Source organism: Leptodactylus fuscus, chromosome 1 (genome assembly GCF_031893055.1).
Source record: "Leptodactylus fuscus isolate aLepFus1 chromosome 1, aLepFus1.hap2, whole genome shotgun sequence".
NCBI lineage: Eukaryota > Metazoa > Chordata > Amphibia > Anura > Leptodactylidae > Leptodactylus > Leptodactylus fuscus.
In genome coordinates, this window is record NC_134265.1 from 336599535 (window position 1) to 336664124 (window position 64590).

Below are 64590 nucleotides of genomic sequence, written 5' to 3' on the forward strand. Positions count from 1 at the left end.
AAACTTGGCTGTTTAGAGGCTCCCTCCACCATGAATTGGTCCAAACTGGGCTGGTTAGAGGCTCCCTCCACCATGAATTGGTCCAAAATGGGTTTTTTAGAGACTCCCTCCACCATGAATTTGCCCAAACTGGGCTGGTTAGAGGCTCCCTCCACCATGAATTGGTCCAAACTGGGTTTTTTAGAGGCTCCCTCCACCATGAATTGGTCCAAACTGGGGTTTTTAGAGGCTTCCTCCACCATGAATTTCCCAAAACTTGGCTGTTTAGAGGCTCCCTCCACCATGAATTGGTCCAAACTGGGCTGGTTAGAGGCTCCCTCCACCATGAATTGGTCCAAAATGGTTTTTTTAGAGACTCCCTCCACCATGAATTTGCCCAAACTGGGCTGGTTAGAGGCTCCCTCCACCATTAATTGGTCCAAACTGGGCTGGTTAGAGGCTCCCTCCACCATGAATTTGCCCAAACTGGGCTGTTTAGAGGCTCCCTCCATCATGAATTGGTCCAAACTGGGCTGTTTAGAGGCTCCCTCCATCATGAATTGGTCCAAACTGGACTGTTTAGAGGCTCCCTCCACTATGAATTGGTCCAAACTGGGGTTTTAGAGGCTCCCTCCACCATGAATTTGTCCAAAATGGGTTTTTTAGAGACTCCCTCCACCATGAATTTGCCCAAACTGGGGTTTTAGAGGCTCCCTCCACCATGAATTTGTCCAAAATGGGTTTTTTAGAGACTCCCTCCACGATGAATTTGCCCAAACTGGGCTGTTTAGAGGCTCCCTCCATCATGAATTGGTCCAAACTGGGCTGGTTAGAGGCTCCCTCCACCATGAATTGGTCCAAACTGGGCTGGTTAGAGGCTCCCTCCACCATGAATTGGTCCAAACTGGGCTGGTTAGAGGCTCCCTCCACCATGAATTGGTCCAAACTGGGCTGGTTAGAGGCTCCCTCCACCATGAATTGGTCCAAACTGGGCTGGTTAGAGGCTCCCTCCACCATGAATTGGTCCAAACTGGGGTTTTTAGAGGCTCCCTCCACCATGAATTGGTCCAAACTGGGGTTTTTAGAGGCTCCCTCCACCATGAATTTGCCCAAACTGGGCTGTTTAGAGGCTCCCTCCATCATGAATTGGTCCAAACTGGGCTGCTTAGAGGCTCCCTCCACCATGAATTTGCCCAAACTGGGCTGGTTAGAGGCTCCCTCCACCATGAATTTGCCCAAACTGGGCTGTTTAGAGGCTCCCTCCATCATGAATTGGTCGAAACTGGCTGGTTAGAGGCTCCCTCCACCATGAATTGGTCCAAACTGGGGTTTTTAGAGGCTCCCTCCACCATGAATTGGTCCAAACTGGGGGTTTTAGAGGCTCCCTCCACCATGAATTTGCCCAAACTGGGCTGTTTAGAGGCTCCCTCCACCATGAATTGGTCCAAACTGGGCTGGTTAGAGGCTCCCTCCACCATGAATTTGTCCAAACTGGGCTGTTTAGAGGCTCCCTCCATCATGAATTGGTCCAAACTGGGCTGGTTAGAGGCTCCCTCCACCATGAATTGGTCCAAACTGGACTGTTTAGAGGCTCCCTCCACTATGAATTGGTCCAAACTGGGGTTTTAGAGGCTCCCTCAACCATGAATTTGTCCAAAATGGGTTTTTTAGAGACTCCCTCCACCATGAATTTGCCCAAACTGGGCTGTTTAGAGGCTCCCTCCATCATGAATTGGTCCAAACTGGGCTGGTTAGAGGCTCCCTCCACCATGAATTTGCCCAAACTGGGCTGGTTAGAGGCTCCCTCCACCCTGATTTCCACCAACTCTGCTGGTTAGAGGCTCCCTCCACCCTGATTTCCACCAACTCTGCTGGTTAGAGGCTCCCTCCACCCTGATTTCCCCCAACTCTGCTGGTTAGAGGCTCCCTCCACCCTGCTTTCCCACAACTCTGCTGGTTAGAGGCTCCCTCCACCATGAATTGGTGCAAACTGGGCTGTTTAGAGGCTCCCTCCACCATGAATTGGTCCAAACTGGGTTTTTTAGAGGCTCCCTCCACCATGAATTGGTCCAAACTGGGGTTTTTAGAGGCTCCCTCCACCATGAATTGGTCCAAACTGGGTTTTTTAGAGGCTCCCTCCACCATGAATTTCCCAAAACTTGGCTGTTTAGAGGCTCCCTCCACCATGAATTGGTCCAAACTGGGCTGGTTAGAGGCTCCCTCCACCATGAATTTGCCCAAACTGGGTTTTTTAGAGGCTCCCTCCACCATGAATTGGTCCAAACTGGGTTTTTTAGAGGCTCCCTCCACCATGAATTGGTCCAAACTGGGTTTTTTAGAGGCTCCCTCCACCATGAATTGGTCCAAACTGGGGTTTTTAGAGGCTCCCTCCACCATGAATTTCCCAAAACTTGGCTGTTTAAAGGCTCCCTCCACCATGAATTGGTCCAAACTGGGCTGGTTAGAGGCTCCCTCCACCATGAATTGGTCCAAAATGGGTTTTTTAGAGACTCCCTCCACCATGAATTTGCCCAAACTGGGCTGGTTAGAGGCTCCCTCCACCATGAATTGGTCCAAACTGGGCTGGTTAGAGGCTCCCTCCACCATGAATTGGTCCAAACTGGGCTGGTTAGAGGCTCCCTCCACCATGAATTGGTCCAAACTGGGGTTTTTAGAGGCTCCCTCCACCATGAATTGGTCCAAACTGGGGTTTTTAGAGGCTCCCTCCACCATGAATTTGCCCAAACTGGGCTGTTTAGAGGCTCCCTCCATCATGAATTGGTCCAAACTGGGCTGCTTAGAGGCTCCCTCCACCATGAATTTGCCCAAACTGGGCTGGTTAGAGGCTCCCTCCACCATGAATTTGCCCAAACTGGGCTGTTTAGAGGCTCCCTCCATCATGAATTGGTCGAAACTAGGCTGGTTAGAGGCTCCCTCCACCATGAATTGGTCCAAACTGGGGTTTTTAGAGGCTCCCTCCACCATGAATTGGTCCAAATTGGGGTTTTTAGAGGCTCCCTCCACCATGAATTTGCCCAAACTGGGCTGTTTAGAGGCTCCCTCCATCATGAATTGGTCCAAACTGGGCTGCTTAGAGGCTCCCTCCACCATGAATTTGCCCAAACTGGGCTGGTTAGAGGCTCCCTCCACCATGAATTTGCCCAAACTGGGCTGGTTAGAGGCTCCCTCCACCATGAATTGGTCCAAACTGGGTTTTTTAGAGGCTCCCTCCACCATGAATTTGCCCAAACTGGGCTGGTTAGAGGCTCCCTCCACCATGAATTGGTCCAAACTGGGTTTTTTAGAGGCTCCCTCCATCATGAATTGGTCCAAACTGGGCTGGTTAGAGGCTCCCTCCACCATGACTTGGTCCAAACTGAGTTTTTTAGAGGCTCCCTCCACCATGAATTGGTCCAAACTGGGGTTTTTAGAGTCTCCCTCCACCATGAATTGGTCCAAACTGGGCTGGTTAGAGGCTCCCTCCACCATGAATTGGTCCAAACTGGGCTGGTTAGAGGCTCCCTCCACCATGAATTGGTCCAAACTGGGGTTTTAGAGGCTCCCTCCACCATGAATTGGTCCAAACTGGGGTTTTTAGAGGCTCCCTCCACCATGAATTGGTCCAAACTGGGGTTTTTAGAGGCTCCCTCCACCATGAATTTGCCCCAACTCTGCTGGTTAGAGGCTCAATCCACCCTGATTTTCAAAACAAATGTTGGTGCCAACCTCAACTTACTACAAGGGCCAAATTCACTGCTGGTGACAAGCTCTCCTCACTGCAAGTGCCAAATACACATGTTTCAAGGTGTTCTCCTACTGTCAGAGAGGTGGTATTGAGTGTGTAAAGTGTGTAGTTGTTAGGCTGTGATGTTGGGGTAATAGAGGGTCTTTGGTGTGTTAGATGCCCCCAGACATGCTTCCCCTGCTGTCCCAGTGTCATTCCAGAGGTGTTGGCATCATTTCCTGTGGTGTCATAGTGGACTTGGTGACCCTCCAGACACGGATTTGGGTTTCCCCCTTAACGAGTATCTGTTCCCCATAGACTATAATGGGGTTCGAAACCCGTTCGAACACACGAACATTGAGCGGCTGTTCGAATCGAATTTCGAACCTCGAACATTTTAGTGTTCGCTCATCTCTAATTATAATTTTTCTAAACTTTATTTTTACCCTTAGCATTTCATTTCTTGCTGAAGCGTCACAGACATCGCTTCATTGGCAGCCATGGCTGATGTTCTGCTGATTTCCATAGCACGAAATCGTAAGCATTCTCGGATACGCTTTCCTGCGGTTTCCTGCACTGTTTCTGCTTATTTTGACATAAGCAAACAATTCAGTAAAGCAGCGGGTCGTAACGTTGTTTAGAGTAAGCGACTTCCAGCAGAGACCATGTATAATAGCTGAATATACATTATCTACGTTGTCTCAGCTGGGCTCCGACTGGATGTTTGGAGTGGTTAATGGAGCCCTCCGCCAACCTGAAGACGTACAGGAATAGCGCTGTGTGAAGACAATACCGGGGATGGGGGGCCTAATGGGATATCTTCAGACCTAAACAATATCACATTGATTTTAATCAAACTGAGAACAAACATCTTTACTCCTATGTGAATAAACATAAATTTCATAGCGCCGAAGAAAAGATATATACGCGCCAATTATAAGGCTATTATATCTGCCGGCTCTAGGAATCTTAAGATTACCAGCTATGGTATATTTCAAGGTATACACGTATTCTGCATGGACACCGTGCTAGAAACACGTGCCCTTTTCATGATAAGAGATTCCCCACATGGAATTAGACAAGAATCCACTGGAAAATGCCTGAATCCAAGATGGCGGAGGGGATTTATAGGGCTGTGACATCACAGGGCTGGCTGCTGATTGGCTGCACACATGGCATTGTGGGTGATCCCACGTTCTGAGAGTTCCTTGCCCTAGGTCCTAATATGTGTTGCAGCCATTTTACTAAAAAAATGTGATTCGATATCATGAAGCGTGAGGAAATCCGGATTCGATGTGAAACGAATATTTCCTGAAATTCAGAACAGATTTCACTTCTTCAGCTTCGATTCGTTCATTTCTAGTCATAACTAATAATTATATGTTAATATCTTGTATTCTATAACTATATACTGCTTAGGGTAGGTTCACACTTGCAATGGGCTCTTCATCATTTGGGAGACCTCAAGGACGGAGAGCCCAACCCTCAAGACAGCGGTTACCCGCAGACACTGGCAGACCCCATAGACTATAAATGTTAGCCATTTCTATACTGGAGAGAAAAGTCTTCCGTACACCAATTTCTAGCTGATTCTGCTGTGCAAATGTGAATGTATAACCTTCTATAGCAATAATACTGCCATTTATACAAAGGATCTTACTACTACAAGGGGAGATGCTAGACTCAGTAACTATTGTTCTCACTGCCATATTTGCCTAAAACTCGAGGAAGAACTGAAACACCATATAAAACGGCTCCATGTTGCTGTAAAGTAACTTTTTTGTTGCAGATTTTGCTGCGTTTTTTGAGCCAAAACAAGGAGAGGATTGAACATAAGATAGAGGTATAAGAGCATTATATATATTCCCTAATCCTTTTGTATATATTGAATATCACTACAACAATACTACTTCTACATACAAGAATATAAGTACTATAATACTGCTCCTATGTACAAGAATATAACTACTATAATACTGCTCCTATGTACAAGAATATAACTACTATAATACTGCCTCCTATGTACAAGAATATAACTACTATAATACTACCTCCTATGTACAAGAATATAAGTACTATAATACTGCTCCTATGTACAAGAATATAACTACTATAATACTGCCTCCTATGTACAAGAATATAACTACTATAATACTGCTCCTATGTACAAGAATATAACTACTATAATACTGCTCCTATGTACAAGAATATAACTACTATAATACTACCTCCTATGTACAAGAATATAACTACTATAATACTGCTCCTATGTACAAGAATATAACTACTATAATACTACCTCCTATGTACAAGAATATAACTACTATAATACTGCTCCTATGTACAAGAATATAACTACTATAATACTGCCTCCTATGTACAAGAATATAACTACTATAATACTGCTCCTATGTACAAGAATATAACTACTATAATACTGCCTCCTATGTACAAGAATATAACTACTATAATACTACCTCCTATGTACAAGAATATAACTACTATAATACTACTCCTATGTACAAGAATATAACTACTATAATACTACCTCCTATGTACAAGAATATAACTACTATAATACTGCTCCTATGTACAAAATATAACTACTATAATACTGCTCCTATATACAAGAATATAACTACTATAATACTGCTCCTATGTACAAGAATATAACTACTATAATACTACCTCCTATGTACAAGAATATAACTACTATAATACTGCTCCTATGTACAAGAATATAACTACTATAATACTGCTTCTATGTACAAGAATATAACTACTATAATGCTACCTCCTATGTACAAGAATATAACTACTATAATACTGCTCCTATGTACAAGAATATAACTACTATAATACTACCTCCTATGTACAAGAATATAACTACTATAATACTGCTTCTATGTACAAGAATATAACTACTATAATGCTACCTCCTATGTACAAGAATATAACTACTATAATACTGCTCCTATGTACAAGAATATAACTACTATAATGCTACCTCCTATGTACAAGAATATTACTACTATAATACTGCCTCCTATGTACAAGAATATTACTACTATAATACTACCTCCTATGTACAAGAATATTACTACTATAATACTACTCCTATGTACAAGAATATAACTACTATGTACAAGAATATAACTACTATAATACTGCCCCCTATGTACAAGAATATAACTACTATAATACTGCTCCTATGTACAAGAATATAACTACTATAATATTTCCCCTATATACAAGACTATAAATACTATAGCACTGCTCCTATGTACAAAAATATACTGTAACTACGATAATGCTATCCCTATATACAGAAATATAACAACTATAATAGTGCTCCCTATGTAGAAGAATATATCTGCTATAATACTGCCCCTATGTACATCTAGTCTTGCAGGTGTTACATTAGACAGATGTCAGACAGCGGTGTAGTCCCTTTCTGAAGCTTCTGTTCTCGGCACTTCTATAACTAGGACACATCCGCCGCTCGGTAATATTTTTATCTTTTCTGTCGTCCTATTAGCTATACACAATCCTCTGGAGCATCTGCTGAGCTCCTATAATGGAGCGTTGTGTATTATGTGCAGGACACATTGCTTCCTGACAATCCAATTCTCGGTCTTTTTTGTATTCCAGGATCTAAAAGCTGAAAATGCCGATGGACAAAAATGTGTCATTGACCTCCAACTTCTCGTTTTCCACCTCAGTGATGAGAAGAGATGGGAATAAGACATCTGAGATCGCTCCTCAGCAGGTGGTGGTTGGACTCTTACTGACTGTTATTGATCTGGTTACCTTCTTGGGGAATACTGTGGTTTTCATTTGCCCGGCGGTGGAAAAGAGACTAAGGACGGTAACGTACATGTTCATCATGTCCCTGGCTATGGCCGACCTCCTGGTGGCTTGTCTAGTGATGCCATTTAGGTAAGACTTCCATTCTATATCATATAGTACTGACTGCTTTATGTCACCAAGGAATGTGTACAATAGACACAACAGATCACTCGCGTCTCATCCAACTACCCACACAGCATAAGGACATGGCCAAAATTTGCAAATTGGTCGGAAGAGATATCTGTTGTGAATAGCCGGGTGTAGGTCTCTCCATACTTTGCTCCATTTAGTATTCTCTTATGGGGAAGATGTGATGTGGTCCTTGTGATCTTAGTAAAGGAACCAAACAGGGGCATCAAGACTCCAGACATGAGGCCCCTGCATACGTCAATGTCTGTAGAGATCAATGTGTAGTGTGATTGTACAATATATTCCCTACAGATATGGATGTATACAGGGCAGTGCAGGGATAGAAGCTAAATTGCTGCCCCCTATAGTCCTGGACAGTAGTGCACCCTGGAATGTGTATGATTATAGACACCTAGAACAGGGCACTTGTGTTATGTCGTTTCTGGGCGGACCTGAACGAAATCAACTTGAGAAAGAGATATATGATATCACAGCAATCCGTCTTACTAAAACTAGCTGTGATGTCACAACAAGTTACCTAAGTCATACATGTTTGTGATGTCACCGTTTACAAACCTATTAATGTTTCAGGGCAGTTTACATCACTTTAACATACTTATGTCATAGAAGCTAACAGGCATTTACTTGACTAAAATCCCCTTGTGATGTCACAGTTAATAGCATGTCTAAAACCCACTTGTCATATCACAGAGCCTAAACAGTTGTGATGTCACATAGAAAAGTTTTGACGTCACAACAGTATAACTGGCTAAAACACACATAATATTGTAATATCTGAAACCGCTTGTGATGTCACATCAGATGACTTGATTAAAACCCATACCTCCCAACCGTCCCGATTTCCATGGGACATTCACGATTCCGGTGACATGTCCCGCTTGGAGGGAGGTATGTCCCAATTTCAACTCAGATCTGCGTCCAGAGGACGCAGATCTGAGTTGAACACATACGCGGCTGAAGCAAGGAGCTGACAGATGAAGGGGGCAGATGAAGGAGAGGACGGCATGACACTGGGGGCAGAGATGTGGGGACATGAATCTGGGGGTAAAGATAGAGAGACATGAATCTGGGGGCAGAGATGGAGGGACATGAATCTGGGGTCAGAGATGGAGGGGACATGAATCTGGGGGCAGAGATGGAAGGGGGACATGAAACTGGGGGCAGATGAAGGGGGTATATGAAACTGGGGGTGAGATAGAGGGGGGACATATAATTTATGGGTGACTGTAGGAGAATTATACTGTGTGTGGGCACATGAAAAATTAATGAGAATGGGCAGAGTCAACACAAAAGTGGGCGGGGCTAAATTTGCCACGGCGCGCTATGCGCGCCGCACATTTTACTCCTCTTTCGCTTCTTCAAAAGTTGGGAGGTATGAAAACCCACTTGTGATGTCATAGAAGTTGACAATCATTGATGTCAAAGCAGCTTAACTGAGATGTATACGATTGATGTCACAGTAGTTGGATAGTGAAACCCACATGTGACATCATTGCAGCTTATCTTCAAGAGACCCACTTTTCATGTTCTGGCAGCCTATATTAGTAAATCCCACTTGTGACATCATTTCAGCTTACTTTAGTGAAACTCCATTGTGATGTCACTGCAGCTTACCTTAGTGAAACTCACTTGTGACTGTAACATAAGTGATGAAAAGACAATTATAGACAATTGCTTATAAAATGGTAATATCACCACAGTCTACTCTGCAACAGATACCAACAACAGTGTAAATGTACACGAACAGTATATGGACTCCAAATGCTATTTCGATGACATTGGGGTGCTACCCTCAACCTAATTCATGTCTCACAAATCCCTAACTGATCCCATAAGTATACAGACACCTGGATAAGAATGAGTATGAGTATATATATGTGAGTATAATCATATTACATGTGATCTAATAGACGGCACACTGCCTCAAAACTCAGAGGGAGCCAGATTGCTATAATATATAATATACCATCACTTTGTGATCAGACGGGGTCCAGTCTCCAGGACCCCCCCCCCCTGATTATGAGAATACAGAACCGCAGTTGGACTTTCACCAGTCACAAAGTAATGGCATATTCTATACATTTGCGTGATACAAATAGCTATAAACGTCCTGTGGCCATGGGCCGCAATGCCCAGAATTGACTGTCCACACTTCCATGCAGCTGATCCAACATTTCAGCAGGACACATCACATATAGTTGTAGGATCAGCGTTGCTATTTATCCCTACGTATCATCCCTTCTGTTTAGTTCTATGAATTTACTCTGCAAATTTCTAAAGATTCGGTGACTACTAGCTGAATGGAAAGTGAGTCATCATCTAAGACTACAAGTATAGATCAAAAATTCTCAGCAACAATGTCCTTGAAATACAGCTTTGTTCTATTTGTGAACATAGGATCCCGCATGCACCGAACGGCTATTATTCAAGTGCACTGCAGGACCCGTGGTCTCCATTAATGGTATCCAGTTAGCCAAGGCGTCTTAGACTTTGTTTTGAACACAATAACAGCAGGAAAAATCTGTAGTTCAGTCTCTCACAGCAAATTGAGATATGTAGTACTGTTAGTAAAAATGCATAAACTGAGGAGTAGAGAACATGTCATACTAAAAACAGCGGCAAGGAAAAAAAAAAAAAAAAAGTAGGCCTAGTATAGCCTTTCTATAGCCTATTGGAAAATATGCTTATTGACAAATCGATTTCAACAATGATAGACTCCCTTTAAGTGTGGGTTTCACATGTTCTAAGGGCACACTACATCTGGAGCTAAAAAGGGAGATGAGATTTTAAGTGTAGGGTTCACATGTACATTCCCGTTAAATAAGGGCACACTATGCCTGGTTACTGATACGTAGGGCCCAAGAGCTTCAAGTCAAGGAGTTGTCTGCTTTTAACTATCCCCTTTTGATAGGATCCTTTGACAATAAGCTGGGATCTCCTGTGATCAGCTGTAATCTGTAAGAAACATAGCAGCCATTTTCCTGTAGGGAAAATAAATTGAAATCAATTCACTTTACTTGTAATGTATGGACATGTAGGGTCCTCCAGAGTAAGTGACTGCAAAAAGTGCATCTAAGATGCTTCTTCAGGTGTTGCTTGGTTTTCATTGCCCTTTCTCAACAAGATTCAACATGAGTATGGAAGGAGAAGGAATTCATATCAGAGAATAGTTTCATGATGGCAGTAAAATACAAGTCCTAGCGATTATAGCGATTTTCCATATTTTTTTAGTTATTTTATCTTTTTCTTTTTTATCTTGCTTTTCCCCTCTAGCTTTTTTTGCTGTAAGTTATCTTCCACATCTTACGATGGATTTCTGTCTCTCCCAGTGGTGCTTGAATTCATTTACTATTATTGATCCATCCAGGATCTCAGCGGGTGGCTTCTTCTTAGATGCTGTTACTTTCGATGGGTTACTTTCTAATTTTACTCTTGAACTTTCACCCTTCTAGTTTTAGATTGCTCTTAAATTCATGAGTAGATGCCCACCCATGAATTCCTCTTTAGAGCTTTGCTTTCCCAATATATAGCTCCAAATCCCCTGTAAACGTATAGATTTAAGTGATGAAGTTCTGGCTACCTGAGGCCACCACTAGTGGGAGCAGAGATGCTTACTGCATACTGTTTTTATAGTGATTTTAAAGAAGTACATAAGGAATTTTTCTTTCTATTATATCTCTATTCCTATCATCAACGCCGACAACATGCTGATTATATGGCGTTCCAGCTAGCTGCTGAGATGCCGCAACAATCACGGGCACAGCACAATGAACGAGTTTAGCGGCAGGCCAAAAAGCCGAAGCAGGCGGATTATCAAAGCCAACAACACGTTCATTATATGGCTTCCCAGCAAGCTGCTGAGATGCCAGAACAATCACAGGCACGGTGTGATCAACAAGGTCAGCAGCAGGACAGGACAGAATATTAGCGGATCATTGACGCCATCAACACGCAGACAAAGTCGCGGGCAGAGACACACACAAACGACATACAAAATATACGAGTGCAAAGCTGGGTAATTCTTATAGGGCCACAATACAAACAAAAAATGAACTATATACCCATGCAAAGCCTGGTCTGCTAGTACTGTATATATATTTCTGTGAACATTGCCTTACTTAATAATTTCTTTCTGAAAATCTATGTAATCTTTCTCTTCACCTAGGAAATGTTATTTCACTTTGACTTGATAAAAATTGCAGGAGTTAGTATCTCACTTTAAAACTTGGAATCTCAATTCCTTTTCCACAGGCTCTCTACGAAGGGAGGGGGGAAAAAACTTCTATCCCTAAGTATAGATGATTATCTGACTATTTCTACTGTCTCCTGACAGGCAGAGATGGTACTGTCTTTAGCTGTCCATCTGCTGCTGTGCTTATGTATCAGGAAATATATGACTAAGAATGAGGAAACAGCAAAATACAAACCAACATGATCAGGAGCTGAAAAGAAGTTGTTTTGCAAGGAAATGAGTGCGAAGAAGCCTGGAGTGTGACAGACAGACTAGTCAGGAGTAGATAGAGGTGTTTTTAATGGAGTGCTTCTTTAAAGGGGTATTCCCATGACACTTGTTCACCAACCTGCAGGCTGTTGTGCTCTCTTCATTTCCTGCTTTTCTCAGCACATAGGTGGGTGGGGTTTCACTTGCACGGGATTGGTTGTAAATGAATAACCACAGTGTGAAGCTGATGTAGCAGAGCTGGATTGGAGTCAGTTTGCATTACATACAGAGGTAACGGACTCCTTATCTAAGCCCTTATCAGCCAAATTCAATTAAACCGACTGATAAGAGCTCAGAAATCCTGGAGCTCTCATCTCCTCTATCTGAGGAGCTCCGCTATTTATCAGACACAAACATCTCAGAGCTGCTCCCAGCCCCTCCCTCCCCCTGAGAGCAGGCAGCTACATCACTTGAAAAATGAGCAGATAATCCCAAGCGCCATAGAAACGGAGTGTAAACAATGAAGTGAATAAATTAAGATAGCGGCCAAACAAAGCAGTTTTGATAAAGCAATGCATTTAGGAAAAGTCTTAAATCCACATAAAATAGCAGTATAGATAGGATCCTTGTGATGGGACAACCCCTTTAAGTGGGGGTTTCACACGTTCTTTGCCATAAAATAAGGGCACACTACTCCTGGTTACTGATACAGTTTGAAGTAGGGCCAAAGAGTTTCAAGTCAAGGAGTTGTCTGTTTTTAACAATCCCTTTTTGTTAGGATCCTTTAACAATAAACTGGGATCCCATGTGATCAGTTGTAATCTGTGGGAAACATGGCAGCCATTTTCCTATAGGGAAATTAAATAGGAATCAGTTCACTTTCCTTGTAATGTATGAACATGTAGGGAGCTGAAAAGAAGCTGTTTTGCAAGGAAATGAGTGCAATGTACATAAAAGAAGCCTGGAGTGTGACAGACAGACAAGTCAGAAAGTGCTTCTTCAAAATGAAGCCCAGAAAGATGTGGCTTATTTTGGCCATAAGAAAAAGCATAGCGTTGTTTGGGACTTGTCAGCAATCATTAATAGTGGCGTGCAGGCTAACACTAGACATAGAGAAAAGTCTCGGGCCTGGTTCACATCTGCGTTCGGGTTTCCGTTCAGGGACTCCACTTTGGGACCCTCCGAACAGAAACCTATCCGCATAAAAAAAATGGTTACCTTAGGAAAATGGCGGACGCTATAAACCATAATGGGGTCTGTGTTGTTTCCGTTCGGTTTATGCAGAGAGAAAATTGCTGCTTGCCTATTTCATGGAGATAGGGGAACGGAATGGCCCGAACACAGATGTGAAACTGGCCTTAGTGAGAAAGAAAAGTGAGATTAATAACTAGAAAAAGTCCAGCAAAAACTAAGCGTACATCCAAGGGTCAAACAGAGAGTCAAAGACAAGCCAAGGTCAGGAACTGGGTCATAATCACACAATGAAATGAACAGGAGGCGACATCAGCAAGAAAATACCTATCACCAATGCAATGAACGCGAGAGTTTATACAGCTCATCCAGAAGAGAGCGAGAGAGAATTAACCATTGCTTTGCTGCAAAATAGGAATAGAACTATACAGGTTCCCCGGTGATGTATTTCACAGATGTGAAGATTTTATAGGTTTCAATCCAATCCCCTCTAATATCTTTCCTTGTATAACCTATTTCTCAGACCTTTCACCGCTTTAGCTGCTCATCCTACGCACCCAACAACAAGCAAGCGTGTGATATCCTATAAAACATAGACCTTTTCATTTTTAGTCATATTAGTCCCTCAAGCTGTCGACATGAACACATCAGGACCCGGCCGGACCGTCTTCATCTGTATTTTGATGGCATGTCAGGTGACATATCCCTATTATATAGTGTTGTTTCCTCCTGTGGTGGAAATAATTTCAATGTATAGGAACTCAAGGACCTCATTCTTCAAAATAAATGAGTAATATCGCCTTGACTAGGGAGCGTAGACAATGTGTGGTGTCCTTGGTGTGAGCTGTGATTTAGATCTTGACTTGCTGTACGGTAAGCTCTCCAGGCTTGACATGCAGTAGGCTTTGTAAACTTCTCCTCAGCCATCAGTGTCATGTACAGAATTCACATTGTGCCGCTCAATAGGCTCCTTTGATACCGCGCCTGAAAGAACCATGCCGAGAGATGGATGAACCCGGGGCTGTACTGTCAGCCGACCCTACGTGTTATTCTAGAACCTGCTGCGACTTTTCTTCTCTCACACAGTGATCGTCTTATTCTGAGCCACATTAACTTATGGCAGGATCTATAGGCTTCGTCTCTTATGACTAGATTTTAGAATCGCAGATATAAATGAACTTGTCATCCTTTCATAAGATCAGCAGGCCGGTCAGGTTTGGGCAATGACTTCTTTCTTCTTTCTGTCTATAAATATAATACGTGAATAAAGCTGTCATATCTCGATGTGGAAATTCAAGGTTAGAAGTAGAGATGAGCGAACACTAAAATGTCCGAGGTTCGAAATCCGATTCGAACAGCTGCACACTGTTCGACTGTTCGAACGGATTTCGAACCCCATTATAGTCTATGGGGGGAAATGCTCGTGTCAGGGGTACGCAAAATTCGATAAAATCATACTTACCAAGTCCACGAGTGACGGTCGGGCTGGATTCTGCTTGAAGTCTTCTCCCGGCGCAGGGTCCCCGCGTCTTCTTCCGGGTGGAATTCACTCTGCCTAGGCATCCTGCCTAGGCAGAGCCGACTGCGCATGTGGCTCTGCCCAGGCCCGACGCCTGAGCAGAGCCGACTGCGCACGCGCGTGTATACATGTGCATGCCCACGCACGTGCGGTCGGCTCTGCTTAGGCCAGATGCCTAGGCAGAGTGAATTCCACCCGGAAGAAGATACGGGGACGCAGCGCGGAGAAGACTTCGGAAAAGTAAGAGAAGAACCAGCGTTGATTGGCAGAATGTATAGCATTCTGCCAATCAACGCTGGTTCTGCATCAAACCTTAAACTTCGAACAGCTAGTAGTGTTCGATCGAGTACGAGTATTTTGAATACCGTAGTATTTGATCAAACACCTACTTGATCGAATACTACTCGCTCATCTCTAGTTAAAAGAAACTTTTTGAGAATTTTTGTTTGCTGTATAAGATCTCCTTATCATTTAAGTAGGATATTCTCTAGATAGGTTTCTATCCATACTATGAATATTTTTGCAAAAGTTAAGTATAGATAATGTATAAATCAACGTCCCAACTTGGGCGTAAAGGGTCTGTCTCATCAGGTCAACCCTTGTCCTGTGTGAGTCGGAGTGGAGTTCTGGAAAAACACTCTTCTGCCAAATCTGGGTCATCCATATTTTACATGGCTGGTCGTTCATCATGTAAAACTAACCATATCCTTTAGATAGATGTTGGCCAAATGCTCAATAGCTATTCCTCCAACTCTCACTCAGCCTAGTGTGTATGTCTTTCCAATGGGTAGTTGGTGGAGGTATGTTTTACCAATGGGGAGTTGGTGGAGGTAGGCTTTTGCAGAACAACCCTTGAAGACAACTTATCTCATTTTTCGTGACTTATGACCATGCACCATTTACTAATGTAAGTGAATGAAGTTGCAATGTGACCCAGAGGACTGCAACTTCTAGACACAAAAAGGGAGTACTCCTGCAGAATGCTTAGGGCCACAATGCAACTTAAAATAAAACATGCCTGAGCCCTCTTTCCCTTGAGATCTGCCATTCAGAGAGAGTCAGGAGACCCCTTAAATGGAATCTATCATTGGCAAAAGTCATTTTTAGCTAAACACACATTGGAATATCCTTTAAAAAGGCTATTCTACTCCTACCTTTCCTTCTTTTCTTTCTCCTCGCCGTTTCTTCTAAAACCGCTTTCTTTTGTTATGCAAATGATCCTCTGGGAGCACCCTGGGCGTTCCCCAAGGCTCCCCAGCACCTCTCACGTCATACCTGTAACACCACCCCTCCACTGCTTGTGCTTGTCTCTTCTCCTCCTTCCCGGAAATTGGGCCGGGCACTGGCCTCTGACGCCGCACTGTTCAAGCTGAAATCTTGGGCATGTGCAATACCACTCCGCATACTTCCCAACTTTTGAAGAACTGAAAGAGGGACAAAATGTGCGGCGCGCTTAGCGTGCTGTGGCAAATTTAGCCCTGCCCACTTTTGTGTTGACTCCGCCCATTCTCATTAATTTCTCTGCCCCCAGATTCATGTCCTCTCCATCTCTGCCCCCAGATTCATGTCCTCTCCATCTCTGCCCCCATATTCATGTCCTCTCCATCTCTGCCCCAGATTCATGTCCTCTCCATCTCTGCCCCCAGATTCATGTCCCCTCCATCTCTGCCCCCATATTCATGTCCTCTCCATCTCTGCCCCCAGATTCATGTCCCTCCATCTCTGCCCCCAGATTCATGTCCTCTCCATCTCTGCCCCCATATTCATGTCCTCTCCATCTCTTCCCCCAGATTCATGTCCTCTCCATCTCTGCCCCCAGATTCATGTCCCCTCCATCTCTGCCCCCAGATTCATGTCCCCCCATCTCTGCCCCCAGATTCATGTCCTCTCCATCTCTGCCCCCAGATTCATGTCCCCTCCATCTCTGCCCCCAGATTCATGTCCCCCCCTCTCTGCCCCCAGATTCATGTCCCTCCATCTCTGCCCCCAGATTCATGTCCCCTCCATCTCTGCCCCCAGATTCATGTCCTCTCCATCTCTGCCCCCAGATTCATGTCCCTCCATCTCTGCCCCCAGATTCATGTCCTCTCCATCTCTGCACCCAGATTCAGGTCCCCACATCTCTACCCCCAGTGTCATGCCGTCCTCTCCTTCATCTGCCCCCAGTTTCACTTTCCACCTCCACATTACACTTACCTTCTCCTTCGTTCCCCCGCTGCTCTCTGCGCGCCTCTCTCTCACTGGTGCACAGTTGTAGACGTGATGTGACGTCATCACATCGCGTCTACAAGCCAGTAGGCGGCGTTCAGCGGTGAAGCAAGGAGCTGACCTGTGTCAGCTCCTTGCTTCAGCCGCGTATGTGTTCAACTCAGATCTGCATCCTCTGGACGCAGATCTGAGTTGAAATCGGGACATACCTCCCTCCAACTGGGACTGCGGGACATGTCACCGGAATCGTGAATGTCCCGCGGAAATCGGGATGGTTGGGAGGTATGCCACTCCGGGCAGAGCGGACTGTGCATGTCTGAGCGGCCATCTTGGTGTGCTCAGTTCTTTTGCAGGCACATATAGTTGGCCACACCAAAATGGCCGCTCGGATATGCAAGACTTGAGTGGTGTCCAGTAGGAAAATTCTAGACAGACGTTAATGGAAATTGACTACATGACAAGAATGGACAAGCCAAAGTCAGCCATCAGAATACTCCTTGGCAACATTTACTATGTTGTTAATAAACGACTAGGACAAAGGCCGCGCCATGTTGTTTAACTCAATAGTCACAATAATTTATTATAGTCCTCCTTTTACCAAGACACAAATGAAGCGAATGCCCAATTTAATGTCTCTAACTCGTTATCGTCCTCGTTACGTAGCAACCTGCCGCACGCCACTTATTAAAGAGACTCCTTTCTAGATGTATGTTAACATCTTAGAACATTGAGTCTGAGCTTATGCCTGATACTTAAGGTCAACACCTTGAAAAGAAATACACAGGAATAAAGGGGAGCAATTTAAGCCTTCACAATGGCTCTGACTGATCCTCTGCTTTGTGTCGAGGTGTCGGGAGACTCTCATCAAACTGTGCTAGGCGCTAATAACTCTCAGAGCATTGACAGCCCGAGCTCTGCGGGAAGGGAGGGGGACAAGGCTTTCATCATATGGGAATACCTTGATTTTCTCCAGAAATAACACATATCATGGCAAAGAAAATGGTTCTGGAGCCAAGAAACACAGTCAAACAGATCTATAAGACATGAAATATTAATCAAGGAGATGGAAAAGATGATGAAATCTGATTGATTAATGTTTGATAAAACCCATCTGGATGAAAGCCCCCCCGCGGAGCCGCACATGCTGCAAAGAGTCTGCGCTCGGAATAGGAAAGTAAATGAGGGATGTAAGGATGGAGATAAAATCATTCCATTATCTGCTGGATTAAGATTTTATTTGCTGACAGTATATGGGATTATATAACCAAATTATAAAGGGCGTATAGACCGTACTGGCAAACCATGCAGGTGTGGGCCCTAGGACAGAGGGGCCAGCCTTCATTGGTCTCATACCCTTTGCTACTGGCTGAGCTACGAATGGGTGTCAAAATCTAGCACTAAAATCAGGATCCATTTTAATATTATTATAGTGCCCCATTTATTCAATGCACACCATTGTGATGACAAACGATGTATGTTATCATATAAATATACTGTTATATGGTAAAGTCGTGGAGAACCCTTTCTTATTCAATTTTAACAAAAAAGGGCACTGTGTACTGTACTGTGACATCACTGTGCATTATCCCTGTACTCTGACATCACTGTGTGTATTATCCCTGTACTCTGACATCACTGTGTATTATCCCTGTACTCTGACATCACTGTGTATTATCCCTGTACTCTGACATCACTGTGTGTATTACCCTGTACTGTGACATCACTGTGTATTATCCCTGTACTGTGACATCACTGTGTATTATCCCTGTACTGTGACATCACTGTGTGTATTATCTCTGTACTGTGACATCACTGTGTGTATTATCTCTGTACTGTGACATCACTGTGTGTATTATCCCTGTACTGTGACATCACTTTGTGTATTATCCCTGTACTGTGACATCACTGTGTGTATTATCCCTGTACTGTGACATCACTGTGTGTATTATCCCTGTACTGTGACATCACTGTGTGTATTATCCCTGTACTGTGACATCACTGTGTGTATTATCCCTGTACTGTGACATCACTGTGTATATTATCCCTGTACTGTGACATCACTGTGTGTATTATCCCTGTACTGTGACATCACTGTGTATATTATCCCTGTACTGTGACATCACTGTGTGTATTATCCCTGTTCTATGACATCACTGTGTGTATTATCCTGTACTGTGACATCACTGTGTGTATTATCCCTGTACTGTGACATCACTGTGTGTATTATCCCTGTACTGTGACATCACTGTGTGTATTATCCCTGTACTGTGACATCACTGTATGTATTATCTCTGTACTGTGACATCACTGTGTGTATTATCTCTGTACTGTGACATCACTGTGTGTATTATCCCTGTACTGTGACATCACTGTATGTATTATCTCTGTACTGTGACATCACTGTGTATATTATCCCTGTACTGTGACATCACTGTGTGTATTATCCCTGTACTGTGACATCACTGTGTATATTATCCCTGTACTGTGACATCACTGTGTGTATTATCCCTGTACTGTGACATCACTGTGTGTATTATCCTGTACTGTGACATCACTGTGTGTATTATCCCTGTACTGTGACATCACTGTGTGTATTATCCCTGTATTGTGACATCACTGTGTGTATTATCCTGTACTGTGACATCACTGTGTGTATTATCCCTGTACTGTGACATCACTGTGTGTATTATCCCTGTACTGTGACATCACTGTGTGTATTATCCCTGTACTGTGACATCACTGTATGTATTATCTCTGTACTGTGACATCACTGTGTGTATTATCCCTGTACTGTGACATCACTGTGTGTATTATCCCTGTACTGTGACATCACTGTGTACATTATCTCCATACTGTGAAATCAACATGTGCATTATCTTGGTACTATGATATCACCATGGGTATCATCTTTCTACTGTGACATCAGTCTGTGCATTATCTGTACTTTAAAATCACTATATGCATTAACCCTACGTGAAGGAGACCAAAATAATTGTACATCTTTGCCAATAGGATAGCCCATCATATGAGGTCACACTTTTTGTGCATACCGTAGGCAATCTGCAAGTCCCCTGCCCATAAATGCTGTATTATTACCTTCACAGGATTTCTTTCTCATACATAATATATGCACTTACTCTTTTTAGCCCATCCTTCGCCTTTATCTGTCACTTTTTAAACAAAAATTAAATTCCAAATTATTCACGTGTTGTAATCTGTCAAACTACACGGCTGAGCGTTTCCCTGTCAGACTTTTAGAGGGTCTCATTATCTCATAAATACCTATTAATATTAATGGCGGCCCAGGAGATTGTTAACAGAGATAATGGAAAATTCTCTTCTCTACTGATGCTAGAAATGCAAATCTCAAGTCTAGTGTTTCGATTCTATTATCTGTAGGCTCTAGATACACATGGAGTAATGGAAGCATTGCTTCAAGAAGGTACCATGTATAGTGCCAATGGGTTCCTTTGCCATTCCATTGCCTTGACTGAGTACCCCGCTGACACTTTTGATGGTGGGGTCACCAAACACAGGGATGAAACTACTCTATAATTATATAAGGCAAAATCAGAAAAATACACAGAAACTTAAGGTCGGTGTTGTCCATGATGTAGTCCCTAATTGATACCACCGGCTTCCATCCCAATCAGCAGTGGCGTAACTACCGCCATAGCAGCAGAGGCAGCTGCCACAGGCCTAGTCGTTTGACAACTCATGACCCCGGCCTGCGTCCCGGGTCATGTGACGTCTGACATCATTGAAGATGGACTACAGTGGAGGCCGACAGCGTAGGAGCCGGGAGATAGGTGAGCAACAGAGTTTTTTAATGTTTTTCTCCACTTGGGTCTCCGATTATTATACTCTGGGGTCTGAAAAGACCCCAGAGCATAATAATTGTTTATGGGTGTCCACAGTGGGGCATAATACTGTGTGCAGGGGCCACTATGGGGGATAATACTGTGTGCAGGGGCCACTATGGGGGATAATACTGTGTGCAGGGGCCACTATGGGGGATAATACTGTGTGCAGGGGCCACTATGGGGGATAATACTGTGTGCAGGGGCCACTATGGGGGATAATACTGTGTGCAGGGGCCACTAAGGGAAATAATACTGTGTGCAGGGGCCACTATGGGGTATAATACTGTGTGCAGGGGCCACTATAGGGCATAATATAGTACGCAGGAATGCGTAGGAGGGGGTCGGTCGAAGTCTTCGGTGTCGGTCGGGTGGGGGGCATGTCAAAGTTCGCCACGAGGCCCCACCATTCCTAGTTATGCCACTGCCAATCAGGTATATGCAATGGAGTTTATTTACAGCTTTGAGCACCTATAAGAATGTATATTGTGGACATGTCCTGGTTTGGAGTATGGGTGATGGGAGTAAAGGATCCTAAACAACAATGGCTGGTTAATCAGTTCAGAACAGTTTTGACTGCAGATGTCCATGAAGTCCACCAAGTCCACACCACAATCTCACTTTTAGGGCTTATTAACACATCCATGTACAATGGGACAAGACATGGTCCCACTAATGTTCATTTGCTTATGCAGACATTCATTGGTGCATTGAAAAATCTGGAGGTGTACAATATTTTGGTCCATTTTGCAGACCAAACATGGTTCCATGAAAATTACAGGCGGCTCATGGAAGTCACCACTTCTCATGGATCCAATATATTGAAATTATTAGACACGAAAAGTAATTCAACCATGGACAACATATTGCTTAACTCAATGGGACTATGTCCAGGATTGAGTAGGCCCTCGATACTTCAGGAATCGGTAACATTTGGTGGTCAAGTTGGCTGTCCTTGGTTTTTGGTCCGAATTATCTACACTATTTGTCTTTACACCTGTAAATACCCAAAACAATATTTGACCAACACTGTAAGGTATATAGCAACGTGTATTGTATATTGTGCTAATGAAGTTTTCATTCCCTTTTGTAAGGGAAGTATCATAGGAGGAATATAATATTGGTCAGCCTAGTTATTTCCATTGCATGGACAAGCTTTTTTTGCAGAAGTTTTATGGATATTTAACCTCAGCCATAAGATATGCTATTGGTCATCTCAAGATATTGAATTCGCCTAAAAGCTATTTCATGAACTAAGAACCAGAAGAACGTTTGTAAGGTCAGACAATGATGTTGGGCATTGAGAGGAGAATCAGCGTTGGGTGATCAGGTTGGATCTGTGATTCTGTCTATACCCATCGATGACATTGTACACTTCATAGATCATCTCTGATGTCACTTACATGTCTTCATCTATGTAGGGATGAAAATATAACCAGAAAATCAATACAGCCTCATCCCCAGACTCTCAAGTGCCATCTATAAGAACCCGCAGGTGGTTATTTACTGTGTATATGGAGCTCCATTTGTCATCTCAATTTCATTTGTAAAACACTGGAAAATATATTTTCCTAGCCATGTTCCTAGAGGCCTATTATCTAATGGAATAAACCTTTCTACTATCTATTTAACTCCTATGGGACTGTAGTAGAGAAAAAACTGTGTACAGTGCTTGGCTAGCTTTGCTAGTCCCAAGGAATGGAAACAGCATACATGTGTGACCGTCTACCATCACAAGGGGACTTAGGACTTCATTCTTGTGATTGTTGGGGATTCCCAAACAAACACTTATCCCTGGTCCACAGGATAGGGGGCGAGTTTAATGCATAGTAAACTGCTTCACTCACTTGATTTAACAGTGTTTTCCATTTTCTTAAAACCCCTGAAGTATAAGATAAGATAAGATAATCCTTTAATAGTCCCAGCTTGTTTCAGCTTGTTACAGCAGCATAGTAATACAGATACAGGATAATACACAGTAATATATTACAGACGTAGACACACATATGCTGAGAAAAGAAGATATACAAGGAGTCCATAGCAGCTAAGGAAGAAAAGAAAGAAAGAAAGAAAGAAAGAAAGAAAGAAAGAAAGAAAGAAAGAAAGAAAGAAAGAAAGAAAGAAAGAAAGAAAGAAAGAAAGAAAGAAAGAAAGAAGACTTCATAGTCATAATCATTAGTTCTCTGTGCGGAGTGATCTTCGCTTGGTCTGATGTAGATTATACAGCCTGGTCGCGGTTGGAAGGAAGGACCTGCGATAGCTCCTTCTCACACTTGGGGTGAAGCAGACGGTCACTTACAGTGCTGCTTAGTGCCATCAAGGTCTCATACATGGGGTGGGATTTGTTCTCCCGCATGGAGGTCACCACAGACAGTATCCTTCTGTCTCCCACCACCTGTAATGGGTCCAAGGGGCTCCCCAGGACAGAGCTGGCCCTCCTGATCAGCCTGTCAAGTCTATTTCTGTCCCTGGTTGATATACTGCTCCCCCAGCAGGCCACACCAAAAAAGATGGCTGAAGCAACCTCAGAGTTGAAGAAGGCCCTAAGAAGTGTCCCCTGGACTCCGAAGGCCCTCAGCCTCCTGAGCAGGTAGAGTCTGCTGTGGCCCTTTCTGTGCAGCGCCTCCAGGTGATCAGCCCAGTCTAGTTTATTATTGAGGAGCACGCCCAGATACTTATAGGTCCTGACTATCTCAATGCCTGTTCCTTGGATCTCCACCGGGGTCAGAGCACCTCTCCGTTTACTAAAGTCCACCACCATCTCCTTGGTCTTCCCAACATTAATCCTGAGCTGGTTCTGCTGGCACCATTCACTATTATTACCGCAGAACCTTCCAGAAGGGAGGGGCGATAGAGAGGATAGATGTTCAGATTGCATTGTAGTAGCACCAGGGATATTGAAGGTTATAAGTTATCCTGAAGAGATGGGATTTCAGGTTGTGATTGTGATGGACAGTCTGATATGTTGAGCGAGCGAGTATGGAGGATGTAAGGTAGAAATCTTGGAGAAATTTGTGTGAAGAGCAGAGAAGAACATGAGGAAGTCTTGTAAGGATCAAGGATTACATATGAGGAGATATGAGGAGATCAGGTCAGATATATATATATATATATATATATATATATATATATATATATGTATCTATATATATATATATATATATATATATATATATATATATATATATGGAGGGGACAAGTTGTGAATGACATTGTATGTTAAAATTGTAAATTGGGCAATGGGTAGGCAGGGAAGGGGAGAGGTGAATTAACTGAGGGTGGACTGGATGGGACCCAGAGCTTTAGATAGACCACACAGAAGGACATTGTAGTAGTCTAAGTAGGAGATTCATGTATATGAGGGATTGGGAGAATAGTTGTTTAGCTGTCGCTACCACCAGGGACTCACCTAACAGCTATCTGAAGTACGTAGCAATCCTATCTGTGGTCATAGACACGTCAGTAATTTGGCCATGTGATAATGAATGTATAAGCAGTTTCCTTCAACAAGATCCTGCAACATTGCGCTGTCCGACTGAAGCTAGATATAGCCGTTCCTGTCCTACTTAATGCTCCCTTACTATTCTAAAACCTTTTGAATTTTTGACTCGGATTGTCAGACTCTGCTGTATTGTGAGAACTCTTAGAGTTTTTGCGATTCTCCCAGTGAGGTCTATAAAGGCATGGTTGGGGAGTTTGGTGTGGAGGAACATGACCTGGACCTCAATGCCCATCCAACACCTTTGGGATGAACTATAACGGAGACTGTGAGCCAGAATTTACAAAGGCATCTGACCTTACAAAGGCTCTTCTAAATAAATTGGCAAAAATTCCCAAAGAGACACCCTCCAAAATCTTGCAGAAAGCCTTCCCAGAAGAGTGGAATCTTTTAGCTGCAAAGGGGAACCCAGCTGCATATTAAGGGGATTCTACCATTAGAATCCCTTTTTCTACAAAGACCACGTCGGAATAGCCTTTAGGAAGGCTCCTCTCTGCCACGTCATCACATGTGTTATCAGCCAGCAAAGCCGAGTGTGCATGTCAGTTCGGCCATTTTCCTGTGGCCGAACGGACGCTCATGTAAGAGGCCACAGGAAAATGGCCGAAAGGACATGCGCAGTCGGCTCTGCATGTGATGATGTGGCAGAGAAGTGCTTTCTGAAGACTCATTGCATAAGGAAGAAATAAGAAATTTCTCAGGAACGATGACGCGGACCAGAATAATAAAGGTAGGAGAAGAATGGCCTTTCTAAAGGCTATTCCGATGTGGTATTTGTAGTAAAAAAGGGATTCTAATGATAGACTCCCTTTAATGTCTATGTACTGAGAATGGCACGTCATGAAAGCTGTGAGGTGTCCCAATTAGAGATGAGCGAGTAGTATTCGATCGAGTAGGTATTCGATCAAATACTTCGGTATTCAAAATACTCGTACTCAATCGAGTACCACTCGCTATTCGATGCAGAACCAGCATTGATTGGCCGAATGCTATACAGTCGGCCAATCAACTCTGGTTCTTCTCCTACCTTTAGAAGTCTTCTCCGTACAGCTTCCCCGCGGTGTCTTCCGGCTCTGAATTCACTCTGCCAGGCATCGGACCTGGGCAGAGCCGACTGCGCATGTCCGCTTGTAGTGCGGACATGCGCAGTTGGCTCCTCCCAGGCCCGATGCCCGGCAGAGTGAATTCAGAGCCGGAAGACGCCGCAGGGACGCGGCACAGAGAAGACTTCTCGGAGGATCCAGCCCGACCCTCACTCGTGGACATGGTAAGTATAATTTGATCGAACGTTGCCTACCCCCGATACGAGCAGTTTCCCCCCATAGACTATAATAGGGTTCGATGTTCGATTCGAGTAGTCGAATATTGAGGGGCTACTCAAAACGAATATCGAATCTCGAACATTTTACTGTTTGCTCATCTCTAGTCCCAATCCTTTCCTCCATATAGCGTACCACTACTTAGTATGCCGGTCGGGTTTTCCTTTCTCTGAATGCCTCTATTTAATAGATTACTCTCCGTCACCCAGCTGTTGAGCAGTTCGGTGGAGATTCCCTCTTCGCCTACCCTACAATATTAAAACAGAACAGATGTAAAGAGCGCTTATTATAAGAAGCCTCCAGACTTCATTTATTTGGGGGCTGACCTACGAATCTATCAGATTTATACATTGAAGGCAATCTCTAACATTCACACTAGATGAATAGTATCCTCAGCCACATACTGTTTTACTTGAGAGAATTTGATGTAAAATACAACATTAAGCAATTCAATGCAATAAACTAAATGTACAAAGGTCTTCTCGACAGGGGAGAAGTCTTAAATTTCCCCCAACGAAGAAAAATATGGAGAAAATTAGAGATTTCCCGAGGAAAAGGCTGATTTATTCACCGGGAAGAAATTATTCAGATTCTTGCTCAGCCACCTGTGTAATTTCTGTGATGTATCTTTCATGAAGGTTCGGGTTGTGAGCGATTGCCCTGGCAATGTGCGAAACTCTGTAGGGTGGGAGCTCGTGATTGAACCACAATCCAGAACGGAATTTACCATACTGTAATGGACAGATGTAATGATAAGGTACGGAAACCGATGTAAGGAAAATGAGCCAAAGTGATGCTTAGAAATCCTTAAAAGTGCATGTGCAAGGGTGAAATTCTCTAAGGATGATGGTCAATGATATGGAATTTCTCCGCCAAGATTAACTCTAATATTGTCGGGCAATGGTTATCTACAATTAGAAAGCGTTATAATCTCTCTTACGCTAGGTTCACACCTGCGTTGGGATTTCCATTCTTCAGGTCTGCTTGGGGTCCCGAAAAACAGAAACCCATTTAGACTATAATGGGGTCCACCAGGTCTCTGCTCAAAAAATGTGCATTTTTAAAGCAGAATGGGGTGACTGAAGATCGGGGAGAGAGTCGGATAAAAAAATGAAAACATTTTTTTTACATGGAAATCCCCTCTAATAAAATAGCTATGTGTTACTGATCTGTAAAGGAAAAGCTGCAAAAACAATGCCCCTTTGTCTGACATCACTTCCTGCTCTGCAGCTATTGGCTGAAGTTTCATCTTATAGACTTCCTGTTCTTCATGCGCTCCACATATACTGAACATACTGACAGCTCTCCCTATTTTATTGGCTTCTTTATGCTTTAAGGAGAACGTACAAGAAGAAGCAAATAAAAGGAAAGTAAGATCATGCACTGGGCGGGGTGCAGGAAGCTTCTGTGAAGGACATGATGTCAGAGGAAGAGGTGTTGTTTCATCAAATCCTACTGTACGGTCCAGTCACTTCCAGTAATTTTTTGTTACGTCTGTGATGGTGAAGACCTATAGTGTAGAGAACTAACTTATATATAAGGGACCATTGAAAGAATGATAGTGCCAGATTTCAGATGCTGTCCTGCTGTCTCGGATGGCCAGTAGCACGTCAAGATTTTAACTGTATCTTCATTCTCAGGACGCAGATACAGTTGATCACAATGGTGGAGCAGGAAGTCATCACCATATTCCTGCTCTACCATTCAAATTATGGTTCTGATATGTTATATGACCATGGTAACTTCATTTTACCAATAAGGAAAATTTCACCACCTCCAACAAGTCCAGCGAACTGGAGAGACATGGGATGTCAACACAGAACCCCACATTTAGTAAAAGCATGCCTCCTAACTGTCCCAGATCTGGCAGGATAGTGCCAGATTTCAGATGCTGTCCTGCTGTCTTGGATGGCCAGTAGCACGTCAAGATTTTAACTGTATCTTCATTCTCAGGACGCAGATACAGTTGATCACAATGGTGGAGCAGGAAGTCATCACCATATTCCTGCTCTACCATTCACCTTGTGCCCTCTGTCTCACTGCTTTTATGAGTGAGGAGGTGCTTGAAGATGTGAATAGACGGAGCCGTACATGTGTCTTATGTGCCCTCCTGTCCATCAACTGTGCTGGTATGGCAGGTCATCTGCTGTTAAGTGAATAGAGCTGAGCTGCAATAACATGTACGGCCTATGGACAACAGTGGAGTTGTAAAAACCTTTTTGTGTAATCCTGATAAATATCAGGATTCATAGTAGCCTCCTTATATATAGCTATGACAGGAGTTACTATTTCTTTACAAGCCAGAAAGACTTTATGGAATAAATAACCCACATCAATTTCTCCTCTCTCTATAAAGTATCCTCACATCCATATAAAGTCCCTTCTGTTGTATGGGGAGAGAGTGATACCATATGTAAAGTGAGTATACCGAGCAGTACTTACAGTAAAAGCAGTCATCAATTATAATGTGAAGGACACTTACCAGAGGAGACGCTTAAGACTCAAGACTCACCAATTTCAATCTTGCTTTCTTTGACATCTTAGCCCTGCTTTTATACACTTTGGTGTATTAAAGTGTGTAGATAAAAAGACAGACAGATAGAAGATGGAAAAGAGTCACAAGACCCCCAGTGTCACAATAGACGATGGATCTGCAGCTATCATTTATGTGTCTCCTATTGTAAATAGTGGAGCTTGGAATATCCCTTTAAGAATAACAGAGTCTTGTAATGGGTAATAGATCTAATATATAATACGCAGCCCCGTGCTCAGCCTCTCTCCACAAACTACAGGACTGAGCAGGCCCAAACTGTACTATGTAGAGCAATTGTCTTATCTACAGAGAGTTTGTTCTTTGTGTCAGATATCATGTATCTAATTATAACTACAGTTATACAATCCCATAAAGATACCATCTGTGCATGGAACAGAGACCCGACGTGTAAGAGAGAAAAGTCATATCAGGACCACATTAATAGTGCGATCACATAACAGAGAAGCTGCAAGAACAAGGGTACACGATAGATAGATAGATAGATAGATAGATAGATAGATAGATAGATAGATAGATAGATAGGAGATAGATAGATAGATAGATAGATAGATAGGAGATAGATAGATAGATAGATAGATAGATAGATAGATAGATAGGAGATAGATAGATAGATAGATAGATAGATAGATAGATAGGAGATAGATAGATAGATAGATAGATAGATAGATAGATAGATAGATAGATAGGAGATAGATAGATAGATAGATAGATAGATAGATAGGAGATAGATAGATAGATAGATAGATAGATAGATAGATAGATAGGAGATAGATAGATAGATAGATAGATAGATAGATAGATGATAGATAGATAGATAGATAGATAGATAGATAGATAGGAGATAGATAGATAGATAGATAGATAGATAGATAGGAGATAGATAGATAGATAGATAGATAGATAGATAGATAGATAGGAGATAGATAGATAGATAGATAGGAGATAGATAGATAGATAGATAGATAGATAGATAGATAGGAGATAGATAGATAGATAGATAGATAGATAGATAGATAGGAGATAGATAGATACGAGATAGATAGATAGATAGATAGATAGATAGATGGATAGATAGGAGATAGATAGATAGATAGATAGATAGATAGATAGATATTAGATAGATAGGTAGATAGATAAATAGACAGATATTAGATAGATAGATAGATAGATAGATAGATAGATAGATAGGAGATAGATAGATATTAGATAGGTAGATAGATAGATAGATAGATAGATAGATAGATAGATAGATAGGAGATAGATAGATATTAGATAGGTAGATAGATAGACAGATATTAGATAGATAGATAGATAGATAGATAGATAGATAGATAGATAGGAGATAGATAGATAGATAGATAGGAGATAGATAGATAGATAGATAGATAGATAGATAGATAGATAGATAGATAGGAGATAGATAGATAGATAGATAGATAGATGATAGATAGATAGATAGATAGATAGGAGATATATAGATAGATAGATAGATAGATAGATAGATAGATAGATAGATAGGAGATATATAGATAGATAGATAGATAGATAGATAGATAGATAGATACCCTTCATACTCTATGCAGGGGCCTCTGTAGAGCACTGGGGTGCCCTGAGTCTAAATAGATTGGGAGATGCTGCTATAATATAAGGGGGCATTGGGGGTGTTAACCTCTGAGGAATTGGGAATCCATAAATAAAGACTGTACAACTAATTAAAGAGGACCTTTCAACACTTTTGGGCACAGGCAGTGCTATATACTGCTGGAAAGCTGACAGTGCGCTGAATTCACTCGCACAGCGCGATTGGCGCCGCGAGGCAGAAGGACGTCTCTGGCTAATGGTCAGAAACGCCCTTCTGACCATAGAGCACTACGGTACCGGCACCGTAAGCTCTTCACACCGGGCACAGATCGGGAAAGCCGACAGTGCGCTGAATTCAGCGCACTGTCAGCTTTCCAGCAGTATATAACACTGCATGTGCCCAAAAGTGGTGAAAGGTCCTCTTTAAGTAGGAGGGATTATCAATAAGGGGCATACAGGGGATATTATTAATAAGGGGGCATACAGGGGGTATTATTAATAAGGGGGCATACAGGGGGTCTTATTCATTTCCAGGGGATTTTATATTATTATTGGGGAAAATGTAGACCAGTACCTTGAAAAGTGAGGAGACAAAGATGTCTGTGTGAAACCTTACAGAGACAAGTCATGATTAAAAAAGTGATCATTGTGGTCCAGTCAGGATGGAAGAGACGGGGAATGTGAACAATGACAGTACAATCAGTACAATGTTACCTGTGCAATATTCACTTACATGGTCTGCTGAGCCCTGCATAGAGTCGGTATCTGTCAGTATACCTGGGTAGGGGGCTTATTCTGATGTGCTTGCCCCTCCCCCCTTCCCATTCTTTCTGAACACCTAGCCACGCCTCTGGTGTACATATTTGGGACTCTTCACCGATATATCCAGGAATCATCTGTCCTGTCCACCCCCTGTGTGGTGCATAAGAGCAGACATCTAGTCTTAAGACTACCCAGAGCCTAATAAGTCGTCTTCTCCTTCTGCACTACACGGAATATTTTATTACATCTGACAGAACTCTGATATCTTTGCGCAGTTCTTCCCTTTTCTAATCATGTCCTGTTGCTTTTATAAGGAGCTGGAGCAACTCACAGCGGGGAGACCTGATCATTATTATGCATTTGTCATGGATCTGCTCCTTATACAAGACTCACAAAGCCACTTAATGCGTTTGAGGCTGGAATAACAAGGCTCGTGAGAATAGAATGAAATACCGGCCCGCGGAAAATGAGACTTTAACTTTAATTAGTTTTACAAAATTATAGTGTTCATCAAGTGAGTGGCCGAGAAAGATGTAGCAGAGCTAAGTGTGTGGGCTTTATGATTCAAGTCATTGGGATATCCTAAAGTATTATCTGTGAAGCACTGATAGCGGTGTCTGATAGACACCATGATAGTACTTATCATTATGATAGAAACCATGATAGTACTTAAGGGTTAAATATCATCCCTTAGACTCTGCAATGGAATTGCCAGAATTGTCATCTCCGGCAGCACAAGTAGCCCCATAGAAGTAAATGGAGAGTTGGCCACATAAGCGCACTTGGTCCTCCATCCTTCTGATCACCAGGAGGACCCGGAATTCGGGCCCTCAGAGAACAGCAACTTATCCTTTGTCCTTAGTTCATACTGGCACAACCCATTTAACCCTAGAGAACCTGCCATGTCCATGTATTGTACAGACGACTAAGTAATTTCAGTGAAATCCATGTAATACTTCATTTTCCCACTGGGGGTGCTGCAGGTGAATTGAACATTTGCTGCCAGACTCCATAGATGAGATCTGATCACTGCAATTGTTGTGGAGCTATTCTAACAAAAAGGGTTTGCCATAAGCAGCAAATACCTTTAACCCTTTCTTAACCCAACCCCAACTATTTAACCTATGTAATGTCATGATGAATATTAGGTAGCTCTTAAAGGGAGTGTGTCATCAGTAACTTGGTTAGCAATCTAATCCCGGTCCCTTTTAGTGGTGTCCCTACAGTTTCCAAGTATGGCTCTATTATTCAGCTTTTTAGCTCCCTCATATGTAAATTACGGGTAACAATTAGAGATGAGCGAGTAGTATTCGATTGAGTAGGTATTCGATTGAATACTATGGTATTCGAAATATTTGTACTTGATCGAATACTACTAGCTATTCGCAGTAAATATTCGATTCAGAGCCAGCATTGATTGGCCGAATGCTGTACAGTGTATAGCATTCGGCCAATCAATGCTGGTTCTGCAGCAGGCTCGTCTTCGCTAGTCGGGAGAGCTGGCAGCTTGCTGTTACGAGGGGGCTTACTTTTTATCAGCACAATTGCAAGCGCTGTGCAGTTAAAGCGCACGGACCCCATAGACTATAATGGAGTCCGTGCGCTTTAACTGCACAGCGCTCCTCCTAAACACTCTCCTCCTGCTACTCATGGACTTGGTGATTCTCCTTTAGTTGAATAGTGGTTGCCCATGAAACGCGCAATTTTTCCCATAGACTGTAATGGGATTCGATATTCGGTCGAGTAGTCGAATATTGAAAATGGGTCTCCAAACCTGAATAATAGAGGCATATTTGGTTTAGGTTTATAACCAGTTTACTGCCAACAGGATCCCTTTAATTGTTCAAGCCCATAAGGCTATATTCACATTACCAGCAAAATATCTATTATTGCAATCTGTCAGGGGGTCGGAAGAATGGACATTAACATTTCCTTTAAAAATCATCCATTTCTGTGAATGCAGCCTAAAAAAAATCAAAAGGTTATGGCTCTGGGAGATTGCAATAAGGCAAAAACGTAAAAACATGCTGCGCCCGCCAAGAAATGTTTCCTCCTGTGGTTTACTATGGAGAACTTTTCACTGCAGCGGTATATATCACTGATGTATCCGAGTGATGTACAGGGGCTCGTGTTTTATTTTTCAGTATCATCTATGAAGTCACCGGGATGTGGCTGTTCGGGAGACAATTCTGCAAGGTGTGGATCTCATTTGATGTGATGTTCTGCACGGCGTCCATCGTCACCCTGTGCTTTATCAGTCTGGACAGATACTGTTCTGTGGTCACTCCCTATCACTATTCCAAGAGGATGTCGCGTCGCAGGTGGGTGAAAGTTACCTTTACTTACATGACATAGACATTAGCAGTTTTATCACAAGCTTCAAAGTATTCTGACAGTAAATATAAAACGATGAATGTGATTGCAGCAGAAGAAGAGTGTGCTTATCTTTCTGGAGGCAGAGACCTATCTACTCCTGTCACATGGTTGTATGTGACGGTGTAATACATGGTATGACTAGGATAGGTCATGAAAGAAAACCGTTTCATGACCTATCCAAATACGCTAGCCAATTAGGTCTAGTAATTGATGACAGTAGCAGAAGAGTGAGCTTATATTGTTGGAGGCAGTGACCTGTACCTTCATGTAATTACATAAGTGATGTCCCAGGAATAGTGTCATGAAGGAGGTGATATTAGGGCATACTGTAGCTGATGATGGGAAAGATGACCGCAGGAGAGGAGGAGTGTGCTGCTCTTGTGGTTGGCAGTGACCTGTACACCTCTATTTCTGTCCAATCTAATCTAATCACACATCTGACACAGGCCATGTCATGAAGCCAGTGTGAATAAAATATTTAGGGGCCAATCTGATCATTGGAAATATAACATCAGCAAGATAGGAATTTGCTGATCTTGAGGGAGGCAGTGACCTGTCATATGATCATATTATTTAGGAAAATGCAACAGTGGCTGATACTTTTATGCAATGTTATCAACTAGCAGGATGGGTTAGCAAGATGGGATGTGACAGAGATAGTGACATGAAAGGGGTCGGAATATGAAATACTGAAGCTAAACAGATTATGATAATAATGGCAGCAGTAGAGGTGGAATATGTTGATGCCGAGGGAGGCAGTGACCTATACATTCAACTGGTTACTACTATGTAACCATGTAAAATATTTCTACGTGTCACAAATGGCATGCATTACATACTGTATGCCCAAAACTCTAACATCAAGTTACATATACTGAACCCTAATTAGCGCCCCCTATCATTCAGTAGCATAGGCAATTGACAAGCAATCATTAACCTTGTTCTCTCATAGAATATGATTTTAGACAATGGTCAGTCAGTATTTTGAAGCATATTTGGATGTCAGACTTCCAGCCAGGACAGATTTATGAAGTAGCTAAAAATTAGGCCAATGCTTTTCGCAACATTTTCTTTCCTTCCATTGAAAAGACATCAACACTTCACGTTCTGCCAATTTCTGTGAGCAAGAAAGACTGAAAATCTGCGATTACTTTGTAATCTTTGAGTCTTTGTAAAAATGATTATAGTAAATGTGAAACATTAAAGAGGCAAGTGAAAGTAGGACAATCCATGGAGAAACGAAAACACAAAACAATAAATTCCAAAGTCTTTTGGCCGTCAACAAACTCTCTGGATTCTATCCGTGTCTCGAGGCTCGTTCCATGGCCAAAAAATCCAAACTCCTTCTTTACTGGAGCTTTTCCCAGCCCACGACAAATGGCTGCTCCACTTTGATAACTTTTTGTAGAATGTTGTTGGATGATAATTTAGCAATCAATCACACAAAGGAATAACAACTATGACCAAGCAAAATGATCAGTATTTAAAGGGGTGTGCCAACTGGGGACCGAATGGAGACTCTCCATTGCATCCTTGGCCAAATGGAGAGATAAGTATATAGTGATTGTTATTTTAAGCCAGGGTGCAAAAAAAATGAGTTGGAACACCCCTTTAACAGAATCCCATTATCACATTTGTAAAACAACTTATAGAAAGGTCAAGTGTAGCGTTTACAATCGTACTTTCTCATCTCCAATCTTCAAGTGTTCCTAAGTGGTCTTGTGTGAGGATGTCCTTGGTATAGCAAGGTGATAAAGCTGCTGTCCCTGACACTTGAGTCACTCCAATCAGGATCTTGGGAATACTTGAGGGCTCAGAAGTCAATAACCACCAGTCTATATGTAGTGATTTTATCCTAGAAAGAAATTGCTGTATTTGAGGACAGTGTATAGTCCAACACTGACTGCTGAAATTGTAACCAGAAAGGAGCACGGTAGATAAAATATATTACATACTCCCTCTTTATTAATGCAATTCTAAGATGGAACGTAAATTCTCAGTTTTAAAGTCTAAAGTGACTGTGATGGCAGCCTAGGGGCTAAGTGAAGACCCTGACCATGAAGACCATGTCTCAGACAGGGTGCCCATCTATGGATAATATATTCCAAAATAGATGTTTTAATAAAAGATATAAAATAACATTTAAAAACACAAAGAATAAAAGTTTAAATTTGAGGGGCAACAGTGGTTAGCACTACAGCCTTGCAGCGGTGGAGTCCTGGTTCGAATCCTGCCAAGGACATCAAGGAGTTTGTATATTCTCCCCGTGTTTGCATGGATTTCGTCCCATACTCCGAAGACATACTGATAGGGAAAAATTAATATTGTGATTCCTATGTGGGGCTATTATTTATGCTTACTTATATAGTGCCATCATATTCCGATATTATCAGTCACTGTCCCATATAGGGCTCCCTATCTACATTCTCCATCAGTATGTCTTTGGTGTGTGGGAGGAAACCCACGGGGAAAACATACAAACTCCTTGCAGATGTTGCCCTTGGCAGGATTTGAACCCAGGACTCCAGCGCTGCAAGGCTACAGTGCTAACCACTGAGCCACTGTGCTGCTCAGGGGGCTCGAAATCGACCTAAAAAAAAGTTTACATTTGATTCACCTCCCAAAATAATTGAATCAAAAAGTCGAGTATACTCCAAAATGATATCGATAAAATACAGCTTGTCTTGAAAAAAACCTCTGTAGATGGAAATCTAAAAAAAAATTCTGCAAGTAATGCAAAAATTAAAATCGAGTTCTGAAAACTACTATGATCTAATGTAAATAATGTACAGTAATGAGTGATGTGAAAAATGAACCTGAAAATAATAGTGGAACTGCATTTTTTTACCCATTTTACCCCACAAATATATATATATATTTTTTTTACTCTTTTGCAATACATTGTATTTTTAATGCCACTAATGTTCCTTATCATTTGTTTCCTATATGTATGTAAACAGGAAAATACTAGAGCAGGGCGGAAACAATGGAAACAAATAATCTGGAAAGGGTTAAACTTCCACATACACATGCAGGGATTTTGAGCTAAATGCAGACATCCGAGACCAGTTGTATGTATGGAGAGGTGATTTTCTAACCAAATATCCCTCTGCTTGAGCATAATAGGAGGTTGTAGAAGAACCTTCCATTGTAAGGTATTGTAGCAGCCATCACTCCTATCTAATAATGATCATTATCTGATGGGATCCTCTATATGCCAAGTGTCTGCACACACTGTATTACCGCAGCATCGCAAGCGACAGCTCCATTGTTCCCCGTCACTTAGAGATGTCTCACATGTGGCGGCTCTCAGAGATAATATTTTAATGGACAGGCCCATATTACAGCGTAGACAATCCAGACTTTATACGCCTAATATATGAATGATAGAAACATCTTTAATGTTCCGCACGGATAGATAGGGTCACTGGCATTCACGGAAAAATTGGCAATTTCTGCTAAATACACATCTGTTCTCTTATATAAATCAGTCAGGCTGCTGGTGTGGCCATGGATAAAGCTAGGAATTACAATATAATAGAGTCCTAGGGCTTCGGTACATTTATAAGATTTCTCATTGTTAGTATTAGTGACAAGAAGCTCTGAGAGCGTATCTATCTCCGGAGGACCTGGGACGCCTGTATATTACACACATAATCCAATTGATTCAATTTAGAAATGTCTAATACTTCATTCTTCCTATGGTGGCGCCAGGGCCGCCATCAGGAATTTTGGGGTCCCATACGCCCTAAGTGTATCCCCCCTCCCCCCCCGCCATTTTAAAACTACTTTATTTTGCAACCTACCAATTATGTATTAAAATTTTCTCTACCTCTGTAGGCAATGAGTCGATTCATGTCCCTCCATCTCTGCCCCCAGATTCATGTCCCCCATCTCTGCCCCCAGATTCATGTCCCTCCATCTCTGCCCCCAGATTCATGTCCCCCATCTCTGCCCCCAGATTCATGTCCCTCCATCTCTGCCCCCAGATTCATGTCCCTCCATCTCTGCCCCCAGATTCATGTCCCTCCTGTGGGACACGTCACCGGAATCGTGAATGTCCCGCGGAAATCGGGACGGTTGGGAGGTATGCTCGGTGAGCAGCACCGAGCTCCAGTTCCTTGCACAGGTGCAGTACTCCCGCTCGTCAGCTTCAATACGGGTAGTACTGCGCCTGTGCGAGGAGCTGGAGCTCGGCTCTGCTCACTGGGCACAATGACTGCTGCGGGCGCCAGGGGGCCGGCACACCGTGGCGGGCCAAAACCGGGCCCCCCCCCCCATTTTCAATTTGGCCGGGCCCCTGACGCCAGTAGCAATAATACTGGCCTATCAGCAGCCATGGATGGCTCTGCAGGGCAATTGAACACCTGCTGCAAAGGGTTAAAGCTGATCGCTGCCACCAGCGATCAGTGGATTTTTGGGGAATCCTTTCAACGAACAACTGTTGTCCAAAGTAAACAGACTTTTTAAGGAGACCACAGGATTATACAGTATATAAGCAGTTTTGACCATGATGATTGTGGAAGACTTGCACAAATTGGTGTTTTCTTGGTAAATGGCCCACGTGGCGTTCCATAGCAAAAAAGTTCGGCAGCAATACATCGCGGTTCTTCCCACTGCGCTTTAGACATAAAATTTGCAGAGGTTTCTTCTGCAGACTTTCTGTTCAATTATACTTATGGGGGAAAAAAGGAAAGACACCGAGCGCACCAAATGTATATAGATATATGTACGGTATGGAGTGACCCGATGGCCTCTCACCTTACGAGGTTGTGAACAGTCACAACACCCTGTATCGCATGTAGATAATAGAAATAAGCGAGTAGGTATTCGATCGACTATTACGATATTCAACATATTTGATTCCGATCGAATACCACGTGGTAAACACAGTAAAAATTTGTATCCCCTCCCACCTTCCCTGGCGCTTTTTTTGCACCAATAACTGTGCAGGGGAGGTGGGACAGGAAGCAGGAAAACGTAGGCATCGAAAAAAATGGGAAAAAGTCATTGGCTGGCTAAATCATGTGACCTCCAATTTATAAGAATAGTGTCAGCCATGTTTGCATCATTTGCGGCTTGGTGATACTGTAGATAGGGAGAGACATGCTGAGGGCTAGAGAGGGATTAGCTTATTCTAGGCAGGCAGGAAACATTGGCAGAGCTACACTGCTTGATGAGTGTATATACACCACTAGTATATACACTCATTCTGCAGCGCATTTCGACAAAAAGCCCTTTTTAGGGCTCCAGTTCACTATCACTGGTATACACTACATAGTCCCATAGGGGTGAGAAGCTAGCAGTTGTCCTTGCATTCGCCATATACGGTAGTAGATAAACGCCATATCTATCTACCCTCCATGTATACTTTACACAAACTGATGTATACAAGTCTTATATCTATATACCCTCCGTGTATACTTCAAACATACTGATGTATACAAGTGTTTTTGTTCACTCACGTTGTACCTGTGCCATTGGGTGAGAAGAAAGCTGTATACTCTCATCCGGTATATACGTCAGTATATACGCTCAATATATCTACCCTCTGTGTATACAAAAAAAGCATACACTTGTATACATCAGTTTGTGAACCCACTCATTCCTGTATACTGTCATCCGGTATATATGGCGTTTACCTACTACCGTATATCTGCTTGTGCAAGTCCGAAATCACACCAAGGGGCAAAAATTTAAAAAAGCTGGTGAAAGGCTCAACTCTCGTCAAGGGCCTAAGGGCTCTGAGAAGAGAAGACTTACAATAAAACTCCAGTCCTTAAAAATTCCAAAATTATCTTTGAAGAAAAACTTTTCTACCTGCCATTCTTCAGCAACTCTCAATAAATCAAATACAAATCTATTGATATTCAGATATTCCAACATGAAGTCAGCCATGTGTGCCAGAGTGTTAATCGGCATGACTTGGCTGCCCCCACCCAAAGGGTCACTCTCCATTTCCTTTTCTTCCTCCTCTTCCTCCTCCCCTTCGCCCCATCCATGCTGAAGCAATGGGACGCACTGAACTTCCCCGCTAGCCTCGTGTGTGAGAATGACATCACTTGCGACTTCATCCTCCTCGTCTTCCTCCGTCATTCAACACTGAGAAGCTGAGAGGAGTGCGCTCTCAGTATCTAGCTGTGATGGGTCTGCTCCTGTCCCAGACTCCTCAGCGTGCAATGCGTTATCTCTGATGGCGATGAGGGATTCTCACATCACACAGAGGAGCGGGATGGTTACGCTCACTAATACGTAAAGAACCAAAGGACCGCGCTCGCAGGTCAAAGAATTTATTGAGAGAAAACTGAAGTGCACAACACAGACTCTCCGTGTTTCGGGCTTAAATGCCCTTTATCAAGTGCATAAACTATTTAAAAACACAAAGCATAGAAAAAGTATAAAACAAAAATATTGCACAAAAAATGCATAAAAGACATTGTTAAAAACAAACCAATAAAAGTCAAACCAATGTAAAACCATTTTTAAAAGGATAGTCGTGTACCACTTCGGGAATAAACTTATTATACAGCATGTGTTGACAATAAATTGGGAAAATATAAAAGACGAAACATCTTTGTTGTTTACATCTAAAAGTATCTTTCTGAGACATCACGTCATCATGACAACATGAGACACTCAATAACCACACCTTTTTGTAGCTCCCTGCAGCAAGATCACAAAGGGCTAGTTCACACGTGAACTGCCCGCGCAGGTTTTGACACAGAGAGAGACGCGGCGAGCCGCGTCTCTCTCTTGTCAAAAACCCGCCCGCCGCGACCATCGCTGTCGCGGCTTAACCCTCTGCTGTCGGCTCAAATGAATGAGCCGACATAGGAGGGAGCTGCCGGGGGCGGAAGCCGCGCGGCTGAGACTGCGCGGCTTCCGCCTGAAGAAAGGACATGTCCTTTCTTTTCTCCGCTAGCAGCAGCTCGCCGCTAGCGGAGAACAGAAGCCCGGCGGTCTCCATAGACCACCATTATAAGGGGAGGTTTTGGACGCGAAATCCGCTGTCAAAAACCTCCCCTTATACTCACGTGTGAACTAGCCCAAACTAAGAGACTAGGTCCCAAAAAGAAAAGAACAGAACATATAGGGAGCTGGAAATGGCCTCTTACCTTTACGCTGGTTAGCACAGACATAGTTGTCAAGAGGCAGAGCCGTCCTATTTAACCCCTTCCCGCCGATGGCATTTTTTGATTTTCGTTTTTCGTTTTTGACTCCCCTCCTTCTAAACCCCATAACTTTTTTATTTCTCCGCTCCCAGAGTCATATGAGGTCTTAATTTTTGCGGGACAATTTTTTCTTCATGATGCCACCATTAATTATTCTATATAATGTACTGGGAAGCAGGAAAAAAATTCAGAATGGGGTGGATTTGAAGAAAAAATGCATTTCTGCGACTTTCTTACGGGCTTTGGTTTTACGGCGTTCACTGTGCAGCCAAAATGACCTGTCCCCTGTATTCTGTGTTTCGGTACGGTTCCAGGGATACCAAATTTATATGGTTTTATTTACATTTTGACCCCTAAAAAAAATTCCAAAACGGTGTTAAAAAATTTTTTTTCTAAAAGTCGCCATATTCCGACGGCCGTAACTTTTTTATACATAGGTGTACAGGGATGCATAGGGCGTCTTTTTTTGCAGGGCCGGGTGTACTTTTTAGTTCTATCATTTTCGGGAAATGTTATTGCTTTGATCACTTTTTATTCAAATTTTTATCAGAATTAAAACAGTGAAAAAACGGCGGTTTGGCACTTTTGACTATTTTTCCTGCTACGGCGTTTACCGAACAGGAAAAATATTTTTATAGATTTGTAGAGCGGGCGATTTCGGACGCGGGGATACCTAACATGTATGTGTTTCACAGTTTTTAACTACTTTTATATTTGTTCTAGGGAAAGGGGGGTGATTTGAACTTTTAATACTTTTTATATTTTTTTATATTTTTTTTTTTTTACTTTTTTTTTTTATTTTTTTTTTGCATTTATTAGACCCCCTAGGGGTGTTGAACCCCAGGGGGTCTGATCACTAATGCAATGCATTACAATGCTAATGCATTGCAATGCATTGCAAAAAATCATCATCTCTTTTGCAGGCTGTATACACCAGCCTGCAAAAGAGAGAATTTGCAGACTGGCTGGGAGCCCTTAACAAGGCTCCCGGCTGTCATGGCAACGGGGGGGTCGGCCCTGGAGCATGCTCCAGGAGCCGGCGATCCCTGCCAAAATGGCGGCGCCCATGCGCCGCCGGGAAGATGGCGCCTCCGGCGCCTTTGACAGCAGCGCCGGAGGGGTTAATGCCTCCGATCGGTCCGGGGACCGATCGGAGGCATTAGAGCCGGTTGTCTACTGCTTAAAGCAGTAGACACCCGGCGGCTATGACGGCCGCCCGGCTCCCGGGCGGTTGCCATAGTTACAGACCCGACATGCGCCGTACTATTACGGCGCATGTCGGGAAGGGGTTAAAGCTCCGTAGTGTACCGCGCATAACGCCAGTTTCCGACTCCGCTTCCTGTTTGGAAGACGATGGGCCGGAGGTGCGTCATGCGTTCCACCGTGGAACGCACAAAAGATCTTGCACATGCGCGGTGTACCTCTGGCCCCCAAGACCAAAAGATACATATTCTTAGCATTTACATTACATAACATGAGGTGCTTAGAAGGAAGGAAAACCCTAAAGTTAAAGTAATATTTAGAAATAGCTAAATGATATAACAACAAAAATGTGTTAAAATATACAGAATAAGGTTTAACTTTAAACTGGAAACTATCCACCCCTGAGTGGATAGTAAAGTTGGTCCACTTATTTATTCATTTATTTACATCTTCTGATGCTATATTTAGTCCAGCTGGATACATTGTGTTTAATTTGAAGAGCCAGAACATTTCCCTTTTATTTAGCGTTCCTAACCTGTCAGTAGTTTCAGGTGGAACCCAATCAATTGGTGTAACCGAAAAACCACTAAAATCCTTATTGTGGAATTTGGCTGCGTGGCGAGAAACACTATGGTTCATAAACCCATTTATAGTGTTGGAGCGATGTTTGCTCAGACGTTCACTTAATTGGCGGGTGGTCCTGCCAATGTATTGGAGGCCACATGGGCACTCCAAAAGATAAATTACAAATGTGGAGGCACAGTCTAATCGATGTTTCAATTTATAAGTTTCATTAGTAGTGAAACTAACTATTTCAGATGTGCGGTGTTTGATGTTATTACAACATTTACATCTATTACGGCCGCATCTGAAACTCCCTTTAGGGAGCTCAGATGTTATTTTTTTGGCTTGCTTAATTGGACGTAAATTGCTCGGAGCTACCAAACTCTTAAGAGTCCTTGCTCTTCTAAATGTAAAATTTGGTTTTTTCGGAAGAGTTTTCGTCAGAAAGGGATCATTTAATAGTACCAACCAATGTTTATTGATTATTCTCCTTATATAATTGTGGGAGGAGCTATAGGCTGTTATAAAATTAAGATTGAAATTGGCTGTAGTTGTGGGGTGTTTAGATGCTATACATTCTACCTGGCTCATATCATTCACTCTCTGACAAGCCGCTGAGATGATTCGGCGAGGATAACCTTTTGTATGAAATCTGTTTGACATAATCTCACTCTGCTTTCTATAATCCACATCCCTGGTACAGTTACGTCTAAGCCGACGGAACTGTCCGAAAGGGACGTTACATTTCCACTTTTTGTAGTGGAGGCTATTAAAGTCTAAAAGACTATTACAGTCAACGGATTTAAAAAAGGTCTTAGTGTAAATTTTATCATCCTCACTGATCAGGATGAGGTCCAAATATTCTATTTTCTTAGGGTCCGATTTCCCAGATGGACTCCTCAAATACGTGTGGTATCTCACATAAGTCTGCCATCCATAGGCACTCATGGTTGAGAAACTGACTTTGATGAACCCTTCGCTAGAATCCCATTCACATTGCCCTGACTGTAAAACGCCACGTGGGGCCCTGGTCTAAAGGAGCTATCTGGAGTAAATTAAAAACACACTTGCCCCGGGTCCTTGGTTCAGCTGGTTGGCCTAAGTAGTGTAACAGACCCCCTTCTCGTCAAACTAAAAAGTGACAGGTGCCCTGCCCCTTTTTTGATGTAACCACGCCCCTTTTATTATATGACCACGCCCCCTTTTATATGATTATTTTTGACGTCACTACGGCCATTTTATAATTAACCCCCCACACACACACACCCCCTCCCACCCCCCACCCCCAACCCCCTTTATAAATATGATGCTACGCCCCTTTTTATATAAGCTCTCCTTTTGCGCTGGCATAAATGATATTTCTTTGATAGAAAGGAATATCATTCATTTCAGCGCAAAAAGTGCCCGCCCCCCTTTTTATATATATGCTTCTCTCCTTTTGCGCTGGCATAAATGATATTTCTTTGATAGAAAGGAATATCGTTCATTTCAGCGCAAAAGTGTCAGCCCACTTTTTATATATGCTTCTCCTTTTGCACTGGCATGAATGATATTTCTTTAAGGAATATCACTCAGTCCATCGCAAAAGTGTCTATAGTTTTATTTAAGATAAATAATATACCTATTTATTGTTGATGTAACCAGCTATGTACTTCAGCACGCTGCGTGGCGTCATGAGTCAAGCTCCTACACATCCACCCCAGAAGACGGCAAGACATATTGTGACATGGCCGTACAAAGTTCCCCTAATACAACTATGGACCGTGCTTCTGCGCAAGCGTGTAGCGCAAAAACATGTCTTGACATGTAGAGGACCTGGCCACAATGAGCGATTGGCATGACCGCGCATGGCTTTTCAGCAGAACTTATGGTACATTCTGCGTACGAGCAAAAACCACAAACTGGAGGGTATATTTAATTCGGCCATTGAGCTGAAAAACATGTTCCAGCCGGGAGGCTCTGTTATCTAATGTGACCTTATGTGACAATGAAAACATTTGAATGGTGTTTGAAAAACCTGATAAACAATTGAGTGGTTTTAGAGCCTGTTCATTTGACTAAGTTTATTGTGCTGTGACATTCTGAATAAACCTTTTTAAATAATTATTGTGTGTTTGTTAGTTTTCTCACATAATGTATGTATTTAAGAGTTCATGACACTCAGGCCATTCAATTGTTTTCATTGTCACATAAGGTTACATTAGATACTAGGTCTCTCAAACCCATTCAACTGTTTACCAGGCTCTCAAACACCATTCAAATGTTTTCATTGACACATAAAGTCACATTAGATACCAGGCTCTCAAAACATTCAATTGTTTACCAGGCTCTAAAACCACTCAATTGTTTATCAGGTTTTTCAAACACCATTCAAATGTTTTCATTGTCACATAAGGTCACATTAGATAACAGAGCCTCCCGGCTGGAACATGTTTTTCAGCTCAATGGCCGAATTAAATATACCCTCCAGTTTGTGGTTTTTGCTCGTATGCAGAATGTACCATAAGTGTATAAGTAATTATAAAATGGCCGTAGTGACGTCAAAAATAATCATATAAAAGGGGGCGTGGTCATATAATAAAAGGGGCGTGGTTACATCAAAAAAGGGGCGGGGCACCTGTCACTTTTTAGTTTGACGAGAAGGGGGTCTGTTACACTACTGGCCTACGTTCCCTCCAGTACATGGAATGCCTGGGCCAAGTCTTGCAGCGGGTGGTGTGACCAATCACAGGTCTGAGCCTTCACATGCTGGGTAACGGTGTTACATCAGCCATCATGTCACCAGTACTGAGCATATGGCCGCTGAGGCCAGTGATTGATCACAGTGGTCACCCTCAACCCAATTTCAGCTGTGGCAGTCTGTAGACCAGAAGGAGAAGGCGATGCACTGCCTGAATGTTATGTTACCCTACCCCTGTCCTGATCCTTGATTTTATCCAAACAACCCCTTTAATATTGATGACTTCTTCACTGATCAACTGAAATCATTGGAACAGGCACAGCTCCATACACTTTGTAGTGGCCGTTAAGTGGTACTACAGTTCTCTCCCATTCACTCAAATGATAGGGCCAGCTGTAGGGCCATTCATGTCCACTACACAATATCCAGAGCCACGTCTAACCAAAGCACCATGGCTCCTTCAGCTGATCAGTGGGGGCCTCTACTGATTCTGATATTGACCACTATCTTAATGATCGATCATCGGAATCAGAGTACCAGAAAAACTGTTTGAGTTGACTTAATGATCCAAAGATCTGAAAATACATTCTTCATTCATGTTCACAGAAAATTTTTAGGACATCTCAATATTAGATCTGTATATAAGCCAAAATAGTCTTGGTTTTCTTTGAAAGATATTGAGTTAACCTCTTGTTTCTCTGCAGATGTATTATTATGACGGTGACTATATGGGTCTACTCCTCCTTAATCTCCTTCCTCCCGGTCATGCAAGGCTGGAATGAAATACCAGGCATAGACTTCGATAACGGGAAGGAGTGCATCTTTGTGACCAACTGGACCTTTGCGATTGTTGCATCTTCTCTGGCCTTCTACATCCCATTTATGATCATGTGCAGTATGTATTTCTTCATCTACAGAGCTTCCCGTCTGAAGGCAACTCGAATTGTCTCCCAGACTCTCGATCTCCATTACCATCCAAACAGCAAACGACAAAACAACTTACAACTTGAACATAAAGCCACCAGGACCATGAGTATCATCATCTCGGTCTTTGTCATGTGCTGGCTACCTTACTTCGTCTTGAATGTTTGGATTGCAGCAAAGGGTACGAGTTCCACCAGCGCCATCCTGGTCAATGCTTTCAAATATATGACATGGTTGGGATACTGCAACTCCACTATCAATCCTATGTTATATGCTTTTCTGAACAGAGACTTCCAAAGAGCTCTCAAAAAGCTTCTTATTTGTAGACGTTGGAGATCCCAGGTGGACATTGGAGAAGACATGGTCTCCATTGTCACCTTTTCTAAGACTGCTCAAGATCCGGACTACAACATTAAGTTGCCAATGCCTAACTGCGTGTTGAAGAGCAAGCAAGTGATGAAATGTCCACCTGCAGTTCACTACTAACCTGGGATTTAGGTCTTCTGATGTCCTCATTGATAAGGTGGGATCCAAGTGAAGACCTGGTGGAATTTATACTTTATGGCCTGACTAATTTGGAAAAACATTGATGGTTAGATACAATCATCCTAATAGTCGTGACCGGGCACAGCTACAGTTGGAATTGCTTTATAGAAAATATGTTTTTGCTAATTTTTTTCCAAAAATAAATTAAAACACCAAGAACCGAGACTTCAATTTTGTGATTTGAAGGAGGACCTGTAATCTTATATCTTTCTTCCACTCAGACAGTTGAAGCACTTGGAATGTCTCTTCTAGATGTCATCACAAACTTTTTCAAAAACTTCAAATTTGATTTTTTTTTTTTAAAGATTGTTCTGTACAGTTGTCATACGTTATAATATATTGATGGGAAAGGCCATGTTAAATAACTTTTTTTACCATTTGTAATGGAATTTTTAGTACCCTTTGTACCACCGCAGCATGATAATCAAGACATTGTGGTACTGACGTTAATTTAGAGGGCTGTATGTGACGATGTGCTATATGGAATGTATATATGGACATATAAATTCATATAAGATCTGTACATAATGGCATTCTTCAAATTTTGTGAATTATGTGAGCTGCCAATATTACATTGACATTTATCCATGTGGAAAAAAAAAGTCTCACGGCCATAAGAAACCTTTAGCATGTCTAATGCGGGCAAAATTATTAAAATTTTCCTAGATTATTTGCATACAGATTAGACAGATGGGAGCCCTAGGGGAAGGGCAGCGGAGGAGACTTCTGAAAGCCGACTGCTTTGTAGAAAGTAAAGGCCCCCCCTATAGAGAAGAAGAAATATTCAGGATTTAAGGCACAGCTTTGTTTGTAAATGTAGTCTTGTACTCCGGTTACATCCAGAGCTGCATGTATAATCCATCTCCTACTTGAATTATCAGCACCTAGGTGACAGGCATATCTTGAATGGATAACAAGTTTATTAGGCAAAGGCCCCACATAGCAACCCCTCTGTGTTGGAAGCACATTGTGTTTTTTTCTGCAGACTTTCTTCCCCTGTTATACCTATACAGAAAACACTGGTGTTCTGCGTATTTACATAGAGTATGTATTCACAGAAGTCTATGGAGAGGAGACTGTAAATTGATGTACTCTTAGACTCTTATCTTGAAACATTGCAGATTAGCAGCTGCATCTATTAGTGTATCCTTTCCAAGTCTTCAGTAGGTGATACCTTTTTTAATGGCTAACTCATAATGATGACAGAATATGACGTTTCGAAGCTTACTCTGAAGAAGAAGCTCAGAGGAAGCTTCGAAACGTCATATTCTATCATCATTATGAGTTAGCCATTAAAAAAGGTATCACCTACTGAAGACTTGCAAAGTTTTTTTGTTTTTTATATTTTATAACCACTGGCTAACACGGTACCAAAACAAACATTTTCCTGTATCCTTTCCAGCAACCTCCTCCTACCCCTTCTCTCTCCATAGACTTCTATATAAAAGGATAAATGAAGAAGGAAACAGATTTCTTTAATAAGATACATTAAAAAGTTTCTAGTATTCACCTGTACTATTTATTTATGTGAAGTTGTTCCATAACTAGACATGCACTTTAATCCACTGTGACTTGCCTTCCAAAGATCCACACAGACTTGAAGCCGACCCTGTGTATGTGGTCCACAACCTGCAGTCGTCAGACATAAGCACTATATGTCGGTGCTCCTCTGTAGGGTAGACTGCAAAATGGAGGATGGTTTCCAAAAAGATAGCTTGTAAGCTGAAAAACATGTTAGCATGTTACTATCTGAATATGATATGTGCATCTTCAGAAGAATTCTGCAGCTCTGGATGTGACCGGAGTACAAGATTGTAACAGATTTGTAGCTTGAAAAACGGGAAAAAACAAACAAACCAAGGTCAGTATCACTTTAACTCTGTAATAGGATTTGTTCAGGGTAGGATTTGTAAAACATAGTGTCTTACGGGCTGCAATCTCTCAGCGCCATGAAATAGCGAACATGATTCCACTACCAATCACTGTGACGAGCGGAGGAAAGTGCTAGAAACAAAGCACTCACCGCGCAATTCAGGCTGAAGGGTCGGCCATGGCGCAGAATTAAGCAGCTGCACTCATTCTCACGTATACATCCAGCTGGGATTGTCTTCCCTGTACATAGCGACAGATTTAGATCTTTACTCTCCGTTTTTCCCATCTCTCTGTGTCTTTACATTTGTATCTTTATTGAGTTTTTTTTTTTAACAGTTATCTGCCGGGCAAGCCTGGTCGTGTGTACGAGGAGAAGAAATAAAGAAGATGACATGAAGGTGATGTCTCCAGTTTGCGCTATATCCTGCCGAAATATTGGTGCTGTGCTGCTAAAAACAGATGTGACTGTCAGAAAATGCTGGGAGTTCATTTAAAGGGGTTGTGTGCAGATACCAAACGTTATACAGTACATTCTGTTATAAACATGTACACACCATATAAACATGCTTACTGTCACCTATTATTAGCTTTGCATGGCGTAGCGGGTGCTAGAAGTCTCCATGCCCAGCCTCTCCAGCCCTCTGTTATGTCACAGCACTGCTCTACACCAGTTGCTTTGCCTAGAGTAGAGCTGAGTCAGTCATGTGACCATGAGTCTGTGTGGCAACAGGGAAGGCTGAGAAATTAAAGGGGTATTCCCACGTCGCATACTCACCAGTCTTCACTGCTGTAAAATGTTCTTTCTTCCTTTTTTCTTGCGTCATTTGGTGGGTGGGGTTTCATATGCAACCTGTCATTTAGCTCCGCCCCCAAATTAGTGTGTAGCTCCACCTACCACATAGCGTGATCCTATGGGGCGGCTGAAGGGCCTGTGATGTCATCAAAGGTCCTCAAACAACACTATATGCACAATTTTGGACTATGAAGTACAGGCAGGAGCAACTCCATTCTGTGTTACATACAGACACTGCCTGTCTCTGCCATAATGAACACAACTGAATTAGCTAGCCTGATAACTGGGAGAACAGAAGACGAGTTCAGAAATGAAAGCAGCTCTCCTCCTCTATCTGAGTGCAGGACCTAGGTCACGTGGTGTAGACACAGGAATAGCTAGAAACACAGGCTGGCTCCCGTGCACTTAGCCCCTCCTCCCTCCCCCCTGAGAGCAGCAGATACATCACTTGACTTTTGAGCAGATAAGTCAGGGCTGTGTCAACAATGAATTGAGTAAAGTAAGATAGTGGACAAACAAAGCAGTTTTGCTGAAGCAGTGTATTTAGGAAAAGTCTTACATCCACATTAACAAGCAGTATAGATAGGATCCTTGTGATGGGACAACCCCTTTAAACTACTGCCACCCCCTGCCACATTCTGCATTAGGATGCTGTTGGACCCTGTACTATACAGTAAGTATCATTATATAGTGCATAATATATAACGCACCCCACACAACCCCTTTAACCACAGCTGTGGGTACATCTGCAGTTTGCAGATGATGGGGGATGGAGGGGTTAGACTAGAGGCTGTACACTGAATACAGTAAGTAGAAGAAAATCTTTTCCTTAACTCTCTCACTCACAAACAGGACCGTACAGGACATATATAGAGACGTACTAACCTATACTGGTGTGAATAAAGTAATTGTGCTGTGAGCCTGTGATAGAAAGTTCTTATTTAGCTCTCATCTCAGACTAAAAATGTGTTCCCCCACTTGCCCATAGATTTCTATATACATGATGCAGTGTACAACCCCGAAGAGGAGACCGGAGAGTGAGAGTAAAGATGACGCTGGCTGTGCCACCTGCTAGGCTGGGAATGCTGCACTGTCAACCTAATCCCTCTCCAGGGCTGCATGCAGCCAAGGGGGGTCCTGCAGCACCACCGGATGGTGTAGATAGTGTCTTGTTTCCCCCGGGCACTCCTAGTTGGGAGAGGGGACCTCTCCTAGCTGAGCCGGTGTGATGGTGTTCAGAAGGGCCCTTGGTGTTGGTACAGTCCAGTATTGCAGGGTAAACCAAAGAACTCTTTTATTGAACAGCTTCAACTGATTCAGCAGCAGCTTGCAGATGGGTACAGATACAGTTTGCATTCCCCAAAGCCTTGATCTTCGGAGGTTGTTGACCAGGGTTGACACAGACTCTGCAGTAAACACACTTCGCCTTCTCCTCTACTCGTATCACTGCCTACCTCAGCCGGTAGGAGAAAAATGGGGCAAAATGTCCTGACTTAGAGACCTGAGTACCTGAAAACTAGGTTCGACTGAAATACTTCTGTCGGACACCTCTGTTGCTCCTACTGGCACAGAAACGTGGAGGTCTCTCGGAGACAAATCAGACTTTCTCCCTATTATAGGGGCTATCTCTGGATGAACACTGGTACTCGGAGACGCACCAAATAACTCCCTATCTCAGAGACTGTCTCTGGAACAAATCTGGAATAAGAAGACTCCCTCCTAGATGCTGGACTGGTGTCTACTGGATTCCTCCAGTAGACACGGCAGGACACATTTCTCAATGGCTGCAACAGCTAGAAGTCATGATGCTTGAGTAAATGCGGACCAAATAACATCATCCAAGAGGATGGAAGTGGCCATAAGAGGACCCTGAAGGAGGGCTGTATGCTGAGAAGATTCCCAGAAGAGGTGAGGGAAGGTGAGTAGAACTGTTTGTTATTTTTTATACCTCCCCTGGGCCTCCACCTACTATACTCTGGGGTCTGAAGAGTTAACACAGGATCCATCATACAAAATGGGCTATGGTCCCGGCTCACCTTCTCCCCCTCCCTCCATACAGGTCACAGACCATACCTACAACACTCTACTATAGAAGTCAATGAGTTCTGACTGATGCGTCTTATGTCCATGTAACTACTGTAAAGCAGATGTTTAGATTTCCTGGTTTACAGCTTTGGCAGCAACTAGGGCAGGAAAGTTGCACTCATAAAAAATCAAAAATGTACAACCAAAAAATGGAGTAACAAAAAGGTCTAAGCATATATTTAAATTAGTAAAAAAAAAATCTAGGTGATACTTTAAAGGGTACCCGAGTGTCATCAAAAGTTGTAAGATCTTGCTGGACTGTGTGTTTTTGGTTGTATAAGCCTTCATACGTGGTGTCCTGTTTGTTTTTATGCAGCTAAGAGTCCCATTATGGCTTAAGCACATGTAGCATTTCTCTCTGTCTGAAGCAGGAGTAGCGTACAATACAGAGCTTTGTATCCCCCATCCATTATTATTACTACTGGTTTCTGGTTTTGAAATACAGACATCTTTGACTCCTCACTTCTCCATGCACCCAACCCCTATATATCCCACAGCGGCCCCTGCAGCCTATATTATGCCCCACAGTGACACAATAGACTGTGGCGCATAATAGAGGTTACAGGGGCCACAGTGGACCCTCCAAGCTCTATTATGCCCCACAGTTGCACACCCATGAACTATTATACTCGGGGGTCTTTTCAAACCTCCGAGTATAATAATCGGAGCCCTAGGGGAGGTGAGGGAACATAATAAACACTGTTACTCACCTCTCCGGGATCCAATGTTACTCCTAGCAGGCTTTGGGCCTGTATGGTAATGTGTCAGACGTCATGTGGTTTGGTATATTACCATAACGGCCCAAAGTCTGTGCTAGCAGTAACAGGCTATTCCTACTAGTACAGGCTTTGGGCCTTTATGGTACTGCTAGCACAGGCTTTGGGCCTATAGGGTAATATTCCAGACCATGTGGCGTCTGGGACAGTACCATATAGGCCCGAAGCCTGCTAGGAGTAACATTGAATTAACATTGGAGTAACATTGGAGAGGTAAATAACAGTGTTTATTATGTTCCCTGACCTCCCCTGGGGCTCCAATTATTATACTCTGGGGTGTGAAAAGACCCCCCGAGTACAATAGCGGTAGTGGGATCGCAGCCGGGGCCTACTCACTACCATCCCCCGCGGCCTATAGAACAAGGGGAAGCGGGGGCGGCAGTGAACAGATTCGGGGAGGTTGGTAAATAGGCCGCTACCTGTTGGAGATACTCCAGCAGGTAGCAGCCTATTATGAAACAAACAAACAAAAAGTTCTTATACTTACCGACATGAGCGCTGCTCCTGCTGCTGCTGCTGCACCCTCTTCTCCCAGCAGTAGGACATCTGTGTATCAGTGTAGGTGGCGTCTATGCCGCTTATGCTGATACATAGACGTCTGAACCAGCGCAAGGAGAGCGGTAACAAAATACTTTACAGTTTAGTCTATTCTCTATTCTAGTCTATTATCTATTCTCTAAGTTGTCTGAAACAGTTAGAGATCATGTAATAACTAGAGCCATAATCCATCTAAAGGGAGGAGAGCAGGGTCTATGCACTTCTGGGTGACTCTGTGACTAAATAAGGTTTCCAAAGCTGCTACACATCACTGTGGTTGTCAGGGCATGCATGGGGGTCATAGATGCAGATAACATATATAGAGATACATGTAATGGCTACTTAATATAACACTGAATTTATGACAGACCTGAAGGCGTCTGGTATGTAGAGGACTGCAGATCGGCCTCTGAAAGAAGTCACTACAAAGAGGGTCGTGTTCTGGGACAGCGCTATATAAAGCCTCAGGAAGGGATTCATTTGATCTGTATATTTCATTAGCACGAACGGCTTGACGTATACTACTGGGGTAAAAGAGGTTAACATGACGCCATCACAAGTAGTCAGGGCACTGCGTACTATAAGGGATCACCGAAATGCAGGACCAGAGCTGGAGGACACATTTATTAAAAACTCACAAACAGCCAAGAAGAGGCTGAAATGTAAGATCACTCGATATCTATATAGCAAATAAGATTCTATTCTTGTCTGAAAAACGGCTTCTGTGACAAGGAGGTCAAGGAAACAAATTTTCAGACAAGGACTGAATTATATTTGCTGTATTGATATCGAGTGATCTTACATTTCATCTTTTACTGGGGGTTTTCAAGTAAGACGTATCCTAATAGCAGTGTGCAGTGATGTATGACTGTGATATACAGGGTCAAGGGCCCTTTCACATGCAGCTCACGCCTGATACTGCGCTATCCCCTTGTAGTGTATAGGGGGAGGAAGGATAGGCTGGGATTATACAAGAGCAGGGAATGGGTTACTAAAGCATCCTTGGTGGTCTAGGTAAGCATGGGGTTAATGTTAGAGGTGGTCCATTGGATAACAGCCATACCTGGTGAGAAGTACTAACACCTACATACTGGTGGATACAGCAGATAATGTGTTACTTCCACTTTCCGTGTATGGAAAAGGTCAATGCCAAAATTCCTAGTGGTGTAAATGGGGATTGGTGGGTCTAGGGCAGGAAAGGGTTACTAATACCTGGTAGCTTTATCAATGTATGATCTACAACGTATATGTTTTACTATGTTATTAGCTTATATTTCATATATGTGACCTTATATATAGATATTACATGCACTGTATAAATGAGATAACATGTTATCGTACTTACTATATGTGTATGGTATCTTATGTTTGATTATGTTATTTTATCTTACATGTTTTTACGTATGTTTTTATTATATTGTCTTATTTGTTCTTATGTTATGATCTTATATACTTATATACTCCGCTTTTATTAAAGGGGTTATCCAACTTCCAAAAACTATCTTCAAATACATCCACAGCAGTGTTATATCCTTGCTGTTCCCTTATGTACCCTTTGCTTGGATTTATTTTACTTTCTGTTCCTTGTATCACTGATATTTACATGCAGTGACTCTGGACAGACTACATTTCCCATGATTCATTTGCCTGCTCTAACTCTCTGTGTACCCCTCCCTTCTCCACTCTCCCCTGCAATGAAAGCACATGTAATAAAACGCTCCCACATCTGAGATCACATGCTGTTGTGATTTTTCGTTTGCAAGATCACTCCCCCTCCCCTTCTATGAGAAACAAACAGAGTGTGAGAGCAGGCAGATGGATCATGGGAAATGTAGTCTGTCCACAGAGTCACTGCACATAAATAACAGTGATACAAGTAAAATAAAGCCAAGCAAAGGGTGCACAAGGGAACAGTAAGGAATCAGCACTGCTGTGGATGCCTTTGCAGATAATTTTTGGAAGCTGGATAACCCCTTTAACGTGTTTGAGACAGTTTTTGGTGCAAACTAAGCTTTAAAAGGAATTTGTCACCAGAACCAAGCATATCAATCTAGTCAGCGCCGCACCTCCCATGAGGCGACCTGAAGTGAGCGCTATGCCAGGGCCTCAGGGAGGGCGGCATTTTTGCTTACCTAAGCCAGTCCAGGACCAGCTGTTCTGGACTAGCTTAGCACCGAGCGGTGGTTTGGGGAGCCCAGTAGAGCAGCGCTGCTCCAGTAGCCTCCTCTCACGCTCAGGCAGAGAGCAGGTTGTCTCCGTGCCTGCTCTCTGCCGGCGAACGGCGCTAAGCCACGCCCCCTGCACTTCACCATGCCCCCTCCGCCCCCTCCTCCCGGCAGGGTGGGGGCGGCTTTCTGTAGTTCACCTCGGGCGGTGAAAGGGGCAGATTCCCGGAATCTAGTCCCCCATATAGATTGATTCAGATGATCTTAACCTATCAGCAGTGGCGTAACTAGGAATGGCAGGGCCCCGTGGCGAACTTTTGACATGGGCCCCCCCCTCCTTTCAGACCCCAGAGTATAATAATCGGAGATCCGGGATAATAAAAACATAAAAATTTACTGTTTCTTACCTGTCCCCTGGCTCCTAAGCTGTCGGCCTCCGCTACCGTCCTTCTGCAATGACGTCGGATGTCACATGACCCGGGACGCAGGCCGGGTTCATGTGACATCAGAGATGTCAGACAACAAAGAAGGAGGCCTGGTCAGGATCGTGGAGAGGTAAGTAACAGTGTTTATTATGTTTCTTATCTCTCCCAGTCCACCAATCATTATACTTAGGGGTACGAAAAGACCTCCATTGGGGCCCCCAATGTCCCGGGCCCTGTGGCAGCTGCCTCTGCTGCTATGGCGGTAGTTACGCCAGTGCCTATCAGTGGTTTTCCCTTGTGAATCATTGCCTCCGTAGTTTACTGTATGCAAATAAGATAAGATAAGATATTCCTTTAATAGTCCCACAATGGGGAAATTTCAGTGATACAGTTTCATAGATGGTACAGTAGTATATAACAAGAGAGAAACACATAGAAGCTCATGGCAGATAGAGAAATCCTAGGAATCATAGCAACTAAAAAAGAAAGAAACAGACACACTGCAGGATCATTTAGTTCTCTGTGCAGATTGGTGTAAATAATAATAATTATAATAATAATAATAATACAGCCGACTTGGTTGTAGGACACGAGGAGGGGGGTCACAGCATGTGGATATAACAAGCAGAAATTTTTGCAGAGGTGGGGGACATATGCAGCGATCATGATAACATGTGGCAGTTCCTTTGGTAGGTGGTGAGATCTCCTGCTCACAGCTGATAGTTCGGTATCTTGCATCAGCACTATTGTCCTTTTAACCACAAAAAATGCCCCAAATGTCCTTCATCACAAGCCGTCCTCCTCCTCCTTACCACAGTGTTCTACTGCCCCAAGGAAGTCAGAGACCATCCAGGTATACATGGTGCTGCTCTCTTGCTAAGCTTCCATAACTCCTGGGGTAGGTGGGTGATGGTAGGTTCCCAGGTTGTAATAGAGTCCCACGTGTCCACAGTAATAGAAAGAAATACCAGTCAGCTGTAGCATCTTCACACATCAGCAATTGACGCCAGAAATCATCTCCTTGAACGAAGAAGTCCGCATTTCCATGTAGGTTTCTCTTCCATGCCGCATGTTGAGCCATGCTGTCCTAGCTGGGGGGATGGTAACAGGCACATGTGGAAACCAGCTGAACCAGGTCTTGAGTCCATGCTTTACAATGGAAACAAAAGGAACAAAAAACTCCACAGGGTCTTCCATTCGATTTATAGTTGCTAAATTCATAGTGCTAGATTGCTTGGTTACCGGATTCTTTAAGATACAGAGAAAAAGAGTGAAAAAGGAAAGAAAAAGTTTGCTCCCAGCTTGGAGCACTGCATCAAGGCAGCCAGCCTCTCAGAGGGCAGCGCCTAAAAAAAAAAGAGAGCTTTTTTGGAGCAATGAGGGTGTTTCCATTACTCCAAACAGATATGCGTCAATGCCCTCATTGCTCATTTGCATATTGACAAAAATGGCAATCTTTCCCTGCTGGGTTCTGGTGACAGACTCCCTTTAAAATTCGCAACTAATGGCACAGATCATATTTGCACAAAATATTTCCAACTTTTCCGAAAGCTTAGAAATTAGAAGCAGAATACCTTTGCCATAAAGCAAATCTGCGCAGTTGCTATCGCAGCAGTATGGCTGCCTAATAATTTCATAACGGGAATGAAAAGTTAAACAAAGTGATCCATCCCCTTTAAATGAAGAGAAATATTCTTTGGTCCTAGAGCTATTTGCGGATCCATTAATATGCCGTCCTGTTAATTGCCGCTTTTAGTTGCCAAGCTTCAGCGGGCACATTGTATCGGCTTATAATTCACTGATTAAAATGGAAAACCGGAAACTAAACAATGGCCGGGCCCCGGATTACAGAGCGCGCAGCTCTCCTCTATCTTACTAACACTGAATTTTCCGCTGTTTATCCAAATATAATTATAGGCCTTTTTTTTTTTTTTTTGCTATTTTCTTCCAATTCCTGTATCTACAGCTTCCAGCTGAGCACTTAATAAGGCTGATGTATGGAGCCAACCCTCTAGCGGAGAGATAGCGGGTGTAGTCGGCCACAAGGCCCTCTCCTCCATACTAAGTATTAGATTAAATAATATACACAAGATGAGCGCCATGAAACAGAACGCAACTGCGCAGTATTTTAGATAAATTAATACATCTACATACATCTTATCATACTAAGGCCCAGTTCACATCTGCATATGGGTTTCCGTTCAAGGAGTCAGCTTGGGGACCCCTTGAACAGAAACCTAATCCATATAAAAAATGGTTACCTTAGGAAACAGGAGAACCCCATTGACTGTAAAGAACGGGATGGCCCCATTGACTGAACGAAAGCCCGATGACTGGGGTTGAGCCGATCTTGACTTTTCAGGATCGATTTTAAAATCCGATTTCCGATCATTTTTCATTCGAACCCGATCTCGATCCCAATTCCGATCCCAATGCAAGTCAATGGGATTTTTTTTACTAATCGGAGATCGGCTTTTAAAAGCAATCCTATTCATTATACAGCATGGAATCTAACAATTGAACGCTTTAATTGTTAGAATCCACGCTGTGTAGTGAATCACTAAGTAGCCAGAGGATTTTTTTTTAATCCTCTGGCTACTTAGTCCCCCCTGGTGTCCACTTACCTCCAGAGATGGCTGCTCCGGTGTCCTTCTCGCTGCCACTCCACGCTGCAGTCTTCTTTGCCTCGCTGCTCCCTGCCTCCCAGGTTAGGAGAGTGTGGGCAGGTACTGGGAGGGGAGACGTCACGTCTCCCCACCCTGTACCCGCCCACACTCTCCTAAGCCACAAGCCCCGCCTTCCTAGCGCTTTAAACACTAACCTGGGAGGCGGGGCAGTGAGGCAAAGAAGACTGCAGCGTGGAGTGGCAGCGAGTAGAACACCGGAGCAGCCATCTCTGGAGGTAAGTAGCTACAAGACATGTTAGTTTAGTCTCCCTTTAGAATGAATGAAGGCAGCCGGCGCGCAGGGGGTTAAGGCTGTGTGCCAGCTGCTTCCATTCATTCCTATGGAACCGCAGCGGCGCCTTCAGCACAAAAACTGTACTGAAAAATTCGGCTTATACTCGAGTATATACGGTATATAGTTAGTTAATTCAGCAGCCATTTGAGCAGCTCTCTCCCCCTCTCTCCCAGCAGGAAGTCACTGCATTATACCAGGACACCTAGCTAACCAGCTGAGTATATCCAAACCCTTGTACAGATGTTTCTGAAGATGAGAAGGCTGTTGGAGTTATGCTCACACAGGACTGAAAAGGTGCAGAAAATGCCCACAGAATTTTTATGCAGAAATCTTCACGCTAGCAGCAAAATAGGTGACATTGAAAGAAATCTCATCCACAGGATGTTGAAAAGTAAAATGCATAAAATGCACAAAAATGAACATGTGGTGCAGATTCTAGGTCCTGTGGAAACCAGGAGAAAGCTGGGAAAATAACCAAATTGGGGGGCAGGGTCCTGACGTGTGGCTGTACTATGGCTAGACTCACATGGTGGATTTTGCAGTAGGACTTGGCGGCAGAAATATTTCCTACACTCCTCCACTTTAATGGGACATTCGGGCGGAATCAGCCAAAAGATCAGGCGGGATTTTATTTTATTTTTAAACTCGAGCTGGATCCCACTTCAAAAAATCTGCCACGCAAATCTAACCTGTGTGTAACATGGAGCGTAGCGGAGGATTGGAATAGTAGTAGTAGCTGTGATGTCAACTGTAGGCCAAGGAGACACAACAGACTCCTCCAGCCCAACTCTCAGGTAGGGCGGTGTTGAGTAGGACTGTGGTGTCATTGGTAGGCAGCATTGGACCACGGTTTTAACCATTTAGGACAGACAGATTTACGAGTTAACAAGGCCTAGTAAGAAGAGTTATCGGCTCGTGTCCCTATAAGAGGTTGCAGGGATTGGGCCTAGAACATCAATGAAAAGCCAGCAAAGAACTCTAAAATGTTTTTGTGGGTTTTTGTTTAATGGACATGCTGCGCCCCTCTATATTTGGACTCTATTTCACACCCGTATTCATCGCACACAATAAAACTCTTCACACTCTGGTGTAGTAGACTAAGGGACTGTTCACACCTCCAGACTAATTATCAGTCATTATCAGCTACCTTACCCACTACCTCATACACCGTCACATGTAATGGCACCCGGCAGGAGGCCGCACTTGTACATCTTCTGATCAGACATCGTTTCTAAGTAGTTCTCCTTCCTCTCAGTATGTGAGAAGCTGATAATGGTGAACATCACAGCTCCGCACCGCCAGTCAGCGCTTACAGCCGAGCAGAGAGCAGGCGGGCGGTCTAATAAATGTACCGCACTCAGGTGCCTCAGCTGTGGCCACAACATGGGGACTTGGATCATTTGTATCTGCATATATGTACTTAACTATGGGAAGAATATGCAAATCTGCCTTCCATGATGTAATTAGGAAGACAGTTGCTGCCTCATTGTTGCAAACCAATAGAGGGCGCTCACTGGAATGTGCAAGCCCGTCTTAAGACAGGATTCCAGTGAAATAACCCAATAATGGCTGCTCCCTTTAGCCTCATGCCCGACCTTCCAAGAAGCCTTTGTTTAGCAATGACGCTGGGATTAATACCAGGTATAGTCTCTCAATCGAGGACAGCTGTTTCGATCTGGTTGGATCTCATCAGCCCGATGTAGAGAGGACTATAACCTGGTATAGGTGAGAGGCTTAGACAGGGTTTGGGGGATATTGTCACTCCTTAGGGAGAGATCACCATATAGGTGTGTGGAGACTTGTTAAGCCTTTAGCACTCCACTTTGCAGGAACTATGGGAAGAATATGCAAATCTGCCTTCCATGATGTAATTAGGAAGACAGTTGCTGCCTCATTGTTGCAAACCAATAGAGGGCGCTCACTGGAATGTGCAAGCCTGTCTTAAAACAGGATTCCAGTGAAACAACCCAATAATGGCTGCTCCCTTTAGCCTCATGCCCGACCTTCCAAGAGGCCTTTGTTTAGCAATGACGCTGGGATTAATACCAGGTATAGTCTCTCAATCGAGGACAGCTGTTTCGATCTGGTTGGATCTCATCAGCCCGATGTAGAGAGGACTATAACCTGGTATAGGTGAGAGGCTTAGACAGGGTTTGGGGGATATTGTCACTCCTTAGGGAGAGACCACCATATAGGTGGTCTATATGTACTTATACACACAAATATGTGTGTGTGTGTGTGTGTGTGTGTGTGTGTGTGTGTGTGTGTGTGTATATATATATATATATATATAGTATATTTATGTGTGTGTATATGTATTATACACAAATATAGACCTACATAAAGATGCATTCATGTAGAGACAGAGATCAGACTTGAACGCACTTGCACCTATTCATATAAAATATACAAACTTCAAAGGGATGGAAGACTCAGAAGGCAATGTCATGAATCCTTCAGAACAGGGGCGTGAATACCAAGATAGCAGCGGTAGCGGCTGCCACAGGGCCCAGGACATGAGAGGGCCCCTGATTATTTTTTCTTTTAATAGGCCATTCCCTACTGCAGTAACAGGTCCTATTGACTTAACAATTGTTGCTGAGAAGTGAGGCGGCCGTGAGCAGGAGCGGGCCCACAAACACAATCATTATAGAGTATTATCCAGTATAATGATCAGAGACCCAGGGGAAGAGAGGGAACATAAAATACACTGTAATTTACCTCTCCTGGACTCCAGCAGGCTTCAGGCCTATTTGGTGACGCAGACGTCACATGGTCAAAGCAGGCGTCATTATGCGTTGAGACACTGACCTGGCTCACGTGACGGCTGGTCCAGCATTGAAGAGGTCCGAAAGTACCAGAGCCAGGGAGAGGTAAGTAACATTGTTTTTTAGGTTAGCCACCTTCCCGGGTTTCCAAAACCCCAGAGTATAATTGGTCATGGGTGGTCCACTGTGGGTATAATACTGTGTACAGGGGCCATGGTAGGACATTATACTGTGTACAGGGGCCATGGTGGGCCATAGTATAACTAGCACAGACTGGGCCCCACAGCAAACTTTTGACTTGGACTCCCAGAGTGTAATGATAGCAGTGCTCGTTGGGGTTCAAGTGTCTGCGGCCTTGCGGCCTCAATTACCAATCCCGGCTCCTGATCACAGTCGCCTCTGCAGAAGGGGAAGCGCAAGTAGCCTTGAGCAGCGAATATAATATATATATATATACATATATATATATATATATATATATATATATATATACACACATACATACATATATTACACAGTCCTACAGATTACAGTCCCTGCAGCCCTATAGCAGTGAATGGAGCTCTGGTCATACAGCCGCAGTGATGTTCCAAGCACAAGCAGAGATCAGACATTTATCCCCTATCCTGTGTGTCCATAAATGATGACAACCCCTTTGATTCTCCAACAAAAATCTGACTGCATCTCTAAAGTGTCACATTGTGACAGGTGACATGACAGTTGCAGAAAATCCAAACCTGTTGGATTTTTAGTCACAGGAAGCAACACAACAACTGTCATCATTTACCCCTAGCCTAATAGGACATTATGGGCAGGTGGGAAGTGTCTGACATTTAACCCATTACATACCAAGATGTAAGACATTCCAGCGTTCATACAGACTCCCAGGTGCAGCTGCTAAATATTGCTAGAATTTCATGTATTTTCCCCCTTGTCCTCAGTACGTTACACATCAATACCACTTTGTTACGATGTCCCAGTTCCACATGAGACTGCAGATCAATGACCATTACTGCAGCCAGAACTGAGCGGACGCTGAATAGAAGCGACCTGGATGAGACAACAGATATACAGCTCTCTCTTATGGAGCGTTACAATTACTGCATCTTCAGCTTTGTTTGCTTTAGCATTGTAGTCCTAGTGGATCTCCAGACAATTTCTCTCCTTTTGTGAGACCTTGTCATTCAATGTGCTGATGACTTGTGCTGGCGACTGCCTCCATCATGGCCGTGCGCTCTTCCTACCTGTTCCAGACCATTTATAGCTAGTATAAAATAGAAGCAATGTTACTACATGATCAGCGCCCCAGGCGAAATCACTTTGATCACTGTGTGAATGAAGCTCTGGTCATGTACTTGTACATCAGTGACCCCTAGTGTCTATAATAGGGTACTAAACATTTAGATGCAAAATTCAATTCTAGGGTGACAGTCTGAATTTACAGTCCCTGACCAACGAGAAGCAGTTTCTTTTGTCTAAGCAACTGGTTGTTGAATTTAAGGGTATATGCTGCAAATATCATGGGGTAATGGTAGATTAGCATTTTAGTAAATGGGTCGTATTAGATCAGTGGAGCGGGGACAGTACGCAGGACCACCCAACAGATCAGGTGTTTGGGGAAAGCTTAACTCCTACAGCCTAGAGCCTTGCTGATCCGAGCTGTGTAAAATATAGCAGCAGGTTTGCATACTGCAGCCCCACAGACTTCCATACAAGTCATATGGTGAGTGAGCAACAGAGCCATGCTGTCCCAAAATAGCTGATCAGCAGTGGTCTTCACTATCAGACCCCCGCAAATCTACTATTGATGGCCTAGTCTTAGGATAGGACCCCTTTAATAGGTCAAGCCACCAGGGATCCCCAGCCAATCTCCCATTCTAAAACATGCCAGGTTTGAAGTGCTGTAACATCTGCACCAACAAGGGCATATAGAGCAAAGACTGGTCACTGGCCAGAAAAAAAAAAAAAAAAGATATCCAGTGCTGTAGTAATTCAGGACAACCATGGCAGCACATAGGGTTAAGGATCCCCTTTCTAGAGAAAGGGGTCTCTACTGTGGGACCCACTAAACATTGAAGACTAGGACTATACAGCAACTTTGATCCAAACTCCTCATGAGACCACAGATTGCTGTGTCACCCCGAGACTCCACTGCCAACATAACTGAATGGACTCACTTACCGACCCCAAGGGTGCTGCAACTTTGACCGCTGCGTTATGCTATAGGGGACACAGACACACACTAGCTGTGGTGAGGAGAGGACAGAGCTCTGTACTCCATCCTCCTTTCCATCATCACAACCGTGGTTTGTATCAAGTTACAACAGCCAGAAATAAGCTCTGGCTGCTGTAACTTAAAATACCACAGGCACACAAGGAAGAAGAGACTAGACCCTCCAATCTCTGACAGCACTCCTTACAACCCACCAGGTACAACGTTGTAAATGAACCCAAAACCGATAAATAAAACGTTTTTTTATTAAATCACTTAGACTTGAAAAAAGTCACATAATGTAATGCACTTAACTGTTGTGGACCTGTAATAAGTGCTCTGTACAGCACCAACCCAATGGATTGACTGTGCTTTATAAATAAAACATATGTACATAAAACAAGCACAATTTAACCCCTTAAATGATTCACAAGCCTGTAAGTGGTGGTTACAAAACTTGTAGCATGTAAGACATTAAGAGAAGAAATAAATCAAACTAATAAAGTACATGAGACATTCGCCATCAAGAGAGAACGGTGGGGTAGGCGAAACCGCGTCCTAGTGCAACTGAGACTATTCATATGCAGATCAAAGGACTTTGACTGCAGGTAAGGCAAGGAACGGTTCATATCATTGTGCAAAGCAAAGGGAGATGGTGGCCCGAGGGCAATGGTCCCAACCACTGGCAAGTCTTGAGGTACAAGTCTAATAGAAGAGTCACTAGTCGTCTTGGAAGTCTTGCCATTGTAGATTAAGAACAGTAATAAAAACATTAATGTGAACAGTTATAGGAGAACAAGGAGTTAAATTCCAGCAGCCGATACACAATCCATTAGATGGAGTCTCCGAGACAGCGGAGCAACCATAAAACGGGGACTTCACTTATGGAGAAAGTTAAGGACCTTTCCCTAACTCCAACTCCAAGGCATCCTTGAATGGGCTCTGCCCCAATAATTTTGGCATAGTTGGATTTTTCTCTCTAGCCCCCCCACTACTCCCAAACAAGCATTGCTGTGAGGTGGGCGGTCCCTGTTGTAGCCAAGGCCCGCCCACCTGACAATAGAGTATGGATTATGCTGAAAGTACCAGAAGTGGAACGGTGGGGTCTAGAGAAGAACCAACTGTGCCAGAATTAGTTGAAGGATGGAAAGAGTTGGAGTTGGTGGTGAAAGGTCTAAAAACCTAGCGTTACTTCTCTTGTATTCTTCTAGAACATCTAAGGCTTCCGTTACTAATGTCCATTGCAGTCATAGGAAGACAACGGACATTAACTGTGGCAGAGTAAGACACAAATGGAGCCGCCTCAGTCTGTGTCCTTTCCCGCTGACTTATGTAAACCTGATGAGCGACACTTTCTTCTATCAGGTTTGCTTACTTTTGTAAGCCATGTTATGTTTCAGTGAGGTTTATTATAGACGGACACCAGATGGAGAGGACTGTCTGCATCTGTCTTCTGTCCATTGCTCTCATCCTGTGATAGATTAGAACAACAGACATGAAATATCGGTAGTGTGAACCATTTCTTCTTAGCGCTGACCTTCACCTCTGTCACTCTACTGGCTCAATGTCTGGTGGAGTTCAGATGACTTGAATTGCCACCTTTTCCACACAGGACAGGTCTGGTATTGCAGCCTATTCAAGTCAATGAGGCAATAGCAAGCACAGAACTGGATTAATGGACAGGTCTTAACACTAAATACATGTGATATGCATGCAGCTCTAGATGTAACCACAGAATACTGAATGCAGCTCTAGAAGTGACTGAAGTAGAAGACACTATTGAAGAGAAGTAACGCAGAGTATTTGGAAATGTACCAACATTATATGTAGATTAAATCCTGAAATAAAACTGAGAAAAACCTGTTACCAGGTTACAGTGGAGACGAGTAACGGCC

General features: G+C 43.1%; 1 protein-coding gene across 1 annotated transcript; it reads left to right on the forward strand.

Annotated features, from left to right (window-relative positions):
• The first annotated feature begins 7370 nt into the window (after positions 1-7370).
• On the forward strand, positions 7371-46041 carry LOC142196312 (histamine H2 receptor-like). Its single transcript, XM_075266460.1, has 3 exons — positions 7371-7642; positions 32781-32957; positions 45336-46041. Exons 1-3 carry the CDS (start codon positions 7371-7373, stop codon positions 46039-46041), a joined length of 1155 nt encoding a protein of 384 aa, XP_075122561.1.
• The last annotated feature ends 18549 nt before the right edge of the window (positions 46042-64590 follow it).

Excerpts from the sequence above, each read along its gene's own strand:
- LOC142196312 (XM_075266460.1), top strand. The coding sequence starts at position 7,371 with ATGCCGATGGACAAAAATGTGTCATTGACCTCCAACTTCTCGTTTTCC. Across the intron at positions 7,643-32,780 it reads TGTCTAGTGATGCCATTTAG|TATCATCTATGAAGTCACCG; the intron begins GTAAGACTTCCA and ends TTTATTTTTCAG. Across the intron at positions 32,958-45,335 it reads AAGAGGATGTCGCGTCGCAG|ATGTATTATTATGACGGTGA; the intron begins GTGGGTGAAAGT and ends GTTTCTCTGCAG.